This window comes from Eumetopias jubatus, unplaced genomic scaffold (genome assembly GCF_037043125.1).
Source record: "Eumetopias jubatus isolate StellerSeaLion01/CBP00866 unplaced genomic scaffold, mEumJub1_p1.0 scaffold_8, whole genome shotgun sequence".
NCBI lineage: Eukaryota > Metazoa > Chordata > Mammalia > Carnivora > Otariidae > Eumetopias > Eumetopias jubatus.
Genome location: NW_028274814.1, coordinates 6,563,474 through 6,635,562, shown reverse-complemented (window position 1 = coordinate 6,635,562; position 72,089 = coordinate 6,563,474). Strand labels below are relative to the sequence as shown.

Sequence of the window (72,089 nt, the reverse complement as noted above, 5' to 3'; positions counted from 1 at the left end):
GAGAGAAAAGACAGATTATGTACAAGGGAATGAAAATAAAATGAACAGCTGTTTCTCAACAGCAAAAGGAGAAGTCAGGAAACTGACTGAGGATATCCTCAGTATTAAGGTGGCAAGAGACTGAATATCAACTCAGAATTGCCTGCCGGTGAAACCATCTTTCAGGAAAAAGAGTAAAATGGAGACATTTTCAGAAAAAAAAAAAAAATGAGCATGATTACCATGAACAGATCCTCCAAAAGAAACTCTTCAATAGACTTTAAGACAAAAGCTATCATCATAGAGAGAAGGTCTGAGATACAAGAGTTTTGCAAGTAAAGTGTAGGAAAATTATGTGGGGAAATCTAAATAATATGAGTCAATATAATTTTTAATATGTGAAATTCAAAATGACTGAATGGCAATAGCGCGTGAAGTAGGACTAAATAGATTGGTGCTAAAGCATTGTAAGATTCTTTGATTTGGGAGGAGAATAAAGTTTATTAACTAACTTGGGGTTTTGTAAAGTATTCATGTTAAATCATCAAAGGCACCCAATAAAAGAACAGGTAACCTACAAATGCAGGAGAGAAATGAATGAAAAAAGGCCCTACTCCACGTGGATGAGTCTCAAAAACAATTTTGTGCCAAACCAAGTTCACACAGTAGAAGTTGATTTATATAAAGTTAAGAAATAAACAAAACTAAGTAATACACTATTGTTTAGCGATACATAAACATTGGTAAAATTACAAAGAAAGACAAAGGAGTGATTAACAAAATCAGGATTACTTAGCTCTGGGAGGGGAATGTGAAAAGATACTTAGTAATGTTTATTTCTTAACTTGGGGTAATACATGTATGTGCTTTTCTTAGTTTTAGTGTATTAGTATTATTATTTAAAATGTACTTTGGCTTTATAGAGCTGGTTCCCAAATTTGAAATGTGTTCATACTTAAATTAGCTCACCATTGCTGAGAAACACACCACACCAAAACTTAGTGGTTTTAAACAAGAATCTTTTATAACTGCTCATGCATCTGCAGATTCTCTGGGGCTCAGCTAATCTAGGCTGGGTTTGACAAGGGAAGAGAAATAAATATGCTCTGTTGCTTGGGAGGAACTGTAAAGTCAGATGGCAAAAGTTATTAATAAAGAGAGAAGTGAAAACTTGAGGTCAATAATGTACCATATCACAGCTCTTAAGAAATTAAGAAGTTCATTAACTCAACACATTTCTTTCCTTCTTTATTGCGGTAAAACACACATAACACCTACCATCCTAACCATGGTTAAGTATACAATTCAGCAGTATTAAGCACACCTACATTGTGTGCAGCCATCGCCACCATCCATCTCCAGGACTGCTTTCATCTTGAAAAATTGAAACTCTCTACCCATTGAGCAATAATTCCTCAGGGCGCCTGGGTGGCTCAGTCAGTTAAGCATCTGCCTTTGGCTCAGGTCATGATCCCAGCATCCTGGGATCGAGCCCCACGTCGGTCTCCCTGCTCAGTGGGGAGTCTGCTTCTCCCTCTCCCTCTGCCCATCCCAATGCTTGTGCGCGCGCTCTCTCTCTCTCTCTCTCAAGTAAATTAAAAAAAAAAAATCTTAAAAAAAAACAATCATTCCTCCATTCCTCCAGTCCCTGGACACCACCATTCTACTTTCTGTCTTAACGAATTTGATGCTCTAGGTCTCTCATATAAGTGGAATCATACACCTGGGTTTTTGTTTGTTTCCTTTTTGTGACTGGCTCATTTCACTTAGCATAATGTCCTCAAGACTCATCTTGTTGTCAGAATTTACCCAGAAGTGGAATGGTTGGATCAGATAGTAATTCTATTTTTAATTTTTGGAGGAATCACTATTTTGTTTCACATTGTAGCCATACCACATTACATTGCTCCCAGGGGTGCACAAAGTATCCAATTTCCCCCCATGGTCTCCGCACTTGTTACTTTTCTGGTTGTTCTTGTTGTTTCTTTATAGTTGCCATCATAATGAGTGTTAGGGGGTATCTCACAGTGGTTTTAATTTGCCTTTATTCTATGATTAATGATTTTGAGCATTTTTTCATGTGTTTATTGACGATTTGTATATATTCTTTGGAGAAATGTCTACTCAAATCCTTTGTGCATTTTTAAATCAGGTTTAGGGGGTTGTTGTTGAATGGTAAGAGTTCTTTATATACTAGGCATATTAATCTCTTGGCAGGTAAGTGATTTCCAAATATTTTCTCCCATTCTGTGGGTTGCCTTTTCATTGTGTTGATTATGTTCTTTGATGCACAAAAGTTTTTACTTATAATGCAGTTAACTTATCTATTTTTTTCTTTTGTTGCCTGTGCTTTTGGTGTCGTATCAAAAAATTATTGCCGAAAAAAAGGGGGGGCCGGTGTGGCTCAGTGATTAAGTGTCTGCCTTCGGCTCAGGTCATAATCCCAGGGTCCTGGGATCGAGCCCCGCATCGGGCTCCCTGCTCCGCAGGAAGCCTGCTTCTCCCTCTCCCATTCCCCCTGCTTGTGTTCCCTCTCTCACTGTGTCTCTCTCTGTCAAATAAATAAAATCTACAAAAAAGAAAATTATTGCCGTATCTAAAGCTGGGATTTGGTAATACTTTGGTTTTGACCTAAGCTTTTCCACTGGTTTCTCCTGAGAGTTTTATAGTTTTAATTCTCATGTTTAGGTCTCACATTTAGGTCTTTAATTTTTCTATATGGTACAATGGTCCAATTTTATTCTTTTGAATGTAGATATCCAGTTTTCCCAACATCATTTGCTGAAAAGACTGTTCTTTCATCCACTGAATGGTCTTGGTATCCCTGTCAAAAGTAATTTGATGACACATGAGGGCTTATTTCTAAGATCTCTATTCTAGTCCATTGATCTATATACCTTTCCATAAGCCAACACCAAACTATTCTGATTACTGTATTTTTGTAGTAAATATTGAAATCCAATCCAACTCTGCTCTTCTTTTCAAAACTGTTTTGGCTATTCTTGAGATTACATATGAAGTCTAGGATAGATTTTTCTATTTCTGCAAAAATGTCATTAGGATTTTGATAGGGATTGCACTGAATATGTAGAGTGCTTTGGGTAATATTGACATCTTAACAATATTTAGTCTTCTCATTCATGAAGATAGGATGTCTTTCTATACACTGGTATCTTTAATTTCTTTCAGCAATATTTTGTAGTTTTTAGTATACAAGCATTTTGCCTCCTTGGTTAAGTTAATTCCTAGGTATTTTATTCTTTTTGATGCTGTAGTAAATGAAATTGTTTTCTTAATTTCCTTTTCGGTGTGTTCATTGATACTTGATACACTTACTTCCTTTTTTAAACATGGTGACTTAAACATATGCCCAAGTGGGTCATTCATTAATTTACCAATCATTTCTTGAGTACAAAAAAGTTAATATTGGAAGTAGATATGCTGTATAGTCATAGTGCCCTTAAAGAAAAGTAATCAATAATTAGGTATCTTACCACAAAGAAAATTCAGGCCCCAACATTTTACAGGTAACTTTTACCAATTATCCAATTATTCAAGGATTCAAAAAGTTGAATAAACCAATTCTGTAAGAGGATATAAAACAAGGAAAATTCCCCAACATATTCTATGAGGTTAGGAGAACCTCATCATTACCGAATCACACAAAGAGAGCATGAGAGGGAAAATATGACTCCTGAACACAGATGCAAATTTGTATACAAAATATGTGCAAAATGAATCCAAGAACATATTTTAAAAGCACACTGTGACCACTTAATTTATTCCAGGAATGCAGCAAGATGGCTTAATTTTAGAAACATTCACATATTTCACCACTAAATACATCAAAGGAGAAAGTTTATGTTTATCTCACAAAACGTGTTTGATCTTATAAAAGCATTTGATAAAATTCACCAGCAACGCATTAAAAAAGAGTCTTAGCAAATATATTAGGACCCTGCACACTCAAATGGGGTAATTTGGGAAGAATTTAATGATTTGCAATGGCAAAGGCACAATGAAGGAAAACCAGTTGAGATACTGTATCTTCTAGGTCAAGTTCCCTTAAAAGGCTTGAGACAAGAGTCCGGGTGCATGTATTTACTGAGAGTGCTCTCAGGAGAGAGGCAGTGAGGGAAACAGGATATGGCAAGGACAGAAGCTAGAAAAGATGTGATTTCCCCGAGTCTAGCTTCAGTCTGATCCCATAGGAAGTTCTGCAGCATCATATGCACCAGTGTTGATCCCAACTTTAGGCAACCTAGGGAACCAGCCTTTCGTACCCCTGTTTTACTCAGTTCTTAGTTATGAGCTACCCTAACAGGGGGAGGTGGGAGTGAGAGTTTATTAATCTCTGGCGAGGCAGCTTTTCTTAGGCCAAAAGTAATCCTACCCATTGAGGACGCAGCATCACATAATGGTCATTGGTTGAAGGTGTATAATGAGTCCTGAAGCATAGTAATCTAGCCCCACAGAGCGTCCACTCCAAGTTGGCACCCTAGCTGCCCCTTCAAGAGGCCATTCCATCATCCTTCCAGGCTAGCCACTTCTGAATGACACAGAATACGGTAGGACCTAAAGTCCTACCTATCATCTGTGCCCATGATCACACCGACTTGGCTATAAAATGAATCCCTTAGTCCAACACAATGTCAAAAAGAATCCCGTATCAATAGATCAGACAGTCTGTGAAATCTTGCATAGTGGTTCTGGCCAAAGCTCTACAGGCATGAAAGGCAACACCACGCCCCAAACACATGAGAGTCTCAGTCATGGTGAATTATTGTCCTTTCTGGGATTAAAGGAGGTTGATTAAGCAACTTGCCGCCAGTGGCTGGTGGCCTCTTCAAAGGCTGGTCATATATTAGAAGCTCAGCACTGGTCTCTGTGAATGGCAGGTCAGTGCTAGTGGCTGGCTCAGCCTTGGTATTGTACTAACACGTGGCCTGCATCTCTCCACCATCTCCGCTCTGAGCCCATTGCACCACACCATTATGTCGAGGGCAGGAACTAGTTGGCATGTCTTGGCCAAGTCATCCTGTCCACGCGGTAGTTTAGTGCCCCTTCTATGGTGCATGCTCTTTTGAGAGGATTAACAAGTGATAGAGAAATTCTCACACTTGGTGTCCCCTCCCATACAGTCATCCACATGCCTCCTCTCCAGACCTGCATTTCTTCAATCTTTCACCATGCTTCTTCAAAGCCCCTGACCAATCAGCAAAGCCATTTGGTCCACATATACCCTTTCCTCTTCATTTTTCTCTCCTCACAAAATAGATGCCCAGGTGGACTGTTTGAAGCTCTGTCTATTCAGAGGATTTTTCCTCACGACTCTTCAGCTCCACTCCTGAGTGGTACTCAGGAAAAGCAGCCGCGCATTCTCCAGTGCCTCATCTTACTTACCATCGCTCTGTGAACTGAGCCTAGGCGTTTTACTATAAGCCGAGCCCTGGAAACATTCACCCTGTCCCCCACCCACCAATGTATGCCGCGGGTGTGATCTGAGGAGACGTTTGGACAAGTCCTTGAAAGAACGAGTATTTTTGAATTGCAGTGATCAATAATAAACATATTTCTTATAAAAAATGTTAATTGGTAGAGGACATGAAACTTACCTGTGCCTCTGGACTTTCTCTATTTCAATCCTAGAGGTACCATGTCAATTTTACAAAGGATTTCTGCTGGCCTATCTGATCTTGAGACTTGATGGGTCTGACTGCGCCCAACTCAGAAAGGAAAATTTTGGCTTCAGGATCATTTGGTGTCACGTTGTTGGACCCTGTCTTTACCAGGACCCAGAAGCACATCAGAACCTGCTTTTCAAATGAGTATAATGTCCTCTGCTCTAGATAGCCTGTTCTTGCTCCAGAATCCTAGGAACTTTTGACCTCCTACTAATACTTGCTAGAGGCTCCAAAAGATGTTTTTAACAATGACAGATTTCTAGTATGCCAAAGATTTGAGTCATATGTCCTAAACTTCAGGGCTGCTCATAATGCATCCTAGACCTGCCACAGATTATTTTCTGTATCTGGCCTTTATTCAAAACCAGCATCATTCGACATCATGTGGGTCAGAACAGTATTCTCAAGCATGGAAGATGTTGACTCTGAATTTGAAGAGAGCTACCAAGCACTGTGCTTCGTCTGAGTGGTAGAAAGTGCAAGGCACATTACTTGTCCTTAACTTTAGAATGAATGCCCTGCCCTGTTCTGGACCATGAACCACTGCAAACTGCACCAATGTGTAGGTCCTTAATTTTTGTAGGGCTTTTCTTTTACCCTTTGGAGCACATATGCCTCACCGAAACATTCAGAACATCTGCCACTTCTTGCTCATCTGAAAAACATGACATCATCAAGATAATTAGCCAATGAGATTTTCTGTGGGATGTCCAAATGGTCCAGGTCCCTTATGACGGAAAGCAGAGGAATTCATGTAGGCCTCAGGTGAGACTGTGAATGAATGTATCCCGTTGTCCATTCTTAAGTGAAAGCAAAGTATTTCTGATCCTATTTTCCAATAAATACCAGGAAGGATGCATTTGCCAGATCAATAACTGCATACCAGAATCTGTTAATCTGCTTTAATAAAGATACCCCCTCTGGCCCAATAAGCACAGTTGGGACTTAAACTTGGTAAAGTTTGCTGTAGGTCACTGTCATCTGTCAAAATCCATCAATTTTTTGTGGGGACTAGACTGGCAACGTAAAGGTTATGATGAGGACCACTATGCCTGCATTCTCTGTCTCTGAGGACGGCACTGATCTCCATCCCCTTCATGATTTTAGGGGATACTAATTGGCTTTTTCTGCTATAATAGCTCTCACTCTAAAAATCAAGATAGAAGTGTGAGAGTTCCAAATACTACTAGGTACATTCATTCCTATCATGCATTCAGGAATCCAGGAAGTAGCCATTGGGTGAGTCTGTGCACTTCTTGGGCCCACTGCGAGATGGACCTGGACTAGGACTCCATTGATCACCTAATCTCAATGTGCCCCTCCTTTAACACAGGTCCAGGATGGCAGGAACCAGCTCAACTTGGCCCTCTATCCAGTAGTCTTCAAAAGATGTGAGTCTACCACTTTCCTTGGTATATAATTAGCCAAGTAGATGCTTTGGGGAAAGGACTGGGGAAATCACTACTGTATGCAGTTACCGTGATGCTTCAGGATCCTTTAGGGTGAGGTGGCCTCTCCATCAGCTGATGAATTTTAAGCCTAAGGGCATTTCAAGTCCAGAAACAGAGCAAGAGGCCCTGACTTTCCATTGTGGTGACTGATCTCAGCCTTCTGTCTACCTATTTTTGAGGTCTGTCAATTTTACATATTGAATAACACCCATCTCTCTTGTCCTAGGACAGACATACTCTATTAGCCCTCTTGATAGGCCTCTGGGGATGAGGGCCATTCCAACTCTGCTGTCCATTCTGGTCATTACACTCCCCTGTCTTCTGAGAGTTAAATGCTGCCAGCTGGCATCACCTTGGCTCCAAGAAATCCCAATTCTGGAACAATATCTCCTCCCATCCACCCTGGCCCAAGGAGATAACCTCCATTGAGCTTCTCCGCAATGTCCGTGCTCCCCTAAAGAGCACATTCCTTATTATCTTGGTTAACAAAGAGTCTTCCAGGGCCTCCCAAGTAACAGTATCAGCTGGTGGTTTCCCTGTCTTAAACAGTAAATCCAGAGTTGCAGGCCTGCCTCTCCAGGCCTTTTTTGCCCGTTCTTTCACAGTCTCTATATCAGTTAGCATGACCCAACACTTTTCCTGAGCAAAGCCATCCCGCCAAGTGTTTGCTCTTGGGCCCTCACCAGCGTTTTCATTCCTCCATAACAGGAGAGTTTCTTTGTATTGACAGACACTCCCTTTTCCAGACTTACATGGATCCACCTTGATCCTGCACCTGCAAGAACTCTTGCCAGTTGCACCAACAAACATGAAAAGAATGTTCATAACAACATTGTTAAAAAATCAGAAAGACCAGAGACAGCCCAGTTGTCCCTTAATGGGAAGATAGATAAAGAAATAACAGTATTTTCTTATAATAAAATACTATCTGTTACCGGACCAATAATGAAAATGAACAAACTACAGGTACATCAATATGAACGAGTCCCCCAAATTTTAAAAACAAATTGTTGAAGGATACACTCAGTATGGTATTGTTTTTATAAAGTTCAAAATTAAGCAAAAGAAACAATGCTTAGGAACTCACACAAGCATGATAAAAACTAGAAGCAAAGCAAGGAAATTCAGGAAGGCAGTTAGGTCTGGGTGGAGGGAAGGATATGGGGTCAGAGAGGAGCACACAGGATGTTTAATAAGATCAACTCCATTAATAACATGTGTGCTCGATTGTTCTCTATGTCTATAATAGTTCATAATTTTTAAATAAAAAATAAAACTTATTAGCCACAATCCTTTGCCTCAAGCTACTCACAGTCTAGGAAGATAAGTCAGACATATAAAAACAAACCCTAATACAAAATGTATGAGAAAATTGCATCAGGGAAAAAATACCTAATTATAACAGGGAAGATCAGGAGAAGCTGGTGACATTTGAGATGAGCTTTGAGGAGATTTCTAAGGAGGAGAGAGGGAGAGAAGAAAGTTCCATCCAGGGCTGGAGCATATTAACATATTCCCTGCAGAGGATGCTGGGAAATGAGGGAGATGGTCCATGATTCCATCTCTTTGCTATTCCTCCCGCCCCCACACCTTAGAACAACTTCTACCACATGCAGGGCATACTCATTTTCTCCGGTGAAATAGAAACAGCACAGCTTTTGAGCATAAAGAATGGTGGTTTGAATTAGAGTTCCACCATCCACCAACTCTCAGCTGTATCCCATTCTCCTGTGTAAAATGGAGACGTCATAGGTACCAAAGAGTTATTTCAAGGGATGAAAAACGTAGGTAGATGTTAGCTCCTTATTCTCAGGACACATGTCTGTCAGTGGTTTGATTTTTTGTCTTTGGCTTGACTTTATCTTTAAATTCCAGGTAGAACAGATATTGTTTCCTTGGCCTCAGAGAGCCGGTGGCCTCAAAGCCAACCCAGCCATGACACGTAGCACTGGAGGAAAGTTTTTGACCTCCCTGTGCCTCAGTCTCCTCACTTGAGAAGCAAGAGGAAGACTGAATCCGGGGTAGGTACATAGATTTCATCTCACTTGCCATCCATGAGTTGTGGCTACCTTGCCTGAGCAAGGAAGGTTTCTGAATCTGTCTTTAGCTTCTGTGGGAGAGAAAAGTCCTGGCCAGTTCCTGTCTGGTCAATGGGCCAGGAGCAAGGGTGGCGGTCTGTCCTCTTTTAAATGCCCATGAGGTCAGAGGCAAAGTAAAACAGCTCGTCAGCTAGCTGGGCAGACAGTCTAAATAATGAAGGTTATGATGAATTCCCTGCTCACCCAGCATTTCTTTCATTTAAGTAAACAAGTCAATTTATGGTTCAGGCTGATTTCATCCCTAAAATGAATGTTACAAAAAAGCTGAGTGTACTTTTAGGAAACGTCCCCTTTTAAAGGGTTCGTATCTACGGTGACATCATGCAGAGGCTTTCAGATGGAGAGGAATCTTTTCTGGAGGAAAGTTCTGACCTTTAAAGAAGGGTATTCAATAGCCTATCCTCACTGCAACCAGGCCTTTGAGTTCCAACTTTGATAATCAATGCCCATAACACTCAGATGTGAAACTCTGATTTGGTGTATGAGTCACTGTAGGCCAGCATGGGACAGGGGAATACCCTGTCCACGGGAGAGAAACCTCACTATGGCATGGGGGTGGGGGAGGGGCAGTGAGTCAGACCACAGCTACTCCTGAGGCTCTCCAGCTGATGTCTCCCCCACTAATCTCAAGTAACCGAGGGGCTTTTTCCTTTAAAACAAAAAAAGTCACTGACACACCAGGCGGGATTTCAGAAGCTAATTTCCAAATTGTTCCAGTCCAAATTACTTTGAAGGAATCTTTTGTTTCTTTGTATTAACTTTTTTATTATGGGACATTTTTAAATTATATAGAATCGGAGAAAATAATAAAACAAACTGCCATGTACTGATCACTCAGCTTCAGCAGTTAATGAATTCACAGCCAATCTTGTTTTATCCCACCTGCTGCCCCACTCCATCCTCTGGGTTATTTCGAAGTAAATCCCACATATATCATTTTATCATTTTATCAGCAAATTCCATGGGGTTCTTATACTTGCGCTTCACAAGTTGAAAAAGTTATGGCAGGGGCACCTGGGTGGCTCAGCAGTTAAGCGTCTGCCTTCGGCTCAGGTCATGATCCCAGGGTCCTGGGATCGAGCCCCGCATCGGGCTTCCTGCTCAGCGGGGACCCTGCTTCTCCTTCCCCCTCTGCCTGCCGCTCCCCCTGCATGTGCTCTCCCTCTCTCTATGTCAAATAAATAAATAAAATCTTAAAAAAAAGGAAAAGAAAAATTCTGGCCAAGCAAGTCAGCTCCGTCAACATTAGTATCATATCTGTTACTACTCCCTCTTATAGACCAGACTGCAACTGGCCCTGAGTCCCAGGGATAGTAAGTGACAGAGCCAGAGGTTAAAACCAGGCAGTCCAGCTCAAACCAGAAGATAAATTATTTAAACTCAGGGCCCTTATCTGATGGCAAGTGACTCCCTAATAAGAAATACTGAACGCGGAAGGTAACTGCTCGCTTGCATAATACACTCAACCAATACTTATTCAAGCACCTAGTCTGTTCACGATAAGCATTTATACATAAATAGTGCCCTGCAATGTACAAAGCTATTTAAACTTCCAGATGGCCCTTGACTAACTATGACTCTGCAGATGTTATGAAGTAACAAACTGAAGTTCTGAGCAGCCAGCTCAAACATTTGCTGGTAAGAGATCTCCAACTCTGACTTCAAGGACAAGTCTCCTTCCAGTACAGGGTCTGTGTTGCTCTCAGCAAAAGGAAAGCCTGGAAAAGTAAAAACCATTGTACAAATGTAAGTTACATGTCTCCCTCTCTACCCAAAAATGATGTTCCAAAGAAAACACATGAACAGTGAGCAGTGTTTCTGGAAGGAGAGTAAACAGTATCAACTCCTGAACTCCCTGCAAATGACTTGTGAGTATCTAGAGGACTCATCTTGTGAATGACTGTACCGGCAATTCATACTATGGTAATCAACTTCAGTCTGAGCAGATGAGATGTGCTCTAGAGAAAATGAGAGCCCCGATAGGAAATTCTGAATTCCTGAAAACTACTCCTCTCCAGCTCGGCCCTACCCCACCCCAAGCCTCGTGGCCTGACCCATCCCGTGGGAGGAATGGGTTTGTTTGGAGATGCTAGACATGACACAATGCAACATGGGAAACATCCGTCTGAAAGCAGCCTCAAGAGGGAAGAAAAAAATGCAATAGATAAAGGAATCTCAAGAGGCTACAGAAAAAAAAAATATGAGTACTGAAATTACATTTCCTTCAGTTCAGGGAAAACATGCGTTGTCATCATTCGGTGAAACATTGTCCACTATTCTGCTTGTGGGCAGGGAATGCGAGAAGGCTGTGGTGTTTCCTGCTATCTTCACTCCTGCGAACTCACAGAACCACCCATCTGAGTCCAAGACTTCAGTGAAGCCTCTCGACCAGAATATTTAAGTCACCCTCTGCACAAAGTGTTCCTTCTGCACACTGGAAAAAAAAATGCGTGTATTAATTTTTTCAGTGTACCCAAGGAAAACATGTTTACTTCACTTATGCTCCTTAAGAGCATATGTGCTTCCTTGAATTACTTTTGCATGAAATACTTAAAACATATTTCTAAACAATCAAACATCTACTACGAGCGCATTTCAAGGCAATTTAAGGGTTAGTATGTTCTAGTGAATTATTTCCTGTATTGCAGATTTAACTAAAAAGAGTCTTTTGAAAAGTCATGGTTATTTTTTAAAATAAGAGCTAAATATTCAGTCAGCTTGCTGAGTGTTTTTGGCTATGATTTTTAACATTTTTTTTTTTTTTTACTTTGGCCTAGCTTTTCCCCGGATGTAAGTCAGAAAAATCTGCTGTATCTGGAGATACTTTTAAAGCTACAGTAAGATTACCAACTCCAATGAGGCAGATGAAACGTGGTTTCCCCTACGAGAAGGGTCTAAGGCAAGGTGTTTATCTTCCAGGAAGAGACAACAGGGTGGGTGGGGGAATCAAAGCAAAGACATTGCTGGAAAGTCTACAATGATAACGAATCTTGTGTGTGAGTGGCATGAGCTTGCTTGCATCATTGACTTTCGCTTCCAATCCTACAGGGTCACGCCCTGCTGGTTTCCTTAAAATGAAATGTCCAAGCTATCCTTACCTCATTCCTACCCCCAAAAAACTAATAGCCTACATTTCAGTTTCATTGTCACTGTTATTCCATAGGCTCAAATCAGACATTTTTTCTCACTTGAGCTTAGCAAACATTTGCTTGCTGTTGTGTTCTGGTTCTCCTGGGCTGTGGAACCAGCTGGGAACCTTTTGTCTGGTGGAGGTATGAAGGGTCAATAAACATTTAATGAGGATTTGGAGTTGAAGTTTATTTTTTTATGGTGAAAAAATTTGTATTTAGATTTAGCCAACTGGACTCAGTTTACATGATCCCAATTTGGTTGGCAACATCTGAAGTATCATAGTCAGGAGCCAGTTGAACTTCTTCTGTCTACTAGGCCTGCTCAGGGTATTGACCTTGACCATGGCAATGTCACAAAACTTCTTCACAGCCTGTTTGATCTGGTGCTTGTTGGCCTTGACATCCACAATGAACACAAGTGTGTTGCTGTCTTCTATTTTCTTCAGGGCTGACTAGGTAGTCTGGGGGAACTTGATGATGGTTTCGTGGTCAAGTTTCTTTACCCTGGGGGTGTTTGTTCAAGGATATTTGGGCTGCCTTCGCAGATGCAGTGTCTTGGGTCATCAGAGTGTAGGTGATGTGCGGATCTTGTTTTGGGGACTATGGACGCCTTTGAGCACTGTTTTCCTGGCCTTCAAAGCCTTTGCTTTGGCTTCAGCTTGGGAGGGTGTAGTGGTGTGGGGGTGGGAGGGACAGGGGCTTCCTTCTTCACCTTCAGCACCATCTGCATGAAAGGTATCTTGATGTTTAGATGCTGCAGACCACGAATTTATTTTTTAAATACACTCTTAAGTAACAATCTAGATCTTGTTTGTTTTGAAGAACAGAGCACTAATGATGAAACAAAAACACATATATCAGATGTATCTCTGCTCCGAAGGAACCAAAATGAATTTTCCAACCACATCTCCTTAAATCTCCAAACAAGGGATTGAATGAGTGACCTGGTATCCTCATTTTCCATGTGAGAGTCTGATGATCCAAGTTCCTCAGAGAGTGAAGTCAACTTCTAAAGCCATATCTCTCCCATTATAAAACCTGGTTTTTAACCAAAGTGTAGACCACTACACACTCTACACACTGAGTCTTGTGTACTTTATGTATCTGGGCAATCTAACACCATGCCTATAGAATATTAGACGGACATTTGTCTGGTCTTACAAATACAAACAAGAACACATAGCATATGACAAAGAAGGAATATGGAACTTTTACTTTTTCAGAGCCATAAAGAAGGATTCCAGGCTGAGGAGCAAATTGTCATGAATGGTTGTTTGCTGAATTATCTGTGTGTTCAGCTAATGCTTAACATAAGGAGTCATCATTTAGCGGCAGAGCATAGATAATAAATACAGTGTATTCTACACACTATATTTCAGTAGTTCTCCACCTTACACCAAATGCTTCCTTTACTATTGTGAAATGACTTGGTAGAAAATAAAACCTACACACATATCAAAGAAGATTTAATGTATAAAGATTTGGGGGGACTTAAGAGAAGTTATAGAGTGATGTTGTTATAACAAAGGAGAGACTAATTGCGCTGGAAGAGTACCTTAATGACTTCCATTTAAAGAAGGTGAGCTGAGCACACGTTTCAATCTCCATGTTCTCCTGAAGCTCCACTAATATATAGCAAAGGATTTTTTAAAAGCATAAACCATAAAGACCAAAACAAATGGGGGGAATTGGAAAGTTATATGGCAACAGACTTTGCAGAACCAAGAAATTGAACACTAACCCGGTGTTGGGAAAAGTCAAGAAAGAACCTGATACAAATGGTAGACCTCCAGAATGCTGAAGAAACGGCGTCATCTGATACTTCCAGAAAGACTGAACACCAGAGAGTTGGTTAAAAGTCTGTTTAAGTAGCAGTAAAATCTCCACATCTAATCCCTTACTTCTGAGACTGTCCCTCCCTTCCTGGTGTAAGCCTAGAGGTGTATTCTCTGGAAAGGGTAGAACAGAGGGCGTCTGGGCTGGGGGAAACCAGCATTATTGAAGGTGATACTTAGGTTCCAAGGAAAGAAGGATTCAGTGAAGACGTGCGAAATGTTGAGACCCTGACCACACTCAGCTCCCAGAGGCTGACAGCCAGACTTAAACCACCCGGACAGCAGACCAGATAATCCAAAATCCACTTCAAAAGGAAAGACCTAGAGATACAAACAATGGTACAAAGAGTGAGTTTTTCCCAATGAAACAGCATATCTTGATCATGCTAAAGTGCACCCCACAGTTCAAAACCAGGCCCAGATGCCCAGCACAGCCAGTCAGCTCTGAACGCCCAACTGCTAACTATGAGTGGACAGCCAAGGAGTGGCAGACATTTGAAGAAGACTTTTAATAGGAAAAATAGAGGTCAAAGCAAATGAATCGGCAAGAAAACATAAAGGAAAAAGAGAAGAAAACTTAAAGAAACTACCATCAATTTCTTCTGAATAAAATAAGACAAGATATTCTCTCCATGAAATAAGAACAATGTTTTCAAAGAGGTTTTTCTAAGAACAAGGTGGTTTAAAATAAAAATATAATCAGAGAAAAAAAATTTAATCTCTGCAAAGTTTTAAAGTTAAAATTGAGGAAATATCCCAGAAATTAAAAAGTAAAAGTAGAAGGAAACACACACACACACACACACACACACAAAAATTGTAGAATCTAATAAAGAGTCCAGAAGAAGCTCACTGAAAAAATGAATAGGAGAATAACATTAAAGAACTTATGCATAGGGCGCCTGGGTGGCTCAGTCGTTAAGCGTCTGCCTTCAGCTCAGGTCATGATCCCAGGGTCCTGGGATGGAGCTCCGATTCGGGCTCCCTGCTCTGCGGGAAGCCTGCTTCTCCCTCTCCCATTCCCCCTCCTTGTGTTCCCTCTCTTGCTATCTCTCTCTCTCTCTGTCAAATAAATAAAATCTTAAAAAAAAGAACTTATGCATATACATCTCCCAAATCTGAAAACTTGTTTCCAATTAAGAGTCTAGAAGTCCAGAATCATGTACTAAGACACATGGCCATGAAGTTTCAGAATACTGCAGTCAAGGATCAAGAATCTGTAGGATTTGAAGTTTGTCAAGAACCACACGAGAAGGTAGGATAAAATAGAACAAAATGCCTGCAAAATGTTGAAGGGAAATCATTTCTTATCTAGACTTCTATACTCAGCCAACTATCAATCAAGCATGGGAGTAGAATCAAGATATTTTCCAAAATACAGGTTCCTACAACTTTACCTCCCATGCACTGTCTCTCAGGAAGCTATGAGGAAAGTACTCTCATGAAATCAGTAGGTAAGAAACGTACCGATGGTAGGAAACCTCTTGATGGTGAAAGGTACTCTCAAGATCTCTAGCCTCTTCTCGTGGTTCTGTGGAGCAGAAGGCACAACGTTGAGCAGAGGACCTAGAGATCAACCAGTCTGGGATGATGTGGGTGAGCCCCTCCGCGCTTCCTTCAGGAGGGCACCTGCTGGAAAGGGAACGGTCAGGGACAGCCTCCAGCTGCCATGCTGGGCTGTGCTCACCCCACGCTGCTCCCACCAACACCTGAGCACTTTTGCCCAACGTGGGATTCCTCCAGGAAGGCTCTCAACCAGCCATGCCAGGATTTCCTCAGAGCTGCCCTGAAGCCTGAGGCTTTTCCTTCCCTCTTTCCTTTCCCAGATGTCAGAACTGCATCCTGCTCTGAAGGCTCTCCCTGCCTCCCCCTGCCTTCACCCTCTATCTTTCCACAGGTATTTCTCCCCCAAAATCTCTCACTCTTCAAATACTATCTTCATGTCTACTTCCTCAAGGACCCAAACTAACACAAATCCAAAACACAGGTTCGGAAGCTCCTGGGAAAGCTCCATCAAGAAGACAAAATAATTCAAATACCCAATATGTTTGATTTTATTGAACAATGTTAACACAAATGGAGGCGAGCTGGGGATAATCAGTGATAAATACATAGACAATTAGCCCCCCTCTGTTGGAAAAACAGAGAGATGGGAAGTGTCCAAGAATGTGGTAGGTGGTTGGGTGTGAAAGAGAATTAAATCTTCACCTTTGGGCACCTGGATGACTCGGTCGGTTAAACGTCTGCCTTCAGCTCCAGTCATGATCTCAGGGTCCTGGGACTGAGCCCCGTGTGGGGCTTCATGCTCATCGGGGAGTCTGCTTCTCCCTCTCCCTCTGCCCCTGCCCCCTGCTTGTGCGCACTCTCTCTCTCTCTCTCTCAAATAAATAAATAAATAAAATCTTTAAAAAAATAAATCTTCACCTTTAATATTGAGAAAATCATAGATTATGCCTACAGCAGGAAAATAAAGAAGCAGCAAGTATGTTACATAGTGAAATAAGGTGAATGTTACCAAAAGAATCAGAATCGTTGAAAGGAGTTGCCCTTGGAGAGCAAATAATGGAAGGGGGTAGTTCAGGGAACTGGGTTTTTTTGGGGGGGGGTGGGTTAAAAACCATAAGGAACAATTTAACTCTTAAACTATGCACAACTATAACTTTCATCAAAAAAGACATTGCAAAACAAAAGAAGACAGTGCAAGGAAACTAAGTGTGAAGCAAGGGGAAGGACCTAAGCAGACGGTGAAAGAGAGGAAAGAGTGAGCCATGGGAGGTGGGTGGGAAAGTCCTGGGGGCTAGAACCAGCAGCCTATGCTGTGCCTGAAATAGAGGGACTAGAGGTCAGCGTGGCTGGAGTGCGCTGAGCAGTGAGGAGAAAGGCATGCGAGGAGCCTGGACACACAGATGGGGACACACGGGGCCTTGTCAGCAGCATTATCTCAGGACCTTATCTTAGGAGCCATGGGAAGACTCTGAAAGGTTTTCCGTGGGAGGATGTCTCACATTCATGTTTAAGATCACAGTCGAGGGTGCGGAGAATGTGTTGGAGGGAGATGGGGAGAGCAGCAAAGTGAGGAAGAGAGTGCAGTCCCGAATGACGGCCGGTTGTCTTCCTTGAGGCCTTGGGGGGTTGGCTGTGAATTGCTAGGAAAGCACATGAAGCATATACTGAGGAGAGGCAGAGGTGGGACCAGAGAGAATTTCAGTTTTGGTGACGATGGGTTTAAGTTGCCTGAATCTAAGTCAAGACGTCAAGTAAGCAATTAGAATCACAGGTCGTGGGTTTAACAGAAAGATCTGGCCTAGGGGCACCTGGGTGGCTCAGTCAGTTAAGCGGCTGCCTTTGGCTCAGGTGATGATCTCAGGGTCCTAGGATCGAGCCCCACATCGGGCTCCCTGCTCAGTGGGGAGTCTGCTTCTCCCTCTTCCTCTGTACACACTCTCTCCCTCTCTCTCTCTCTCTCGTGACTCTCACTCTCTCTTTCAAGCGTGATGCTGGTCACAAAGCCTGGGGCACAAGAAGAAGGTTGAAATGATGCAGGAAAAGAAAAAAAAATACAAGAGAAAAAAAAGACATTGTGACAAACTGGAAATTAGCTCAACTTCTGAGAGTTTGACACCCGACTTCATAGGTGAAAAACTGTTGTAACCAATGGGCTTGTTTTTTGATGCATGAAAACTAACCTGTGTGATTTCTTTGGCTTTTTGTCATCTATTTGGTCAGATTGATGCAAATGCTCACATTGCTTTACCCTAGCCACTGACATGTGTCATTTCTGGATGGTTCCTCCCATCAGTGGGAAGCCTGGGGTGTATATTGTCAGAACCTCCCATTCTGCCATCTGCACTTACCACCGTCTGTGACTGAGGTCTTTCCAGCTGCTGAAACCACTTCCTAAGTATGAGAAATGAGATGTTTTTCTACTCAGGTAAAACATAAAATAGAAACAAAAGCCCTCTTGAAAGGGTAACTGAATAACAGTATGCCAAATTGGAATACCTACCTGAAAAGTGTGAAAATAATAAGTCTTTTGCAGAAAAAGTATTATCGATTGCTGTTTTCTCTACACACTGTCTTAATAAAACAACATTTAAAAAAACCTGATTGGAAGGCGTTATAACATTTTCCTTCAGAAAAAAAAAAATCAACACAGCTGAGTGTGCACAAGCTTCTGGTCTTTGGAAGGGGCACCTGGGTATATTCTGCATAGATTCTGCATATTGTCTTGATTGTTGTGGATAGTAACTAAATAGTAAATGCCTCAGGAGAAGACTGCTTCATACTAATAAGTGCTAACTCGTAGGAGTAAAAATAGGGTATCAGAAAAATCACAGAAAAGTGGTTTTGACCACATAGGCCGCATTTGTATGGTCATATGCTGTAATTAAAAGGAAATGCTTACTTCTTTTATTTTGTTTTCCCAAAACAATGCTTGTTAAATAATGCTTTGGAAAAAAAATAAAGGAATATATATATTTTTCTCTTCTCATTTATTTCTTTACTTCTTCATTTGCATTCCATTATTTCTGTGGCTTGAAAATGTAGGCGAAGGGGATGGGTGAATCACATCCAAAGTTCAGCTACCTGGAAAAATCTGTGTATTTTGATCACAGTCCTTGATGGCAAATGATAAAAATTGTCTCCGGTAAATTTATGCCAAACTTATTGGAAACATAGTGAATGGCTCGGGCATCAGGAAACAGGTAGCAGCCAAAGGAGGCCAGGTGGCTGAGCATACCGCAGGTCAGGCTGCTTAGAATGCTGCCATTGGCCTTCACTACCAGATCCCAGTCACTTTCCATCTTTGACTGGCCATCCTTCTGCCACTCAACCCCATCCTGCCACCGTAGTAATCTCTACCTGCCCTGAGTCTCCGCTTCAACCCTTCAAGATTCAAGGTTTTAGGTAAGAACATCCAGTTGTGCTAGCTTGCTAATGAGATCTTACTCTGGACTCCAGGGAGAGAGGCTACAGACTATGCTTTTCCATTTGCATTCTGTAGGGTCTTGACTTCCTCGAGTCATAAAGTTGGGCATTCCTCAATACCAGAAAGGGTGTTCCAATGCTGGACAACCAAAACATGACTTGACCACCATAACAAGTTTCAAACTTTTTTGACTACGATTCCTAATAAGAAACACACTTACAGCACACACCAGCACACACACACACACACACACTCATACCCATGCATACAAAGCAAAGTTTCATATGATACTTATCATTACTTATCAGACCCACCACCTTATGACCTGTGGGTGGTGCACAAAATACACTAGGGGTGTCATCCACATAAACTAAAATGCAAGTGACATTCTTAAAGTGTGCAGTGCACAACCTGACAACCATACCTAGCAGCTTTGTGTGCATGCACTTTGTTCTCTTTTTTTCTATTTAAGTTTTTATAAATGTTCATTGCAAACCACTAAATTGACTTCATAACCCATGCAATGGACTGATTGTGTCCCCCCACCACCACACACACACACACACACCAAAATTCAGTTGTTGCAGCCCTAACCCCCAATGCAATTGTATTTCGAGATAGGGTATTTACATGGTAATTAAGGTTAAATGAGGTCATCAGAGTGGAGCTCCAATTCAATAGGACTGGTGGCCTTACAAGAAGAGATCTCTCTCCCATCTCTCACCCAACAAACACACACATAGGAAAGCCATGTGACCACACGCCTAGAAGGTGAGAACACACCCCTCTGCAAGCCAGGAAGAAAGCTTTCACTACACACCAACTGTGCTGGCGCCCTGATCTCAGCCTTCCCAGCCTCCAAAACAATGAAAAATAGGTTTCTGCTGTTTAAGCCACTCAGTCTACGGTATATTGTTCTGGTCACCCTAGCAGACTAAGACAACCCCGAAGTGTGAAAAATACTACATGACACCGTGCTTAGGGCGATGCATCAGAAACATGGGGACCCATTTCTAGCTGCAGAGGTTCCTTGATCATTCCGGCTGCAGCTGTTTCCTGAGCAAAGCCTACCTATTCTTCATTTCCACCTCCCATTTCTCTCCCCAGGGCTTTTTTCTCCCATTTCTTTCCCATTGAACCACTACATTAATTCCACATGGACAAATTAAACAGGCCATCTTCCTTCTTTCCTGGCTTGCCTGCTTGATGTTTTTCCCTCCTTCCTTCTTTTCTTTGCTCCCTCTTCCTTCTTTACCTCCTTTGATAAATGGATTCTTTAAGATCTCAACATTTCCTTGAGCTACAATATCTGTTGGGAGCCTGTTCATTAACTCACGGTGGATCTCAAGTGCATAGGGATCAAAACTGGATATCTGGCTTTGAATGCTTTGTTAAGCTTCTCTTACCATGAGCATTCTCTTATGAGCAAAATTGGAGCTGTTACAAATAAAGACTAGAAAGGCCAAATTTTTTTCTCATTTTGAAAGCAAGCCTAGCCCCGCCCACTGTGTAAAATCAAATCTAATGTCGTCTAGATTAGAACATCGCCGAGACTGGTCTCTATCAAAGGGAATAATAAATTAAGGGAAATTACCTTAAAAATTATGTTGTCTCCCCTGTACTCTGTTCCTGCTTGTCTTATTCGTCTCCTCTCAGCACTGAGTCCTGGCTTGCAGTCCAGATAAGAATGCATTTTCAATTGCCTGTTTTCATTCAATCTCTCCTTTGCCTTCTTCTACTCCTTAAAATGCTGAAAGGCTGGAGAATTATCTTGCATTGACATTTACTATATTCCACTTACTTTGTATGTATTATCTCACCTTATCTTCACACCCGTGGGGTAAATACTCTGAATCCCACATTACAGGTGAGGACTTGGACATTCAGACAGTTCAACCCACTGGAGTGAGTTATGGATTCATGTTTGTCCAATTCCAAAGATTGCAATTCTTTGTTCTATACAACATTGTCTTCCAACTGCATACTTGTGTTCAAATCCAACCAGAGTACTGTCTTGCAAAAATTCTGGATTAGGACATCAGCGTGTCGTAGACATTGGACACCATAGCCTACTGCTCGGCAAGAGCTCAAGAGTCCATGTTCTGACGTTGGGAACTGCACACAGCGCCCTTGGATGACGGTGTTCCTCCCAGAAGAATTTATATTCTCCAGCCAAATGGGCTTCCATTGAAGATTCTGGTAAATTTTGAAGATAAATTCACCAGGCTGAAAGCTTCATGGTTTTCCTATTACTGACCACCTTAAACTTCTTACATCTCACTTTGAAAAATCTCCAATTTGAATCCATCCAGCCTCAGCCTCGCACTATAAACTATGATATGATGGGCCTCTCTCTTCCGTCTTTTGGACCCTGTCGTCATAGAAGTAGAACAGGGTCCGTAGTCAGAAAACCTGAGACTTTCCTTTTGGTTTTGACTCCTGGCAGCTCTGGGTCTTTTAGACCATCAGCTTCCCTTCTTGCAAGATTGTCTCAGCAGCTCTGCATTAACAGAATTCTGCTACATCCTTTCTAAAGTTCTCTTTTTGCTCTGGAATTCAGTGATCTTTTCATGATATTTACTTTTCAGGGTTTTGTTGCCATAAGACTTTTTAAAAAGGTGCTAAACTGTTCTCTTGAGTTCGAAATACCTCTAATTCTAATTCTAAATGCACTCGTTTCGAATCGACACTGTTTTCTGGATTGGGAAAACTCATTTCTCCAAAGACTTAGGTACGAATACTGTAATGTTTCTAGATTGGCAGGAAAGGCAAGGGAAGGTGTGGGAAGGAAGTGGTGAAGGTGAGGTGCCTGTAGTGTGCTCAAGGAGGTAAACAGTGGTCAGTGAGGTCCGGGGAAATTTCTCTCTCTGGCCCTGCAAACAGAACTGCACGCTAGAGTGATTCCCCTAGATGCCTCTTCAGGAAGTGCCCCGGGGTGCCCTCCGCTGACACCTGGCTGTGGGCCTTGACTGACCAACTGGTTTACATCAGGCGGCCAGGGAGATCTGCTCTCACCCTGTCCCTTCGGTACCTAGAGGCCCTAGAGGTGCCTGAGAGATCTGAGGTACAACAAGACCGCACAGCACCTCCTTTGCCATGGATCGACCTTGCCTGTGGGTGGGGATCTGACTGCCTACACCGTGTGCTTTGAAGGGCCTGGGAAAGATAACTCTTCCCCCGTCCTTCCTACAGAACAGTCTTCTTTACAATGCCTGAAATTTCGCCACCTGTCATTTGTTCTCTTAGTCAAGCGCTGCCCTCTCTCCAGTTTTCATTCAAATTATAAATACCCGGGAAATAGACCATGCTCACTCGCTGGTACTTTACCATGAATAAGTCTACTACATGGTGCTGTGAAGCACGGAAGGCCAGTGGGGACAGAGGTGAGATAGGAGGGAGAGGTGGTGTCTCACTAGGGGAAAACCTCCTAACCTCACAGATGTGCCTGGAACCAGCCCCATCTCTACGCCACACACTTTCCTCCCACTGCAAGGGAAAATCTGATATCGTGGGTGTGTTTTCTTGAATCATTAAAGCATCTTCCAAAGATGGCCTAGATTTGAAAACAATATGGCAAAGGAAAGACACCAGATGAGAAAAACAGTAGAGCCTCTCGCGTGGTTCCTGTCACTTCCTAGGTGTTCAGCCAATAAACGTTCCTTCCTTCTTTCCCTAGTGCTTCAATGTTTCTACTGAATTAATTCATTCCCACACAGTTAGATTTCCTCACAGTGTAGCTTTCATGTCCAAATGACCAGAAATTCCAAATAAAGTTAATAAGAAATCAGCACCTGTTCAACACAGGCTGGGCTGCTTCCGGCTTCCAGTTTAACTCGAGGTGGGAGTTAAAGAAAGTCAGCAAAACAAGCAGGTTAAAACGTATCTTATAGGGAAGGCACTGGGATGGAGCTCACTTCTCTCTAGATCACTTACTGTTGCAGATATTTCTGTTGCCATTTCATTCATAAGTAGAGGCTCTAACCGTCCATGGCTGATTACATAACACCCTAGGATCACAGCTCCTTGGTCTTCCATAGCAGTTTGGGCGTCTCAAGGAAACAGACCTTTCCTGTTCCCTTTTATACATGTAGAATGAAGATGCCATCTTCACTAACCCCACTGAAGTCTTCACTGACTGATTTATTCGAATTCCCACTGCTCAGTAAGCGACAGTGTTTCCCGTACCGTTTCTCCCACCTCAATCCCTGCAGCCCATGCCTCTAGCCTTCATGGTACATTCACGGTCCTCTTTCCACTTCCCCTCCCTCTTTGCCTAGGACCTTGTTTGACGTTTCTGTCCTTTCTTCTCTCCTCTGCGTCCGCACCACGTCCCGCGTGTCTATTTCTCACTGTCGTTTTCCTCCCTTCCTACGGAGACCTTCATTTCTTTATGAATTCACTGAACACACAGCATGTACTTGGCGCGGTAATAAATTCAGGGGAAACAGAAATGAAAGGTGCAGTCTTTCTTCAAGGGACTCACAGAGGAGGGTGACAGAGGAATCAACCAGTCTTTGTCACATAGCACAAGGAATAATATGGCCTGGAGGAGAGACTGAAGGTGGCAGGGACCCTTCCTGGAGAAGTTGACACTTGAGCTGATTCCCGAGAACCTAAATTCCCACTGGTTAAGCAGGCAGAGATGGGGCTGGAAGGTGGGAAGGACATTTGTCAGAGTGGGATGTGTGCTCGGCGCCCAGGGTGACCAGGAGTAGGGCCGGAATGTGTCGGGCATGGGGGGGGAGGAGGCTAGGAAACGGGCCTGGAGAAGTGCCAAGGCAAGGTGATTGTGCATGACATGCAGGGTTAAGGAATTTTAATTTTATGTGAAAAGGATGTAGAGCCTTTATGCTTAAGTAGTAGAGTGACGAGGCATGTCCGGAGTCCCCAGACAGGAGGAGCAGGGAAGCAGAGGGGAGTGTGAGGCAGGGTGCAAAGGCTGCAATGTGGGAGTGGGGGACACAACTCAGACATAGAAGATACAGGATTCAGTGAGCAAGTGGAAGGTGCAAAGAGGGGACAATGCAGAACGGCTCTCAGAATTCCAGCAAAGGCAACGAACGGGGGGCATAGTAATGAGAGTCCCAAAGATGTGGGAAAAGGAGTGGGCCTAGGAGAAGAGGAGAAAAGTTCCCTCCTGACCCAGCCCTGCCTTGCATGATGACCCAGATGGGGGTGAATGGAGCTTGGGTGGGGGGAGTCTGGGCTGGAGGCACCCATTGAGGTCTCCAGGATGGGGCGGAGGCAGGTGGGCACAGAGAAGGTAAACCAAGGGCTCGTCTCCCTGGAGCTGGTAGCCATGTGTGACCTGGTCCCTACCCACTCTGACTCCTCCTGACGGGACCACCACTGGGGCCCCTGCCATTTCTTGCCAGCCCGGCGTGACCGGCAGTAGCAGCCCCTGACGTGCTCCAGCTCACCCAGCACATCAGACGCCAGGAGTCCCATGGCTGCCGCCTGCCCGTGGCCCCCGTGTCAGGCGCCACATGCACGTGAAGGAGGTGGATGAGCAGATGCTTGATGTCCACAGCAAGGACAGCAGCTCTTTTGTTGGGTGAGCCCCCAATAAAGTGAGAACAGCGGTCTGTGACATCCTACCCGTGGGAGGGAGCTAAAAATGACCCCCCACCTTCATCAGCAAGAGCGCAGCCATCCAGGGGCGATTCTCGCATCTGGAGCAGGTCCAGGTCATGTTCTGGTGCAAGGCCTGCGGGCACTGGCCCATGGTGGCGGGGGTGGGGGGGACCACATGGAGTTCATGAGGCTGAGAGCGACATGGACCCCTGGTGGCCAAGTCCCCGCAGGACAGGACGGCTTGCGGAGGAGGGCAGAGGGGAAGGTGGTCTAGAGCTGTGTGGTCCCCGATAAAGCATGGCAGCCACGTGAAGGCTTCACCCCTCACGACCCGTTCGCTGCCCGCCATGTCACGCTGGCTCCTTTTCCTTCCAGGCAGCGTGCTGTAGAGATGCCACCATGACAGATTTTTCATGGTGGAAAACAGAGCAAAACAACATGCCCAACACGTCAAACTCTCTCCCACCTGAGGGACCCGGTGCTTGTTACGTCCTCTGCCTGGCAAATTTTCCTTTGGTTTTCCACCACTTTGTTCCTCAGGTCTCTTCAGAAAAGGACTTCCCTGGCCTTCCGGGCGGGATAGGTGTATCCGTATTCTAATAGCGCTGTGCTTATTTCTTCCTAGGACTCCAACCTGTGGTCGGTCATGTACTGATGTCATTGTCTTTCCCTCACCCAGCTTCATGCTGGCAGGGCTCTGCTCCGTCTTGTTCACCGTTGTTCCTTGTGCCCAGGGCAGTGCCTGGCTCCCTGCAGGCCTCCATCAGCCCTTGCCAGATAAATGAATGAATAATGAATCCAAAGTCTCCGCAAAAGAGGACTGTATCGGCAAGGCCCCCACGGGAAACAATGACAAACTTAAGTTGAGGAGAATTTAATAAAGGGACTGCTTGTCAGATGTGGGAGAGTGTGGAGAAACCAGAAGGTATAGTGCAGTCCACTGGGCGAGGAGGCGTGGGGGCTCCATTACCGTCCCAAGCCCAAGGAGCATGGAGGAAGGGGTCACAAGAGCCAGGAAAGAGAGAAAGCGAGGGCCATACGGCAGCACTTGGGATCTTGTTACAAAGAGGAGAACCAAGGAACGAAGTGCCTAACCTCATGCTTCTCCTCCTATCCTACTGGCTCGTCTCATCCAGATACAACTAGTAGTCAGGAGGGAGGGTGACAAGGGATCCCCAGCACCCTAATGTGGTTGTACAGGTCAACCCTCTCAGTGGAGGGCAGGTGGAGAAGGTGGGAGCAGACCTGGAGTGGTGGATGGAGAATGCACAACATAAGGACCATAGAACCCAACAAAACACACACACACACACACACACACACACACACACAAACACACACACACACCGGCATTTCCCACTTGAAACTCCTATCAACCAAAAGAGCATGGCTGTTTGTTCACACCCATATTGTAAAGCCTCCTGGAGGCAAAGGCAAAGAGACGCCCTCAGCCCCGGGTCTCTTCTGAGCAGTCAAAGCCTAGATGGGTCTCATTTCCAAAGCATTTTCTTAGATATGCATCTCAAAAAGAAGCTCTGTGTTACATTAAAAAAAAAAAAAATGGGTACCAGTGTCAAATAAGTTCCAAAAGTCCTGGGTTAAATTGATGTTTCACTTCAAGGTTTGCGAAGCCCTTTACTATTCTAGTGTACATGGTTAATTTCCAAAAGAGGGGGCTTCTTGGTAGCATCGCATGGGCCGGTGAGTTCTTCAAAATACACCTAAGCCCTGCCCTGAGAATCAGGCCACCGCAGCTTTACCTCCTGAATTCAATTCTGTGTGGACACTGCAAGATGCTTAACTCCCCGGGATCTCCTTTTCATTGCCTGCCCGAGTTAAGGGGTGGATCTTAGATGTTCGTCTTTTTAGGATTCAATGTCTATCCCAGAGCCGGCATTGCCCAGTCACCCTGGATTCCTCAGAGTAAAAAGCTTGAATCCTCCTGAGAAAGAGCAACAGCCTGCTCGGAGGGTTCACGGTGTCTGTTTTCTGCCCTTGACCTTAGTTAGTCCCGAACTTGTTTGTCATCAGCTCTGCGCCGCTCTGGTCCCTGGCGGTGACACACGCCGACCCGACTGCCTGCAGCAAATTACTCATCCCCGGGATTCTGCCCCGTCTGGTTCTACCCCCATGACTCATTCATCTCCATCTGTGACACTTCAGTATTCTCTAAGGTCATCCATGCTGTGCCCAGGATCACGTGTCCTTGTGGTTCTGAACTCATCAGAGCTCCTCAGCGGCTCCACCTGTTCTGTCCTCAACAATTTTCTTCTGGCTGCTGATTTTGTCCCATACCATTTTGTTTATTCTATCTTCCTCTTTTTTCTGACCAACAGTGGGCAGCAGCTTCATTTTTTTCCCCCTTTCTTCCCAAAGCTGCTCCTTCCCTCCTCCCCTGCCCTCTCGCTGTTCCCTGTGGCTTCCCTGCGTTCCTTTGGGCAGAAGTTACCATTAACTGCCACGCTGGGACCTTGAAACCCAACCCTCACTTCCATCATAACACACTGGCAAGTTAGCTGTTCTCTGGGGCCACTACAGAATTTATCATTCAAACCAGGATACTTTGAGTGCGAAAGAAGGTGCTGTCAGCCAGCACACCAAAACAAGAGGTGTAAACCAGGACTGTCCCAAATGGGGTTTTATGGTCACCCCAGTGTTTGTAGACATATGACCTGCCTACTATACTGCTGAGATGTCATAGGATTTTCTTTTTGAGATGCATGTATGTCCCAATCCTGCAGATTTGAGTCACTACTCCTGACCGTATGGTTTCTTGAGTCACGTCTTGCACATCTCAGACTGTCCCCCAGATCAGCCAGATTCCTCCTCTGAATAAGCTCCCCAAATGGTGGGCTAAACCTGCTGTCGTATTCACGGTCATAGTCACTGAAGTTGTAGTTGCAATAACAGGGGCATCTGTTGCCTGGTCTTCCCCCCTCCCCTTTCCCCTTCCCCTCCCCCAAGTTTTTGTGCTACTTCCCTTATCCACCCTGCCCCAGCTTTCCAGGCACCTGCAGCAACATCCAGCAGGACATTTCCAAAGGCACGAGCAAGAACTTGTGGCTCACGAATCCCCAGACCGTAACCAGCCTGCTTCTGCTGTGAGGTCTGTGCCCTTCTTCCTCGGCAGCCAGATACCTTCTGGCAAGTGCCACGCTGATTTCACTAACCTCACCGTGTCAACGGTAAGGGATAGACCCTCAAGGCAAGCTAGTTTAGCCCCAAAGGGGAATTTATTGATTCAAAGATCTAAGTAGGAAGGACAGGGATGTAGCGGGGCTGGAGGAAAGCCTAGAACCAGAGATCTGAGTGCCACCTGGACTCCATCTGTAGCTCCGGTCCTATTTGGGGGCATCAGCTTGAGTGTCTCTCCTTGATGGCTAGCATTACCATATGCCAGGAAATGTGGTTTCTGAGCTCCCAAGTTTTGCACCTTGGTGGGGTGTGTGTGTGTGTGTGTTGTGTGTGTGTGTGTGTGTGTGTGTGTACGGCCATGGGAATATTTTCATCAATTCCTATGTGTGAACTTGGGGCAAGACAACCAGGAACCCCTGAGGTCACACGTGACTGAGAGGACCCAGCAGGAGTAGGCATATCTCCTCTCAGTCTCCTCTCAGGAGGATCGATGAGATCTCTGCTTGGACACAGGGGAGAGATTTCCTAACTGCTTGGTTATTAAGGCCTCTGCAAGAAATAGGTTTATTGGTGGTGTATGGTGATGTCGCTTACATTCTCAGATTCTTCTGCCAAGTTTTGTTGATACCTGGGGAAGGAAGAACTAATTTTGTTTAACTGATGTCCTTGGTGAATGTTTGACACACCTTAGTGCTTTTGACCCAGAGGTCAACATTAAGATCACGGCATTGGGTCTCCAGTCCCAAGATCCGGCTTTGCATACCTAAGCGAATCAGCCAGAGCTGGAGCGAGAAGGGGGGGGGCATTTCCAGGAGGATGGATTTGCCAGGCAGAGAGGTCCAGAGGCTCCTGGACGCTGAGTCTCCTGGACCCCTGGCACTGCCCACCTCAGCTGGGGAAGTCCCGCTTCTCATGGCCCCACTTCTCACACCCCCACCCCCGAGGGCGTGCCTTCTCCCGCCCAGCGAGAAGCACACCCTCAGAAAAACTCAAGCAAGCTTCCTTTTGTGTTGTTGTTTTACTTTATTTGTTGTTGTTAGCTGCTGCCGAGGTTGTTATTTTAGGAAGGTCCCCATAAGCTGTCATTACATGATTGCCCCGGCCTGCCACCAAACAAGCCAGAAATCATGCCCGACACTCCCCTCCACCCAGACTCCTCCAGCACAACAAACAAGCCCTGACTTCCTCGCCCTGGCGCACCCCTCCAGTTCCTGCCCTCGCCTGCTGGGCTCCTCGGCTGAGTGTCACCTCATGGTGACTTACTCATCTTCGCTCCAGCCCCAAGTGTTCTTCACCTTTGACACCTTTCCTTCTGGCACCTTGCACTTTTTTTGGTAGGTGGAATCTGGTGTTCCCTTTTGTCAAGCTGCATGTACCCTTCTTTGAATTTTTCCAGGGGTCTTTTCTGAGGGCCCTGTTGCCCATGTGCCTTGTGATACACACACACACACTCCCCACCACACACACACACACACACACACACACACACACACACACACACACACCACCGCCACTCAACTCACTCAGATTCCCCTCTGTCCCTCCCCCTCTTCATCTTTAGGGATCTAAACCAAGCAAGGCCATCCTTGTGCCAGTGGGGCTGATCGGCTCCAGGCAGTGTCCTGTGGCTTGTCCAGGTCATTCTCCAGCTTCCCTTCGCCTTTCTCCAGCATCCTCTGGGACATCCCTCATTCCTGCCTAAAACCTTTCTGGCAGGCTCTGCTCTCTGGCATCTGGCCTGCCCTCTGGGCACGTGCTACCAGCCCCGTGTTTTATTTCCCTTCTCACTCTGGGCCCACTTCTGCTGTAGCCAGCACATGGGTAGTTTATACAAATGTAAACTTCCCTCCACCCCAAGGTTACCCCAGGTGTTTTTTTTTTTTAAAGTCAAATCGCCGTTGTTGGCACTATGCTTGAAACACTACTCTCAACTGCATGGTTGAATTCAGTTTCCTCTTTTTTGTTGCATTTTAAAAATCACAAAGTGTGATTCTTTGTCATTGTAAAAATAACACATAGTTGCAATCAAAATGTAGCAATTAAAATATTAACATTTTAAGGGCACCTGGGTGGCTCAGTCGATAGGCGTTAAGCCTCTGCTTTCCACTCAGGTCATGATCCCAGGGTCCTGGGATCGAGCCCCACCTCGGGGTGGGCTCCCTGCTCGGCGGGAAGCCTGCTTCTCCCTCTCCCACTCCCCCTGCTTGTGTTCCCTCTCTCACTGTGTCTCTCTCTGTGTCAAATAAATAAATAAAATCTTTAAAAATAAATAAATAAAATATTAACATTTTGTTATGTGGTATGTCCTTCCTGTTGTTTAGAAAATATAGTTGTTTTCTTTTTAAGATTTTACTTATTTGTCAGAGAGAGAGAGAGCCGAAGCAGGAGGAGTGGCAGGCAGCGGGAGAAGCAGGCTCCCCGCCGAGCTGGTCATGGGGCTCGATCCCAGGACCCTGAGATCATGACCTGAGCCAAAGGTAGATGCCTAACCAACTGAGCCACCCAAGCGCCCCTGCATGTGCTTTTGAAAGGAGTTGGGAGTTGGAGTAGGGAGAAAGCATAGTGTTAAGTTGACAGTGTACACACTGACCGAAAATGTACTAAAAATTCACACCAACCCTTTTCACACCCTTCCTCTTTTTTTTTTTTTTTTTGGACCTTTTTTTAGTTATCCCAGTTTGGTTCTTAATTACCATCAGTGAGAGTAGAAGGGGAAGGAAGCAAATACCACCCTTCTTGAGTAGTTGGGCTATTTTAGGTCAAACGTGAGGAATCCACAACTGAAGCTTTGAACTAAAAGTCTTATTAAGCTTCATGCCAGCCTTGTAAATTACTAAACCTCACTTCTCCAGTTTGGGTGTCAAAGAGCCAAAACATGTGTTGGCTATAACCGTTTAGGTACAGCGGGACCCCTCCCCTCCATGTTATTCCCTACTCATGCAAACTTGGTTATTTTGCCCTCTTTCCTGACCACTTAGCTTCCTCTCAAGTTAAATTTTAATTCATTAAGGAAATGGTTCATAATTTTTTGGTTTTTATGGTTCATAATTTTTTGGGTTTTTTATGGTTCATAATTTTTTGCTAACTAGGCTGTGTACAACCGAGATATTAAAAGCCATGCCAAAGTTTATAAAACTTCTAGAGCCCCCTCACTCATAAACTATTTCATCCTTGGTATCTTTGGAGGGTGTTTTCAAATCCCTTCCAAGTCCTATTAAGATTCCACATGTTCCTTTGTGCAGAACAGGGATTGCCAGATAGAAGGGTCCTTCGTTCACTTTTCCATTCACTCATTTGTTCAAGAGATGATTATTAAAGCACCTACTATGTGTGAACTTTGGGATACACCCTCTCATCTACCACAATCTGGCTATAGTGAAACAGGATCCAAGTCCCAGCCCTAGTCTCAAAATTCAATCAAGGGGGGTGTCTGCGTGGCTCAGTCGGTTGATCGTCCCACTCTTGATTTTGACTCGGTTCGTGATCTCAGGGCTGTGAGAGCAGGCCCCGTATCAGGCTCCGTGCTCATCAGGGAGTCCGCTCGAGGATTCTCTCTCTCCATCTCCCTCTGCCCCTCCCCTTGCTCATGCTCTCTCTCTTTCATTCTCTAAGATAAATAAATAAAATCTTTTAAAAAAAAACTAAAGAGTTAAGAAGTTATTCTCTGTTCTGAATACCTTAGCAAAAAAGGACCTCTTTGTATAATTTGCAAAGATGACCCTATCACAGTGGCAGACCTACCATAACCCCTGGAGCAGATCACTTTTTAATACTCACCTCCTCTATAGGACAAAATCACTTTCGATCATAATCATAAAATGAAGTAAATTATAGTTGTGACCAGAAAAGAAGCCCAGACAATGAAAATAGTTTCTTACTGAACTTCAACTGTATAACCATGCCAGCAAAAATAAATAAACAGAAATACTACATTTAAAAGGTAAAGGGCTAGTATCGAAAGTCTATAAGGAACTTAATCAAACTCTACACCAAAAAACAAAAAATCCAGTCAAGAAGTGGGCAGAAGACTGAACAGATATTTCTCCAAAGAAAGCATACAAGTGGCCAACAGACATAAAAAATGCTCCATATAACTTGTCATCAGGGAAATACAAATCAAAACCACAATGAGATACCACCTCACACCCGTCAGAATGGCTAAAATTAACAAGTCAGGAAACAACAGATGTTGGTGAGGATGCAGAGAAAGGGGAACCCTCCTACACTGGTGGTGGGGATGCAAGCTGGTGCAGCCACTCTGGAAAAGAGTATGGAGGTTCCTCAAAAAGTTAGAAATAGAACTACCCTATGACCCAGCAATTGCACTACTGGGTATTTGATCTGAAGGGCCACCTACACCCCAATGTTTATAGCAGCAATGTTAACAATAGCCAAACTGGAAAGGGCCCAAATGTCCATCGACAGAGGAATGCATAAAGAAGATGTGGTGTATATGTACAATGGAATATTACTCAACCATCAAAAAGAATGAAACGTTGCCATTTGCAACAACATGGATGGAACTAAAGGATATTGTGCTGAGTGAAATAAGTCAGTCAGAGAACGACAAACACCATATGATTTCACTCATATGTGGAATTTAAGAAACAAACCAATGAACATAGGGGAAGGGAAAGAAAACTAAAATAAGATAAAAACAGAGAGGGAGGCAAACCATAAGAGACTCTTGGCTCTAAGTAACAGAGGGTTGCTGAGGGGCGGTGGGAGGGCGGATAGGGTAACTGGGTGATGGGCATTAAGGAGGGTGCTTGATGTAATGAGCACTGGGTGGTATATGCAGCTGATGAATCACTAAATCCTACCTCTGAAACTAATATTTAAAAAAGAGAGAAAAATGTAAAAGATTAATATTTTTAATTGCGTGAATGTGTTTTTGAGAGAAGAAAAAACTATTTCTTTTCTGTTGTAGTAAAGAATAATAAATTATAGTTTCTGGTTTCCAGCTGTAACTCATGCAAATCTGTCGATGACAGACTGATTTTTAGTCGATCTTCTCTGCATATGCATGTGCAGTACACTCTATAGCAAGGTCAGATTTGTACATCTTTCTTCACTTACAGTTGATTGAAGAGCAATGTTTATGAATTTTAATTACAAAGCGTTTCTTCCACATGAGACAACAGATATACACAGAGTTACCAAAAGAATATAGTTTAACAGAGATTCATATAAATGGCATTTCACAATAAGAAATTGGAATACTGTCAGTGTTTTCATTTCTTGGGGGTTGATCCCAGTGGCTTAAAAGTCTTCACATTAAAAAAATTTCCAGGGACGCCTGGGTGGCTCAGTCGGTTAAGCATCTTCCTTCAGCTCAGGTCATGATCCTGGGGTCCTGGGATCAAGTCCCGCATCAGGCTCCTTGCTCAGCAGGGAGCCTGCTTCTCCCTCTGCTTGTGCTCTCTCTCTCTCTGACAAATGAATACATAAAAAATCTTTTAAAAAAATAAATAAATAATAAAAAATTTCCATTATCTTGTAAATATTTTCTCCAGAAAATTCACTGTAGAGTGTTCTCTATACTCACTAAAAACTTCCACAGTTTTCCTTCTTCTGCAAAAATCAGTGCATGAACACTGACATTGTTTGACCTATTCCTTTATTTTTAAATTTTCTTAAAAAGATTTTATTTATTTATTTGACGAACAGAGAGAGAGAGCAGAAACAGGGCAGTGGCAGGCAGAGGGAGAGGGAGAAGCAGACACCCTCGCTGATCAGGGAGCTCGACGCAGGCCTCAGTCCCAAGACCCCGGGATCATGACCTGAGCTGAAGGCAGACGCTTAACCAACAGAGCCACCCAGGCGCCCCGACCTATTACTTTAGTGTCTAGTTCTTGGGGACAAAAACTGGGGCATTCAAACATTGCACTTTGGGTTTCTTCTGGCAACGGAAGGCCAGCATCTTTTGTCATTTCTCCATACTCTTCTTCAAAATTTAATTCTATTTTCTATGTCAACAGCCCTTGTTCGATATTTTGTGGTTGCAGAGTCAAAGGCCTTCTCCATAAAATCTAAGCTGATCCTCCCAACTTCAGAGTTGGGATTACTTCTTCATAATTAGTCTTTGTGGTCTGCACAGCTTCATACTGAACACTCCATTTCTCTGGGAAAGGCTTTGGGTTTGTTACCTACAATCTATGGTCATTTTTAATTGATGAGGTGAGATGACAAAGAATGAATACAATTTCCCATAATTCCAAAAAAGATCACATGTGAAATAAACATGTCCAAAAGTGTAAACTATAAAGGTGCAGAGAATGATTTGCAGAAGATACAAATAAAAACGTGATCTATCTCTTTGGTCTTTGTTGGACACTGGCACCAAATTGGGTACGTCCACCCATATCCAATTGTTCCAAGATTTCTCTGATGCATTCGGTAGCAATCTTTCCTGAAATACAAAGATGCCTAAAACTGATTATTTTAATTGACCATCTTCCATGAGGACACACCTAATCACTTCAAATATTAAATAACTGTGAGAAATATCAGGAGTGCAAGAAAAAGAATGCCAGTGTATTCTTTTTTAAACCTCTACCACTATTTTCAATTTGATGTAATTTCTCAGTTGAATAAATGAATTTTGAATATTTTGGAAATGTGCATGAAATAAAACTCTCCTCTAAGAGAATAGTATGCTTAATTTTTACAAAATGTTCCTTCAAAACTGGACTGCAGTTTGAGACTGGAAATATCTGCCAGTGCCAACAAATTTCTTTTGATTCAGAATAATGTATCTGCTCCTTAACCACAGAGAAGTTCAGTTGGGCTAAAAACACAATTGGGTTCAAATGATGATATAAGATTTCTCATGCTTTCTCTTTCCTCGTCTATTTTCTCTTGATAGATCTGATCCATAATTTTTAAGAGTTTGCATTCCATTGCCAGGGTTTTCTGTAGCAAGAGAGAGTTGTGATGCAGCTATCTCACATTCACGGACTTGAAGATCAAATTTCTTCAGTTTTTAAAGCCAGCCGCAAAATTGAATGTTCCATTTTTTAATCTCATCAGCAAGCAGTCTTCAACAGAAACAAAACACATTTTTTAAAAATTGTAGTAAACCATCTATACTCTCTGCATTTTAAGTACTTGGGAGATACTTATAAAACCATGAAGTTGTCCTATGTCAACTCCCTGTTTCATACTTTTCTCCTTTCTGTGGAACAACAGAGAAAGAGCCATCTTTATTGTGAGAGGCTCATTTTTCCTCTGCACCAGGTTATTCTTCACATGGTATTGCCCTCCCCCCAAAAAGGTTTTGATCTATTTTTTAGCTTTAAAACCAACAATTACTAATGTAACACTGTGTGTCAATGACACTTCAATAAAAAAATGAAACCAACAATTAGGAACTACACAATGATTTTAATTTTAAAGATGTTATTTAAATTTAAAATATGTCCTGTATGAACCAAATTTTACACTTACCAACCAAAAATACTTCGCCTCACAGTGTGCACTCTACTTTACCATTTTAAATTTTAAAACACAAATAAGAATTCCAAATGGTCACATAGAGTGACTGAATTAAAGTGATATAAATTCTGTTGCTTCTTCTCTAAAACCACTGGGCTATCAATCATTGTTCATTGTGAATCTCCTGTTTAAACATAGGGATCTGTGAGATCACAGGGGTAGAGACCCCAACCACAGCGGGGTGAACTTCATTCTGTGACATTAAAAACTTAACTCTTGAAACTCGTACATGTGGCTGAGTTCTCTGTGGGGGTAACTTTATAACTAGTTCCCCAAAGTAGCTACCACCTGATGTTTAGTGAAAGATAAGTAATGATTCCACTCTTGGGAGGCACTTAGGGTAGTAAAAGTCATAGAGACAGAAAGCAGAAAGGTGGTCACCAGGGGCTGGAGAGGAGGGGCAACGGGAAGTTTGTTTAATGTCACTGTTTAATGGGGTCAGAGTTTCAGTTTTACAAGATGAAAAAAGTTCTGCAGATGGCTGGTGGTAAAGGTCACACAACCTTGAAATGTTTAATGCCACTGAACTGTACTCTTAAAAGTGGTTAAAATGGTAGATTTTATATTTAATGTGGTATAGTTTATCATAGTTTTTTTAAAAAAAATAACTAGTTTAAAAAAAAAGGAACAGGTAATTAAAATGTGCTAACTTTAAGCCTGTATGTATCGTTAAAAGTCAATTGTTTAGAATTTAGAGCAACAAAAGAGTTCTTTCAGGAAGGAGCATTGTATCACTGACCAGGCCATAGTAATAATCAAAAGCACATTGACTTCTAGTTGGTTGCATGATTGTCTGTGAGTTCCCTATAGACAACCCATCTCCTTGTCCCCTGGGCTCTGGAGGACAGCTCCCACTGCCCCAGGCTTGGTGCATGCACCACTGCTCTGTCCTTTCCTTGATGATAACCTTGGCTGCACGTCAGGATGAAGAGATGATTAAGTAGTGGGTTTCCCAGTCTCAACACGTCCCGGCCGAGCCGGTCATCACCTCAGTCCCCACCTTTGCCCTAGAGGACCGCCCGTCTCACTTTGCTCTCTCGGTCAAGCGCCATGTCATTTCAGTCCCCCAGACTTGAACATTTCTGTTCACTGGCTCGTTCCTTTCCTTCACCTCCACATCCAGCAATACGCAACTCCGACCCATTTTCCCTTTGAAGCACATCTTATGATTATATCCTCTACCATATTCAGATCCAGGCTTCCATCAGTCCATTCTGTATTTACTTAACAGTTTCCCAGCTAGACTCCCTGGACCCAATTCCCCTTTCTTTTGAAATGGATTTATTGTTTCTGCCTCGGCTGATCCTACTGAGTGCTGCTTTCATCTCAAAACCTTCAATAGCAACCTCTTTTCCGGCCACACCAAGGGGAAATGGACCTGCCTATTCTCAATGCCCTTCAAAGGATGATCCCACCCATTTACCAGTATTTCTCACAATCTTTCAACTTCCGTTGAGTCAGGATGACCCCACTGGTGCTCCACAAATTTGTCTTGCTCATTCCTGCCCCTGGGCATTTGTTCACTCCGCTTTCCTTGCCCGTGGTAAGCTTCCCTATGCCCAGCCATATCCTACTCACAGGTCTCTCCCAGGGTTATAGCCTCAAGCAAGCTATATCATCTCTCCTCTAACTAAAAAAAAAAAAAAATGGCCGGAGTGAGAAAGACCTAAACTAGGTGCTCTCTGAGACCCTGTGCCAGAGATCTGCCAAATGCCCCTCCAGATCGGACCTCCTCATTCTCCACCAGCTTTTAGCCCAAGGGGGGGTGAACCCCCCATGTTTACTTCAGTAAACTCTTACTCTCTGGTTTCTGATGGGAGCAGATACCTTCTAACTCCTTTGTGCTATTGCCCTGTGGTTGGCCATGTCCATTGACCAAAGGTCACTGTGCCTTTCAAGGTGACTTCTTCTACATGACTGTCTTTCTGAGTTCAGTAACTGCTCTCTCCCTTAATTCCCTCCAGCCTGGCGTTGGTAACAGTTCTGCTGCTACTAGCCCGGAGCTATCGAATATCCCCCTGAGCTTCCCCTCCTACATTGCTATCTCTGGAAGAGTGTCACTGTGAATAGTTTTCTCAGATTACCTTATCTCTTGAATAGGATACTCCAGAATATCCTCTTGAATGCCCCATCTTTCTTCTCAGGGAACTCTGTATCAGATGCAATTTACACACCTCCTCAGATGTGCTTGAAACCGCTTGTCTCCAGTGCCCTTGGTTTGCTTACTCATGGAGACTCCCCCAACCACTGCCCATTGCCACAGCTGCCAACACTGACCGTCTCCAAGTCTCCACCAAAGTGCCAACATGGTCTCTGTTGCTCATGCTCCGGTGGGAGCCCCAGCAGTTTGGATGCCCAGGCCTGACAGGCCCTCCCCTTACTTATGGATTTGGATGAAGTGATAAGCTAAGGCACATGGAACCGGGCTTCCCAGGGACTGCGCCAAGGTGTCTGAAGACACAACCCAGATTGTAGGGAGGCTAACACTCATGCAGGAAGCTCAACCAATGAGAGAGGAGATAGGAGGGGGAGAGAATGAGTCTCTTTCCCTTCATCCCGTCAGGAGGCTGTTCTGGGACATGGTGTTCTTTTATACGGCCCCTCTGAAGATACTTGGTGTGATGAAGCAACAGCTGTCTGTCTTTTCCTTTTTTTTTAATAGATTTTATTTATTTATTTGAGAGAGAGAATGAGATAGAGAGAGAGCACGAGAGGGAAGAGGGTCAGAGGGAGAAGCAGACTCCCTGCTGAGCAGGGAGCCCGATGCGGGACTCGATCCCGGGACTCCAGGATCATGACCTGAGCCGAAGGTAGTCGCTTAACCAACTGAGCCACCCAGGCGCCCTGTCTGTCTTTTCCTAAAGCTGTGGCCAGTTCAGTAATATTATTGTTCATTTGCTTCCCGTCCTTTCCTGTCTCACTTCCTTCTTCCTTCTCTTCCCTCCTCCCTCCCTCTCACGGCTCTAGGATTGTACATCTTATAAAACATCAGCATATAAACTCGGGCTTATGCTCTCTCTTCTGGAGAGCCCTGTCTAAGAAAGACCCTAACTGAAGCAGACCCCTCCCTGCTCTCATCACAGCTCTTCCTCCTTCAACTTTATATTCTCTATGTACTCTACACAACACTGTGCCATACCGTTATGTCCTGAATTACACAGAGTGACCTGGTTGCTTCGTTTATGGGTTTTGGTCTAGTTGGACAGCCAGACTGTAAAGTTTTTAGGAGCTAAGACCACATTCTATACAGTTCTGTTTGTACTGGAGAAGAGGTTGTGTCGGGCGCCTGGGTGGCTCAGATGGTTAAGCGTCTGCCTTCGGCTCAGGTCATGATCCCAGAGTCCTGGGATCGAGTCCCGCATCGGGCTCCCTGCTCCTTGGGAGCTTGCTTCTCCCTCTGCTTCTCTCTCCCTCTGTCTCTCTCATGAATAAATGAATAAAATCTTAAAAAAAAAAAAGGAAGAGGTTGTATCCCAGTAACAAATACTATAATAATTCAAGTAAATATTTCTAGAGGTAGGCGTAAGGTCAGAGGATTTGGATTCTCACCTTAATGAGGTTTGGTAGGTAATTTCTTTCCCCAGTGACACAGGGCAGCAGTTGAGTGTAGTGAGAAGGGCATGAACTTTGGAATCACATGGACCTGGGTTCAAATCTCAGGTCTGCCATGTACTGGGAATATATCCTCACATGACTCACTCAACCTCCCAGAGTCTCGGTTCCCTGGTTTACTAATATACATAATGTCCCAAATGTCAGCCACAATACCTGCACTCAGTAAATGTCAGACTCATTTCTTCTGGGGCTCTTCCCTTGCTTGACAGTATGAAACCTCACATAACAATGGCTCAGTGACAGGTTGGCCATGTCTAAGGGAACAGACTTTGTAAATCCTGAACGCAGCCTTCCCCTGCCCAGGCCAGGGCTCTGGCTCACAGGAGGCAAACAGGATCCACTGTGGCCTCTGCCTTCTGAGTCTCAGCCATCGAGCTACATGACAAAAGAGACTAGCACTCCCCACCATACCTGCCAGCTCTAAGGTTAAGGTTAGTTTGGAAGAGCTTTGTTTTTAGGACATTTAGCATCACTTGCTGAGTTCACAATTGATTGATTGATTCTGTGATTCTATTGATTCTAAACAGAAATAATAATGCTGTGATATTGTGATTTATATATAATAAGAAATATATATTTTGTCTTTGTCCCCATATCCCATCGTAAAATCCTTGGAATTTATAAAAGTGATAAAGGGGTCTTGATCTTTATAACAAACTCTTCTCGATCGCACCTGAGTTTATGTTAATGAGGTCACTTTTGGAAAGCACCTAAGGATGGAGACCAGATGCCAAGAAATCGACCATGTGGCCAGAGGGTTGGAAGTTTCAGTCCCACCCCCTCAACCTCCAGGAGGGGAGAGGGGCTGAAGGCTGAATCAATCACCAATGGCCAATGATTTAACCAATTGAACTTCTGTAATAAAGCCTCTATAAAACCCCAAAAGGATGGGTTTTGGAGAGTTTCCAGGTAGGTGACCCAGGACACGTGATGTACCACCACGCCAGGCCCCAAACTCCATGAGGATTAAAGCTCCTTTGTTCAGAATCTCACCATATGTATCTCTTCCTCTGGCTGTGGATTCCTGTCCTTTAATATCCTTTGTAATACACTGGCAATCTAGTAAATAAAATGTTTCTCTGAGTTTTTTGAGCCACTCTATCAATCAAACCCAAGGAGGAAGTCATGGGGACCTCTGATGGATAGCCAGTGAGTTAGCAGTCTGGGTGACAACTCGAACTTGTGATTGGCATCTGAAGTGTGTTTGTGGGGGTGGGGGGCAGTTTCGTGGGACTGAACCCTTGGCCTGTGGGATCTGATGCTGTCTCCAGGAAGGCGGTGTCAGAATCGAGTTGAATTATAGGACACACAGCAGGTATCTCAGAATTGGTGGTGGTATGGGGAAACCACCCTCTACGTCGGAATTGGTGACTAGAATCTGGTTAAATGCCAAAACGACAGTGTAATTTACATGGAAGGAGTTTGATTCCCACAGAAGTAGTTCATTGGAATATGACTAAAGCCACACCTACTCCCCCAGATCTTGAGCACACAGCTCGCACTTAGCAACATCCTTCGTCATCGTTAACTTTAATGAGCAGCTCTTGGCTTTGTTTTCTATACCAAACACCATCAGTTCTTCCCCCATCACCATCACCTTGAATCTGCCTCCATGTGTAGAACCTTTCCTCCCCTGCCTCCTTTACCCCAGAACCTATTCTCATCCACATAGATCACATCCCATGACATCAACCAGAGATAAGATCCAGCCTCTTGGTATCAGGACAAAGGAAACTTGATCAGTCTAGGCACGTAGTTCCTATCAATTCCCCACACCCCAAAGCTTACATGAGTATAAACTGCTGTCTTGCTTCGGCTCTAGGATTCCCTGGGCCTTCGATAGCCTGAAGGCAGCCGTGAATGGCACACAGCTGTGTGCTCTTGTGTCAAGGTCCTGATGTAGAAGAGAAGGGCTTTGATCCCCATCCCTGCTCTGTGCACAATCAGATTCAGACCTTAGATCCGTAAACTTGTTACCATTCCATTTCCTTTCCTATAAAGTAAAAAAAAAAAAATAGAGAGAGAGAGAGAGTATGGGGCTAGGGGGTGGAGGGAGGCAGGGGGAGGCAGAGGGAGAGAGAAAATCCCAAGCAGGCTCCACACCTGACGCAGGGCTCGACTTCACCACCCAGCGATCATGACCTGGGCTGAAATCAAGAGTCAGATGCTTAACAGGTTGAGCCACCCAGGTGTCCCTAAACTAAATTTTAAAGATTTTAATGGCTGGAAGCAAACTGAGAGGTCATCTAGTTCCATGCCTCATCCCCAGAAGAGGAAAGAAAAGCAGAAGGAGAGCCAGATTTGAGCCTCCCGCCTTACGGAAGAAGTGGTTGGTAAAAGGCTTTGTGTAAGACAGATGTTAAGACTTATGTTAAGTAAGATTACTCTTATTATAAAACACTTCCTTCCATAATGGGAAATAGTCTGTCAAAAAAACAAGACATAAAGTTATGTATAAATCATGCTAGCAGGTGTACATTTTATTGTTGTTTTACAAAGAACGGTGTTGCAGAATCACATGTTTGTATATGCATAGAGTATCTTTGCTAGCAGCAATTTCTTCTGGAGAGCTGGCCTGGGGAATTGGGAGGGGAGTGGGTCAGGCTGAAATGGTGAGTGACAAAGGCACTTGCCAAATCTTTTCTGTTTGCTCTTGCCTGATGGCCAGACGAGAAAAAGAAACTTTGGGTTTCAGTGAAAAAATCTGAATTAATTACCTCGTTCATTCTCTTCCTTTTCTATGCAACTTAATTAAGATAGAAACAACTGGACCTTTTTGGCTCGCTGGCCCTGGCAAGGACTCGCGTGTTCCACACAGGGAAGCTGCGAGCGGTACAGAGCGTCCCTGTGGTCCCGAGTCGCCACCCAGTCCTCTGTCTTCCTGCGGACCCAAACTTTGGCAAGACCGGAATTTCCGATCAGAAGAAACACCTGGGCAGGAAGGTGGCGGGGGGGCAGGGGGGAGAGAGTTGTACAAAAGGGGGTAATGCTTTTTCACACCAGCCCGCAAGTTGGCAGACCTTTTTGGCCCAGCTCTTCTGTAACCTCTCCATTATCCGCACTGCCTGGGGGCTCCCAGCCACCAGCCCCCTTGGGCGCTTTTGGGAAAAGAGATACTCAACCAGAACTCAACTCCATTCCTAGCTCCATGACTTCAGTAGCATCCATTAACCCTTTCTCCTGAGAATATTCTTCTTCCCCTTCGTCTCCTTGATGTCCTGGGAGAATGTTCATTAGACTCAGAAGAGTCCATCTAGTGGAATTTATAAACGGACCGCCACCTGTTTCCAGTGCCAGTGACACAAGCAAGACCGTTCCTGCTCTGTGGAGTTCTGCACGTGTGTGGGAAAGATAGACCTGAGGACGTTCAGCTTCCTAGAGAGAAAATCTAGCATGAGTTAAAGAAAATAATAAGAGCCAACATGTGTACAGCAATGCTGTAACTCCCGTAATCGTTAGTGGTATTCGTGCGATGATACAGTGATAGGCGGGCTCAGGGCACCTCCCCGTGGAGCTGTGATGAGAGGATGCTGTGCTCTCTAGCTGACGCCTCTCTGATCCGCACTTCCAGTGGGCTTTCCTTTCTGCTCACCAGAATGAATGGGATCTCCTGAAACCCAACTACTGCGCGCTGGGCACCCCCATAACCAGCTTTTATCTCGCGCATTCTGGATGCAACAGATATCTCTGAATTTCCTAAGTACCCAGAACTTTCAACTAACCCTGAAAATAAATGAAGCATGCGCTCTGTTCTCAGATGGGATCGCTCCGAGCGGTCGCGTCTAACTGATTCTGGAGGGAGACAAAACAGATTCCCCACATCTAGGTTAACTATGGGTAACATGGGGGGAGATTGTAGTCTGTGTAGAGGGATGAGCCAAGCTCCAGCTGTTGAGGGCCCTGGAGCAGCAGAGTAGGGAGCAGGATTGCTCGCTGTCCCATGCTCTCTCCCTCTTCGCTCTGTCCTGCATGCCCTCCTGAGAGCCCAGCAAAAATCCCGCTGAGGGTGCATACAGATGAGTACAAAAGTGCTTTGTCCATAGCTACTTTGTATCTCTCCTCTCTCTGGCCCCAGGTGCGCTTTGAAACCATGTTATTATAATCATGGTTTTCTTGTGCATTTGAGATTAGATCGACATTTAAAAATCTAGCTCACAGGCAGAAGGTAAAACTGCAAGTAAATGCTTGGCCAAAGAAGTCTTTGTTGAAACAGTGGGGACCTGCGTCAAAATAGTCTTCTAACAATTGCAACATAGAAGGCGTGTCCTTTCAGCGGGCACTGGATATTTGAGGGGCTTGGGTCCTCTCCTACTTCTCTACCCCGCAGGGGCCAGCACAGTTCTTGGCACAAAGTAGGTCCCCAATAAAGCTTCAGCTCTCCACCAGAGCTGGCCTGCTCTCCACTAACTAGGTCTGCTCTCCCCTGGGTGCATTCCCTCCTGGCTGCCCTTGAGGGGTTGGCCATGGACCTGTGGCATCAAGCAATCTTTACTCCCAATCACGCTGCAGACCTACAAAAAAAAAAAAAAAAAAATCCCCCCAGGTCCTTCAGAAAACACTGGTGTTTTGTTCAGGGCAAATTAAGCTCAGAGACTGAGATTCTTTGCCAATAATTTATTTGACACAGACTCATTACGGGAATTAAAATTCATAATAGTAATATTTCACAAGCCAATAGCATACAAGATAATGCCTCTTAATAAGCCAATAAAGGAATAACATACTCCAAACCAATGACAGATAAATTACACTATTGTTCCAGGCAACGGGAAGGTGAAAGAAATACAGTCCAAATTTCGTTGAGGGGTACCTTTGTACAAGTTGGTTCTCAGTGGAGTAGTCAGGCCTTCCAATTAAAAGCCGGTTATCAGCTGCCCGCGTAGGTCCCTCACTGCTGCGGCCTGGAGCTGGCGGGCGATGGGGCCGTTGTTGGAAGGCAAGGTGGGCTGCTCCGAAGGTTATTGGTCCAGAGACTGTTCCATGGTTTGCACCACGGGCTACAAGGAGTGGGCTCACCAAGGTAGGAGTAGATGTCCCCTCTTCTTCCTGAGACTGTCAGCCCTACTGACCGAGACTATCCCAGCCACGGCAGAAGCAGGTGTCTCAAGATCTCTGGAGAGCTCTTTAGATCAGCAAAGAGTAGTCTTATCTAGCCGGATCCCTCTCGAATTGCTGGTCAAACCTCTTGGTTTTCCAACGAGTGAGGACACCGCAGCCGTTACTGTGGTGTCAGTAACACAATGGTCCTTTCCGCTCCAGGTGTGAGAGTTCGAGAACTAAGTCCTAATATCCGATTTCAAAACCATTTGATCAAAATAAGTTACTCAAAGCAAGTTCAAACACAAACAACATTGTCCATAAGGAGCTTTCAAAACATGGATTTGAAATCACAGCAAGTCTGTACACAGCCACCGGTTTCCGTATTGAGGTATACGACTGACATTTGCTATCAAGAAAAGATTTGAGTGGCGGGGCGCCTGGGTGGCTCAGTCGTTAAGCGTCTACCTTAAGGTAGCCTGGGTGGCTCAGGTCGTGATCCCAGGGTCCTGGGATCAAGCCCCGTGTCAGGCTCCCTGCTCCGTGGGAAGCCTGCTTCTCCCTCTCCCACTCCCCCGCTTGTGTTCCCTCTCTCGCTGTGTCTCTCTCTGTCAAATAAATAAATAAAATCTTTAAAAAAAAGAAAAGAAAAGATTGATTGGCTCAGACGGTCTGATAACAGGCATGCACTAGGGAGGAACACGGGGGCTGACAGGAATCCATGCCTCGGACTTCAAGTTCGACTGCAGCACTCGGCACCAGGGCAGACACCTGGTGGAACCTTCGCTCCAGAGGTGTGGATGCGCTGGCTGACCCCCGATGAGAGCTGTCTGTCCAAGGCTGGGCAAATCCCCACTAGGGCCAGCAAATTCCTGGTAGGCATTCTTCCTGACCTGTTTCAGGTTATTATACAGACCCCAAGGCAAGCACAAGGTGGGGAGTGATAATCAGAAGGCATGGCTCCAGCATGTGCCACGTGACGACCAGCAAGTTTATCTAGAGACCACCCTATCCAACAAGGGGCTTAGACATGATGACCTCCAGACCCAAGCCAGAAACGTCCAGTCTGTCTTCCATGAAGCATTTCAATGTCCGCACATAATCAGAAGCCTTGTTGCCTGAAGCAGGAATTATCAGGGGGGCAAGAAGCAGGTTTCAGGATGTGATCATTCTGTCCCAGCTACACTCAAAAGCCTGAGAGCCCCCACTGCTTGCCTTCTCAGGAAGCAAATGACGGATTCCCTCAGGGCCAGCTCAGGGCCTCCTTCTTCTCTTAATCTGACTCTATCTGCTGGCCCATCCCAGGCTGCAGCTCTTGGCTTCCTAGGTCAACAGCTCTGCAGGTGCCCCGCACACAGAGCCCAGCCCCAAACGTGCCCTGCGAGCCCTCAAGACCGCTTTCTCGGCCCCCACCGCCCCTGATCATCTTTTGGCAAACATTCCCAGATCTTTCCATGAGAGCTCCAATTTATTTAAAAGGCATGTTTTTTCTCCCAATGGAATTTGTTAACTAAACAATTCATATTGACTGTTTCGGTTTTTCATGAAAATCATCAAAGGTTGTACACCTTGGCCCAGGGACAGGTCCAGGTTTTGTTGGAGCCGATGTAGGATAATATAGATGCAGGCACAGGGCCATGGGGGCGCCCAGGCAAGCGAGGGGCCCTGAGGCTGAAGCTTCATTAGGTTGGTGATGAAGCCACCTCTGCCCTTATTTGGAGATCTGAATCCCAGCGAGAGCACAGGGCTCTCTGCAGCAAGACAATCCACCACCTATGATGGTCTATCACCTGCCAGGAGCACAATGAGGAAGAAAAGGGGGACTAGAGGTAGAAAGTCCTAGCTTCCATGACCAGCTCTGTCTCTTTACCTGCTCTGTGATCTGAAGCATAAAGTGACCTACTTCACTGTGCTTCAGCTCCCCCTCTGAAAAAACCCGGAGACAACGGTCCATCTTTCATGCGTGTGCTGTGAGGATTCCAAGGATGGCTTTAGGTAACACACATAGAAGCGCGTCATACGGTTTGCTCAGAGAACGACTGAATCCAACTCCCATCCAACAATTTTCATCAGGATTTGTGTTCGGGATTAAAATTTACCTTCTGCAAGGCAAGTTAGTTATTTTATTTATTTCATTTCGTTTTTTTAGGGAGAGAGTGCACAAACAGCCAGGGTGGCAGTCAGAGGAAGAGGGAGAGAGAGAAACTTAGCCAGGCTCTGCGCTGAGTGCAGAGCCCAATGAGGGGCTCCATTTCACAACCCATGAGATCAGGACCTAAGCCATAAACCACTGTCCTGACACTTAACCAACTGAATCACCCAGGCGCCCCCAAGACAAGTTAGTTATTAACTTGACAAACAACAGACACAGAACCGACAAGCATATATTCAAAGGTAGTATAAATGTATAAAAACAAGATGCAAAACAGAACCACACTTAGCCTAAACCGGTGGCTGACAATTCTTTTTCTGCGCCCACGCGCCAGAGGGACATGGCGTAATCCAGACAACAATGGCTTAAGGCTGCAGCAACAGAAGAGGGGCTTATGAACAATTTGCAAACCTCTCAGGTGTTCTTTGCTTCCTCATGATACACGTTCTCCTCCAACCTATATCCCAACCCCCATAAGCCACCCCCAGTCCCAGTTGAGAATCACATTCTTTCCAAGAATTAAGATAAAATACTGAGTTTATTCGGTTGATTTGACCAATTATGCTGGATAAAAGTGTTGGTTTCATTTGCATGATGTAAAAACATACTTTAAGTGGGACTACTCACATATTCACAACAGTAAAAATATATGTATAGGTAAGAAAAATTCATGGAGGCATTTGATATAAAACATACACAGTATGCTATTTTAATACACAAATGCTTAGAAGAAAGTAGTCAGAAGAGTTACAAAAGTAGCATCATTAAGAATTTAGAAATGTTTCCATTTTTCTTAAAGGTCACGTTCTCATCCTTTGGGATGTACAGAAATTATGTGGTTTACACAGTTTTATCCACATTCAAAACATCATGTTTTAAATGTTTTAAGCATAGCATATACAGTACAAAATGTTTCCATAGGAACATAACAGAACCTGTCACTAGTGGTCTGCTGTCAGATGGCTCCTAAATAATCAGCCATTTTTAAGACACTAGTCCAGCTTATTGCTATAATATTCAAATTATTCTATTCACCCAAAATATAATGACTTTAATTTATACTAGAACCTACCTACAAAGGCTCAAGGAGTTATCATATAATATACACCAATATATACAAAACAATTATCTGAGTTAAATGAAGTTCTCAACCTTAAATTAGAACCAAGAATAGTAATTTCAGGCTAAGACATTATCCTTGTGATATTCTCAGTATTTACAACATTTTGAGCAAAGTGCACAGTGAATGGAATCAGTCACCAGAAATGATCCTTCTATGAACTCTCAACTTCCTTTGAGTTACACCACCTGAGACATGAGAACCTTTAGACTGGGGGCTACCAAGGCAGCTTCACGAATCAAACCCATGGGAGCCACGTGGAGTCACATTCATGAGTCACGGGAGCCCTTATCTGTTTCCCTATACAGAGGCCGATTCCCTATACAGAGCCCCGGTGTAGAGTCAGCAGAACCAGCTTCCAGGAGCCCAGTGCTGAGTCTTATTTAGAGCAAATGATGCCACCGATCAACCATATTCTAGTGTTGGTGGACCCCGTACAAGGTTGAAATAGCCAGCCAGGGCCCCAAGGTCTATGTAGAGAGAACGTTGCCTCTTTAGCATCTCAGATTCCTCAGTGCTTCCTGTGCATGATGAATCTGGAAAGGGAAACATTGAAAAAACTAAAATTAATGACCAGGTGACATGCTCAACAATAAATACCTGTTTTTTTCTGGGGAAAAAAAAAAACAACGAACACTTGGCCCTAATCAAACAGCATTCAAGCTATGGTTTAATTAAAAACCTACAGATTTAGAGTAATAGACTGTGGGCTAGTTTATGTAATATGACATAGACGAAAGGGTTCGAAAAAGAGTCAATGAGGACAAGAAATTAGCTAGAAATTCTGGCATGTTTTCTAACACCCCAGATGGTTCTCTTTAAATACAGAAAAGTCAGACAAGAGGATGAAATGCAAATAAACATTCCAGGCTTGACATCTGGGTTTGGACCTAAATGGATTAAGAATGCCACAGATTTCAGTAATAAAAATAGAAACCCTCTCCGTGCATATTCAATGTTCCTGGAATGTGTACTGACTTTGCTAAGTGGGAAAGATTCATAGCTGGCAAGGAGATTTTAAGCAGAGGAAGACAAAAATCCAAGTTGACTTCAAATTCAATATTTTATCTGTGCAGGAGCAGTGCCCTGATGTCTCCAACCAAGGACTGGCGTGACTTACTGTAATTGCATGAAATAGAACCCTGTGCAGAACCAACAAGCAAGACTGCCAGGCTTGATTTGTTTTTAAAGGCAAATGATACTCCCCAGTGCAAAAAAGCAAGTCAGAGGCGATCCTCAAGGACTGTTGTTACCTACATTTGTGTTGAAACATGTTATGATTTGCTGGTCACTTAGCCAATTTTTTTTTAATGCTTTTGCTAAATAACATTCTTGCTGAGACTTCTTAGACAATTTATGGCACTCAAGAAGTCACGGCATTCTTTTTCCACCCCTTTCGTGACCAGCGTCGGCAGTCTGAGGTAGACAGAGAAAGAAGGGAAGCAAGGGGCACTGCACATAGCAGGTGTCCATACCCGCAATGTTCTCAGGAAGCTCCAACTCCTTCCTACTCAGCAGCCTCTTCCGCTCAAAGAGGGCAGAGTCCAGACTCTGACAGCGTGGCTGATCCTCTCTGGGGGGGTTCAGGGCGTCGTGTTTGAGTAGGTCTGCTGCCCTCGGGCGGTGATTGGGGTTCCTCTCCAAGGCGGCCTCTATCAGCAATCTCATGCCAGGGCCGCAATCATCCGCAATATCTTCCAACGGGGGCGCCTGCTTGTGGATCTAGCAACACACCAGCTCTCTTACCACCAACGGTATGAAAATACACCCTCAACAGTTCAAGTGTTCTGGTGAACAAGACCTGGAAAGTTACTTGTTTCCCACTACACGCCCTGCAGCGAATACAGTCATGCCCTTACACGAGTTTCCCTTTAATTCCATAATCACCCCGAGTTAAACCCATCCTTTGGGTGAATGAAGTTCAAGGGTCACTGTGCTGTAAAGGGGAAGGATCTGCTCTGTGATCTCCCAGTGGTAAAATGGAAGTGGCATGTTTCATTACATCCAAGCTGGCTTGGGGATCTATAATCTCATATCTCTTCTATGAAAGTGTTCAAAGAACATATACACAGTTTCTTTGGCTCAGAGATTTATGCTACTCAGACTCTACTAAGTGGCATTTTATGAGGCACGAATAACAGAATAGCATATATGCCCAATGCACATTTTAGCCAATTCCCATTGCAAGAGCAATGCCTTCTTTGCAGGAATGGGACTTTCCTCCATGTAGGAAGAACTTTCAGCTTCGCCTCCTGAGTCACTAGTTCACATCATCCCACTCGGGTATGTTACAGGAGGGACAGCAGCTCTCCTGAGCAGGTGAACCTCCCCTGCGCCCTCAGCCCCGGCTGAGCCCCACTTACTATGTAGAGGTAGGAGGGATAGGCTGAGCGAGGGTAGCGCTTCACCCAAGGCGGGGTGCCTGTCTGCATGTGGATGAGTGTGGCTCCCAGGCTGTAGATGTCTGCTTTGGTTGAATGGCCTCTGCATAGGATCACCTCTGGGCTCATGTAAATCTAAAAAAGAAGGAGAAAACATCAGTCTGACTCTCCCCCATTTCCTGGGGTGTCCATTTCCCTCATCCATTTCTGGAAGCTGGCTCATCCACCTTTACCATATTACTGCACGTTTTAGCCCTTCAGAAGAGCATGTCACGGCTATGCTCCCTGAAGCTGGGGAGAGGGACACCCTTGGGGGGCAGAGGAGGTGGTCAGGCAGCTTTGGCCTGAGGTGTATCTGCAGCCTAATAAAGAACACTCTTTTTCCACATACTGAACACATAGGTAGACCGGGCAGCCACGGGCCTGCAGCCAAGAACCCATCTGAGTTGATGGGTGGATGATGAGTAGAACACCCACTCATCACGGTTCTGGAAGGCACTGACCGAGGCTTAACTTCTCTATTAAAACACCAATTCTGGGCACGTGGGTGGCTCAGTCGGTTAAGCGTCTGCCTTCAGCTCAGGTCATGATCCCAGGATCCTGGGATCAAGTTCTGCATCAGGCTCCCTGCTCAGCGGGGAGCCTGCTTCTCCCTCTGCCCGCTCCCACTCATACACCCACACACGCATGCTCTCTCATGCACAAGCACAAAAGTAAATAAATAAAATCTTAAAAAAAAAACAATTCCTTTCAATATTTAAATGAATACTACAAATACGCATCTTCACTTCACATTTCTCATTAAATTGCCAAACCTCTACTTATCTGCCATGATAAAATGTGGCAGAGATCCACTGGGTATTAACACCAATCACATGGGAGAGAAGCACTTCGAGTGTAATGTTGTAAAAGTGGTCCTAATTGGTCATTTATACAAACTACTTCTTATTTCTACCTACCACGTAGCCCGGTGACTAAATATTAAACGCATGCCATTTTAAAATTGGTTTCAGGCTGGAAAAGCAGGGCTAGTTTCAGAAATAGTTCTCCTAAGAAGTCTCTGCTTATAAACTTAAAAAAGAAAGAAAAAGCAAGCAAATGCTGGTGACCCATGATCTGTATTTATGGCTGGTACAGATACAGTAGTTAAAATCTTAATTATCAATATTTTACATTAAGAAATGTTTATGCTGCCCACCGTCTGAATATGGAGAAAGGGGTAAGTGTTCCGGGAATATATTTCAGAGTCAGTAAGTAAAAAAAAAAAAAAAAAAAAAAAAAAAAATTTGCTTACAAAAACTGGGAAAATTTCCCAGTTTCCCCGTCCTAACCATATTCAACACCATCCTACAACACACTTCCTGGCTGGCTTGCTTTTGTTCCCTTGCTCATTCTGTCTGTCTGTCTGAACGAACAGGCTAAACTGAGCTCCTTGTTCTCAAACATTTCCTGAAGTGAAGGCAGAGCATTTGGATCCCCACAGACTTTCTTACTAAATATAATCACAAAGTTAAACACATGCAGTGGGAAAGATTAGTTGTCCATAGAGGATAGTGTACCTCCTCTCCCCTTGTTTGCCCTCCTAAGCAAAGAGCAGGCAAAGTATTTACTGTTGGTGTAACCCACAGCAGCTCTGTATACAGGGCTCTGGAGGCCCCCAGGGATGGCACATTTAGGGATGCAGCATTCTCTCCACTTGGTGGCGTAGCTGCTCCTCCCCCACCCCCTACCACGGAACGCAGATCCCCCAGTGTTCCATGGCTCAGAGCTCCTGCTTCTGTAGGCTCTACCCGAGCCAGAGCAACGGGGCATGGTGTTCAAGAACTCTTCAGGCTGGCTGACTGCAAGCATGAAATAGGCCCGGTGGGAACCATGCAAGGCAACCTGTATGTCCGGGGGTCAAGGCCTTCACCTCTCAACACATTTATTAGAAATGTGTCACGTGTGTGTGTGTGCATGAGCGTGCACGTGCATGTGATGATGACATGTTAACTTACATCAAGTAAGCCCAATCACAGGCTCAGAGGAAAATAAGAACTTTTAAAAAAGAATCACGCTATAAAAGTAATCCTAAGGGCGCATGGGTGGCTCAGTCGATTAAGCAACCGACTCTTGATTTCAGCTCAGGTCATGATCTCAGGGTCGTGAGATCGAGCCCCACATTAGGCTCCGTGCTGGGTGTGGAGCCTACTTAAGATTCTCTCTCCCTCTCCCTCTCCATCTCCCCCCCATCCCCACTCCCTCTCTCTCTTAAAAAAAAAAAAAGGTAATTCTAATTAGCTATTTACATTCATTATTCTTTCTCTGTATGATGTAATTAAAAAACAGTAAGTTAAGTATATGCCAGATTAACACTGTGCTTATATTTTATGGTTACAGTATAATGTTCTGAATATGAATGCTGGGAGAGATCAAACACAGGAGACCAGCTACACTGCAAGGATCAGCAATCATCTACAGCTATTCAGCAGTCAAGTGATCAAGTTCCAAAGGAAAGTAAGTCTACATGGTTGACTTTAACTAGCAACATCTTATTGGCTCTTTAACTAGGAAGAGTTAAAATAAGCTCACTGAAAGCTTTCAATGGTGATTTCACACCAATATCAAACTTCGACTGGTGAGCACCATACGGATAGTAAATGCAGGCTGATTTGAAGAAAGTTTATAACGCTCAACATCAAAGCCAGTTTAGTGCTTTGTAAAAAGCAATTTACATTTGCTGAAAATAACTCAATCCAAAATACTATTTAGGAGTAAACACTATGTTATTATCTCATGCTCAAGCACACATTCTCTTTCTGTTAGAGAATCCCAAGGAAGACAATTCTTTGTCCAGCCATTGCAAAATGTTCAATTTGATCACACTGCCGGGAAGAGAAAGGTATTTTCTATCTTTAATACCATAAATAGTTTGTTTCTCAAACTGGCTCCAGGAAAAAGGGTAGAATGTCACATATCTGAACTTCTGACTAATGCCAAAATATGCTGAAACATTTTCCAAAAAAAACATGTCATAAGCATTAAGTCTTATTAGATTTTGTGCTTCGGTGAAGTATTCTTAAGATCTGGGGACTAAAACATTCTTTTAAAGAAGTCTAGAGTTTTCTCTTCTAAATATCATTCTGCTCAAAGACAACTATCGAGGATCCTTCCTCAAGTCTTTTACAGAATAACTTCAGTAATACTAGCAATTTCTTCTGCTTCCCAGGAGAGTTTTTGCTTTGAGAGAGTTAAGAAAAAACTAATACAATTTTAGTTTCAGACGATGATTATTTGTTTGCTTGTTTTTGCACTGCAATCGGGTTCAGTGCAATATATCTACGAGCTAGACTAAGGGCTGTCATTTGGTTAAATACTAAGACTGACCTAGTAATCTTTTTTTTTTTTTTTAAGATTTTATTTAATTGGGGGGGGTAGAGGCAGAGGGAGACAAGCAGACTCCTCACTGAACGCAGAGCCCAACTTGGGACTCGATCCCAGGACCCTGAGGTCATAAGCCAAGCCGAAGTCAGATGCTTAACCGACTGAGCCAACCGGGTGCCCCCTGACCTGGTAATCTTAAGGAAAAGGCACAGCCAGTGCCCTCCCTCCATTTGCTGGGGGCACTTAGAGCAGAGAGAGGGCACGGGGCTGGGAGGGTCTGATAGTTAAGCATGGGCCGGGGAGGCAGCTTCCACTCACATTTACCTTCCCAGTTGCATCCAACCCCATGCCCATCATAATCTACCATGAACTAAACTGTTGCTTTTTTAATAATTCAGGTAAATTTAAAATAGGTCCTCTCACCAAAGAGTGGGGGTTGCTGAAGTACCACCAAGTCCACAGTCCTTGTTGACCCCTGGCCAGTGCTCCCGATACGCACAACAGCCTGACACATAGCGATGTTCAATAGATGCTTCTACATGAATCCACTCTTCAGCCCAATCATGTATATGTTAAATTAAATATATTATTTGAAAACCCATGAATGCATTCCTCACAAACTCATTTACATTCAGAAAAGTTTGTGGTTTGGTTTTGCTTTTGCTTCACAAATGAAATAAATATTAGAGCTAGTTTGTATCTCTAAATACAATTTATTTGTGCTATAATAAATTTTAAGTTTATTATAGGCTCTCTAGAATTAAAGATAAGCCTAAAATATTGTTGTTCCTCAATATATATTATTAACGACTATGACAATTATGACTTTAATTGAACCAAAACAATAATATATATATATATGTTATACTAAGAATATACATACTAGTTATATTAAAAAGTTACATAGTAGTTAGAATTTAGTCTCCAAAAAAAATTGGTTTAAGTCCCAGATCTGTCACTAGCTGAGTAACTTTGGGCAATTTATTTTAACTTCTTCAAGCTTATTCCCTTATTGTAAATAATAGTATTTGCCTACAATAACAGTATTTACTAATAACAGCATGATAACAAGGATTAAATAATATAATTAATTTAAAATGCTAAAATTAGGGGCGCCTGGGTGGCTCAGTCGTTAAGCGTCTGCCTTCGGCTGAGGTCATGATCCCGGGGCCCTGGGATCGAGCCCCACATCGGGCTCCCCGCTCAGCAGGAAGCCTGCTTCTCCCTCTCCCACTCTCCCTGCTTGTGTTCCCTCTCTCACTGTCTCTCTGTCAAATATATAAATAAAATCTTTTAAAAAAATAAGATAAAATAAAAAATAAATAAAATGCTAAAATTAGTACTTGGCACAGAACAACTGCTCATTAAATATGTTTCAATGAATAGTAACATTTGATGCAATGGTTTTCCTCCCCTTTTTTGTCCTTTCTGCAACAACACCAGAACATTTTTAAATTTTACTCTTAAAAAGCTATTGACCTTTCCTATGGGAATAGAATTACCTCTGTTCCACGAAGGTCCTTAGGAAAATAGATATCTTCAGTCATTTGAACGCTTAGGCCAAAATCCACCAAAACAGCTTTTGTAGACATGAAGACAATGTTGCTAGCTATAAAAAGAGGACATTTTTTAGGATAAAATTGTCTGTATACCCATAAATAAAATAAAAACATCACCTGAAATGATGAGTCCCAAATCAGAACAGACTGAAATGTGCTCCCTACCGAGATGACTATATTATATCCAAAAGAGGAGGATAAATACGGGTGAGAATTCCAGTGAAAATCACTTCATATGTGCCAAGAGCGCAGCCAGCGCGGGGGTAAATGCTTGCACACACTAAGAACGCTCAGGATACAATGGCCAAGCCATGGAAGCAACCTAAGGGTCCACGACAGATGAGTGGATAAAGAAAATACGATGTGTGTGTATGTGCACGTATAAGACAATATTATTCAGCCACAAAAAAGGATGGAATTCTGCCTTTTGCAACAACATGGATGAAACCTTGAAGATCTAAGCGAAATCACTGAGAGAAGTCAGACAAAGACGAATACTGTACGAATCTCACTAGTCCATGCGATCTAAAACAAACGAACTCATAAAAAGAGAGAACAGATCGCAGTTGCCGGGGGGGGGGGGGGGGGGGGGCGGGCGGGGCAGAAATGGGTGAAGGCGGTCAAAGCATACAAACTGCCAGTGATAAGATGAACAAGTTTGGGGGGGCTGTAATACACAGCATGGTGACTATTGTTAATAATGCTGTATTATATATTTGAAAGTAGCTGGGAGAGTAGATTTTAAAAGTTCTCACCACACCCACACGATTTTAACTATGTGAGGTGATGGATGTGTTAACTAAGCCTATTGGGGTAATCTTTTTGCAATACATACGTATAGCAAATCATTACATCATATACCCTAGGCTTACACAATGTTATGCCAGCTATATCTCAATAAAGCTGGAAAAATATAATAATGCTCGGGAGCTGGACTTTCAAATCCTAAGATATAAGCATATTATTATCATGCCACTTTCCAAAAATGAAAAAGTAAAATACCCATTTTTTTTAAAGTAAAAGTTTTGTTAGTTCAATGTAGCATTAAATAGTAAGGTTGATAGTGGGTCTTTGGCATTTGGTGCTAAAACACGTTGCATGAGCACAGGGGAGGAAGGTGAAAAGCCCTCGAGGGCAGCTCTCCTCTCCACCACCGAGGATCTTCAGACTGAAGAGAGGAGCCCATCTGCCTCCTGTCCAACTCGTCTCTAAGCCAAAGGGGTTACACATCCAAACGTAACTCACGTTTAATATCATGATGAATCACTTTCTTTGAGTGTAGAAAATCGAGTCCCTTGAGAACATGCTTTGTCACCCAAATAATTTCAAATTCTCTCATTGGTCCACAGCTCTCCAGTTTCTCGAGAACAGACCCTCCCTCGCCTGCTTCCATAAAGAGGTGCACAGTTTCACCCCAGAGCACAGCGCCATATAACTCAGCGATGTTCTCGTGCCGGAAGCAGGCCTGGATTTCCACATCAGATGGCTTAAATTGATCTACTGGGATCTAGAACACAAAAATACCAGTAAGATTCTAGACAAAAATATATATGAGATAGGTCAACTCACAAACCAGAGGGCAAATAAATGCCTTCAAGGAGATCATGATCTGCATGAAATTATACTGCCAAGTTAAAATAATGTTCAAACCTGCTTTTACATTACATCAGCTTTAGGTAAACAGTTCAAAATAAGAAAATAAGGACAAAATGTAAAATATTATTTTCACTTAGAATGTAGCAATCCAACCAAAGAATTATTTGTAATTGAATCAAAAGAGAGATAATTTCCCATCTATTTTGCATGTACTTTCTATGGCACCTAGATTTTAGGTTGTCTTTTCAATATTTCCACTTGTTATGAAGTAATATAATGTCTTTGGACATTATATTGCTCATGCTCTGGCAATGCATTTAAAATCTATCCTAAGGAAAATCAAAAGTCATTAATAAAGAAAAAAGTAGATCTTTCAGTGCAGATAGATATGTAATGTCTCCAAAATACAGAGTCGGATGAAGAAAGCAAGATGCACAAGTACATGCATTATGCTCCCATCTGTAAAAATCTCTTTAAGCTATACATGACCCATGTCCATAGAAATTTTCTGGAAAGATGTATAAGAACTCATTCACAGTAGTTGCCTCAAGGAAAGAGATCTCATTCTTCAACCTACATTCTTTTGAATCTGCTAAGTGTTGTTAATCATCTTACATGGTTTTCTTTTTAAGAAAAAAATACAGCTTAAAAATTAAATGTAAGTACTCTAGAGAAAACAAACCTGCAAAGTTCTTTTTTCATGCCTTTTGTGATGAAACTGTAAAACAGGACATTTTGGTTCTAAGACCTTTCTAAAATGTCACTAGAGTCTCTTAAAAGAGTTGGAACGTGTCTCTTCTAAATGCAAGCTTCAAATGGCTTATTATAATATCTCCTTGTTTTCTTTTGAGAACAGATACTCTAGCAAATCTTTATGAAGGAACAAATGAGGCCAATCTATTGTTGGTCTTTTTTTTTTTTTTAATTACAATAAGATACACTATGGCCAGATTCAGCAAATCAAAAGGGAGTTTATTTTATTGAACTCTTAAAAACTTTACTTTTTATTTTTTGATGGATATGGATCACTTTTTTATTTTATTATGTTATCTTAGTCACCATACAGTACATCATTAGTTTTTGAGCACTCTTAAAAACTTTTAAAGTGAAACAGACGTACCAAAATGCATAAAACTGGTTATGTATCCAACTCAATGAATTTTCAACTGAACACACCCATGTCACCACCATGTAGATCAAGAAATGGAACTCCACCAGCCCCCCCCAGAAACCCTTTCCTGACCTCTGCCAGTCACTGCCCCTCAAGGGCACCCACTATCCTGACTTCCAACAGCACGGATTTGTTTAGCCTATTTTTGGCCTGTATAGAAGTGGAATCTCATAGAGTAGAACTTACTTTGTATCTGGCTGTTCGGGCTTAACATATGGTGATGAGATTCATCCACACTATTACAGTTGTAAACCATTTGGTCTCTTCACTGTACAGTATCCCACTGTGTAAATATACCACACTGTGACATCTGGAGAATTTCCAGTTTGGGACTATTACAAAGAGTGCTATGATGAACAGTCATGCATAGCTTTTGGTGAGCACGTGCACATGCCTCTTGGGTGTGTGCCTATAGGAGTAGAATTGCTGGGTCACAGGGTGTGTACGTGTCCAGCTTCGGCAGCCTTCCAAAGCAGGGACGCCTCAGCAATGGCTACTTAAGAAGAGACAGGGTCTTTGCAATAATTGGTCTATTTATATTCAATCCTTTAATCTACAGTCTTGTGAAGCCTTGCAGCTTTCCCAGCTTGGCTTCCCTGCCTGGTTCCCTCCCCTGTGGGTGGGAATAAAAGAGCAGCACACAGATTTGCTCCTGCAGGAGAGCTCCCCTCCACTCCACCCTACCGCAAGAGGGATGATGTTATCCAAGGTCCTGCTGTAGAAGCCAGCAGCGTTTTCTGCTTTATCAACGCAAACTAGATTAAAACCAACTATGCACTTAAACAGACTTAGGGGCTGAACCCCAGGGAGCAAGCAAGTCCAAAAAAAAAAAAGAAGGATGTTTTCGGACAGGGCGCCCTTACCTAAGATCCAATCAAATGGCAACAAACAAGAGCCACGGTGCTAAACACACATACATACGGCGCAGGATGTCTGGTTATAAAGTACATACCAATTTACACGCCATTCTTTTCTTAGTCTTTATATCTTGTGCTAAGTACACTTTTCCAAAGGCCCCCCGAGGTATGAAATCAGAGCCAATATTCCTATAAGTCAGCTTCCAAGGGATGAGGAGAACATCAGAGTCTATTTGATAGCGTCCATTCTGGGGAGTGATTACCTACAACAAAACAAACAGGCAGGAGGATGAGAATTCCAGCAGACTCCTTTTCTAAGACACACCCTTCAGAAACTGGCTACTTTAGATCAAAAAGACACACCTTTAGAAACTGGTTACTTTAGATCCCATTCCTCAGCGCAGTGTTTGAAATTAATGTCACTGTTATGTAATTCCTAACAGTGTAGGGAGACTATATTTAGAGCTTCAGCAAGCCAGAGAAAGCATGTAACAGAAACACGTCCCTGGTCAGACCTGATCGTATTCCACCTCCTGGTGAGTAATTAATTGTCAAAATTTTTAAAATTATTTATCTAAGGGAACATGACTACTGTGACCAAAAGGCTGAAAATAAAGATTGCATAAATACAAACTGTGCCTGCAAGTTGACTCGTTTCCAATTATAATGTGCTAACCTGTTAGTCCGCATAGCTATTACTCACACATGACGCATACGGAGAGAGAGCGTGGAAATAAACTGATGATCGTAGAGGATTCTGGAAAATAAGGTGTTATGCCAGAGCTATGAGTTGAAAGTGCTGCATAAATCAAGTAAGGGGCAGAATTATTTCTCATCTACTTGCTCACTTAGTATATACTGAGTACATAAAAAGCACCAGGCACTGTGTTTGGTGCCGAGGAGGGCAGCTATGAACAAGAGAGAGAGATGACCCTTAACCTCCAAGAGCTCCTGAATAGGCCAACACTGGGAACAAGTGGTTTCAAAACCAGTTGACTCAAAAATTAAGACATATATCCTGGGAGCAGTGTGGATGCTTTTGTCAAAACTCAACAAACCGGACATTTAAGGTCTGTGTATTTCACTGCATATAAAGTATATCTCAATTTTAAGAGTAAAAAGAAAGAAAGAAAGAAAGAATTATAATGATAAATATGAGAATAAATTAATAAGATGTGTTATTTTGAGTTATGACCTGGAGCACATGCCTACAATATGTTTACCATGTTCTCTCTCAAGGGGAACAGGGTCTCAACAATACAAGGTTTGCCTCCGTGTAATTAGCAACTTTACGACTTCAGATTATGAATTCGGGAAGTGTGAAACTATCCAAGTGACATTAAGTTATTTCAAGCGCAGAAAAGGCTGAAGGGGAATGCAGACCACATGGGAAAAGAATGACCACCTGATTCATTGGCAGATGTGCGGGCCCCTCAGCAGGCCACTGCCAAGAGAATAGTTGTAATAACCCCAGGGTTATTCATTCAGGCTCCATTACTGCTCACAAATGGATGCACGTGCTCTTAGTCAGGGAATGAAGAGGAGGAGACTCCAATCCTTCGAGATGTGAAGTCACTACATTTAAAATGAAGTATTTCCTGCGCACTCCCCTGAGCCAGCCCCCGAGTGGAGCCCTAGCAGGAAAATGAAGAAGCACCACAGCCCAGGGTCTTGCCTTGTTTGAAATATGACCTCCTTTCAAGAAGTGTGTCACCTCAAGTTACTGAAGTCCTCTTTTTACAACACACTAAGGACATGATAAATGCAGTCCCTTGCCACATGTAGACAGAACCATACCCACAGCACTCAACCATACTTGCTCATTGCCTCGTTCTCGTTATTAAGTATTTACATCTCCTGTTTCACCTCGGCTCCAGCTATCCACTCAGGGTTTCATTCGTGTACGTTTTACTCTTGTCCAACTCAATCTGCCATAGCCCAATTTGACCCAAGGGATGAAGAAGAGTCACTGCAGCCATACAATGAGTGTTAATTATAAGGAAGGCACTGTGCTCAGCTCTCATCTAGATCTCCCAGCCATCCTGGGAGGTAAGAACTATTTTTATCTCCACTTTACAGAAGAGGAAACTGGTTTCAGGAGGTTAAGTAACTCACTAGGCCATGACAAAGTCAGGATTCGAACTCAGGTCTGTCTGACCCCCAAAGCCATCTCCTGTGTGCCTTCTATCTTCCAGAAGACAGGAATTAAAGCTTAGCCAGGATCAAAAGCCAGTTCCTAAAAGCCTACATTTACAAGTCACTGAGCACCTCAGCCTTCGCCTCTTTAGATGGAATACTGCAAGTTCCTTCATTCCTGTCTTACGAGCTCCCATGTTCTGGGGACACGCCTCCAAAGGCAGGTTCTCCTTTGATGATAGGCCCCGACACATTCAGTGTGATAGGCGACCACAGACTAGTAGGCACTTCTGCAAAGTCCCCGGTTCTTCCCCTGGCCCTAGACCTTCCCTCTTTGGGTTTGCAATGGTTTTCCCCACCCCCCTTCTTTTCCTATTTTTAGGGACCCTACCAAATAATCCTATGGAACTCTATGCTGCTCGTGTCTGCCAATTCTTCGGCTTAACCAAAGCCACCATCAAGTGCAGACATTATAAGCAGGCTTTTGAGTTCCTTCTCCAGACTAGTGACACTAAACAATGCTGGGCCCAGCAGCAGGCCTTGAGAAAAATTCTTAAGTACTTTAATAGGAATAAATTCCATAAAGAACCTGTAGGATATGTATGGCTGCTAGGACACAAATAGAACCTTGGGCTATTATCTAGAGGCATGTTATCGAGAACGAAGGCAAAGGTGGCTCTTTCCTACTCAATGGACTGCCATGCTTCAAGTTCGGGGCTGTAAGGCAGACACTGACCCGGGCTTGAGTTCCAAGGGTGCAACCCAGGTTGAGGATGAAAGCAACCCTCCGGTGACAAGTAGCAGACACAATGAGAAGTGTTTGTGACAGAGGCGAGAAGACGTGGGGAGCATGCAAGTTTTAAAGTATTGGAAAGACCGTCCTCAAGGAGAGTAACAATTATTTGCAACAGCAACTACCACAATGGCTTGCACTCTTTCAACACTCACTCTGTGTAAACAGGTCCCATGCATTCCTTATTTGTCCCACACAATAGCCCCACAGAGTGAGTGCTATGATGTGACCCATTTTACAGATGAGTAAACTGAGCCATGGAGGGGTTACTAGCCCAAAGTCACACAGCTAATCCATCTCAGAGCTGAAATACATACCCAGGCACTGTAATTCATGGGCCTTCATCCTCACACTACTCAACATCTATACCCTTTTTATGGCCAAAAAGTAGGACTAGGGCTAAGGAGAGTCAGAGACAGACTTTAGTGCATTACGAGGGAGGACTTTCCTACAATGAGAATTAGCTAAATATGAAATTAAATGCCCCAGTATGTGATAAACTTTGTCAAAGGAGATTTTCAGGCACAGACCAAAATGTTCCAACAATTATCGAATATGATGATCAGGGTGACGTAAGCATCAGACAGAGGGCTTGACTCAAGTATCTTTAAGGTTTTTCCAACCCTGAGAAGCCAGGACTCCATGACTAACCCCTGAGGAACAGCATTCCCACATCTCACACCCGTATCTATGAGCGAGCCCTTTGGGGCCCTCCAGCTCCCCATCTAATCACCAATGAGTTCAGTCTTTGCAACCCATTTTCAGTTATTCATTCCCCACTCAGGTTATGAATTGGTCTAGAGTATAAATAACCCATAGCACTCTCATACCAAGCAACACCTAGGTTGGTCTCCTAAAGTTTCTTCCCCAGGTCCTGCTGGATGTTGGTAGAATCTTTATCAAATATTTTTAGAAAGAGAGCACACATTTGCATACACGTGCAGACCAACATTTTACGAGCCAATGTTGCAGAATATTTTTGTAATTCCTGATCCTCCACCCTGTCTAATTAACTCCATGGGCTTTATGGTTGTTGGCTGCCAGGAACACACCATGTGTCTATGCGCCCCTGGGCCTTTGGACATGCTATTCTCATCTGGAACACTCTCCACTCTCCATCCCCTTTATCTGGCGGACTCCAACTCAACAGCTTAGGCATCAGTTCCTTTTAGAAGCCTCTCTGGCAGTCTCTCTTCCCTTGTGGCCACGTGAGGTGCCCTGTCTGAGCATCCCCATAGCAATCAGGGTGTAGTTGTTATCGGGAAGTAGCACACGGCATTATAATCACCTGTTTACTTGCCTCAGGCCTTCACCAGGCAGTAAGCTACCAGAGAGCCCAGACTCTTCCATACTGGATCTGTTGCGCCTGGAAAAGTACCTGATACATTGTTGATATCTGACCTATGTCTGGCAAGTGAATGGATGAATACTTGAATGAAGACATTTGGTCCATATGCAGATACACTTTATAGATGAACTTTACCTTGGAACCAGCCTGTCTGTCTGTTAGATAATGAGTGATCATTTATTAAAGCAGAGAAACAGATAGCAGCAAATGAAGCCCAGAATGGAAAAGTTTTGATAGGGTCTTAGGGGGAGGGCCTCAAGAAGACAAAGATCTCGAACACAGGATGGTTCCAGGGAGAGCACCATGTGAGGATGAGTGGGAGCCAAAAGCAAACCATGGCTTGTCTCGAACTGCCAAAGGTCAAGCATGGCAAGTCACGATTCCTATGCCATTATTTATAAAGCATGGACCTGGCATTGGTTACTAGCAGTCATAGGATGTATCCGATTCTTAAGCTTAGCGACAGAAAAGTCAACCACAGCCCCGAGAGTCATCGACCACTGGGATGATTTTCCCAGTGAGGCATGGTCTGCATTCCTGCAGATTTTGAGGTTCTCCTGTTATTCCACTCTGGTTTTAAAACTTCTTGCTTTATATTCTTGATCATTTTTAAATTAAAATCTTTTTAAAGTTTTAAAGATCCCTGCTTTTATGATATGTATTCTTAAATTTTCTCCTGAATACGCATTTGTTCACTTATTGAGCATAGACTCCACAGCTGGGACTGACAACATTTTACTCCTAGCCTTTGCTGATAAAATTTGCACTTCCTGGGCGCCTGGGTGGCTCAGTTGGTTAAGCGACTGCCTTCGGCTCAGGTCATGATCCTGGAGTCCCGGGATCGAGTCCCACATCGGGCTCCCTGCTCAGCAGGGAGTCTGCTTCTCCCTCTGACCCTCTTCCCTCTCGTGCTCTCTCTCTATCTCATTCTCTCTCTCAAATAAATAAATAAAATCTATAAAAAAAATTTGCGCTTCCTTGTAATGTCTTTGTTTCTCTCCTTTTTTGCATTGGCTTTTTTGTTTTCCTCCACTCCAAAACCTTTAGGAAAGCTATTTCTTTGTATTCCTTATAATTTTCCTGCTCTATTCTGTACATTCCCAATAAAGTTCCATGGCCCACCTCTCTTCAGTCTGATGGGCCAGGAGAAATGAATGCAAGTTTCTACATATTTATAAGCAAAAATATTTTGTTTAGGACAATGTTAAAAAAATTAGGTAGTCCTAATGTTAAGAAAATTAGGTAGTGCTCCTAGTTCAATATTACTTCCATGTATAAGAAGAAGTAATATTCTCAAGGTAAAGTACTTAGTCAACTATTAAACACAGTTTGGTATATCCAGACCAAAGCAAGTCATGCAACTATGCAAAAAGTAATCTTGCTCCAAATTGAGCTGGAGCTAAACACAACTGGTTTCTAACAAAACAATTTACTACATAGCTGACCTAAATTACTGTGTTGTTTTCAACTGAATGAATGTACTACTTAAAAAAAAAAAAAAAAAAAAGGTGAAGTAGTTTGTCCAGACTCCAATCGTTCAACACTGACCCTCCCCCTACATTAGCCATTTTGCCACATAAAACTAGCACCTAAAGAAAAGGAGTCACTTCCATCAATATGCACATTTTGCAAGCTACTACTTACTCTTTTGCAAAATGTCCTTTTTAAAAGATTAGATGACCTCTAGCCAACATTTACATTCACCTCTGACACACTAAGACTGCCAGAATCCCAGGCACACCCAAACACATCATCTGATCAACTATTGTGACAACGTGTTGTCACAATATTTTGGATTATCTGCATACTTGGTATGACTAAAGAAATATCTCATTTGTCATTCATACTTTGCCAATTAAAGAGAGTGAATCTGTGCATTGCTATTTATTGCCTGCAAACCATATTTCTGCAAGAACTGAAGTTAGCCAGTATTAATATTGTGACATTCCAAGACGTGACAAGAGAGGAGCAAAAAAAAATCCAGTTTTCAAAAATATTAATTAAAGATAAAGTATTGATTCCCCTCAGATGAAGTCTTCTTCTGCCTACCTGATGAATGAGCTTTCTAATGAATTGTTAAGTTAAAAGACATTCTTCTTAATGACCTATTCGTACGACTGTCAGTGACACATGGAAAAGATTCTTTAAGTGGAACTTTGACTGAAGACCTTTTTTGCATCTTTAACATGGAGATGATTCTTACAGATACTATGTTTTTAAAAGTCGCATATGGTAGCCAGTCTAAACGAAGTTTAACTGGCCCTCTGCTTACATGAAGCTGCAGGAGTAAAGCTGAACACACAGCACTCAACTGATCAGGAAAAAAACATACCATATTTAATAAAATTCCAGATTCCTGAGGCCGGTGTCCATAAAAACGCTTTGCAGTGTTGGATATGTGGTTTGCAAAGGCAAGCAAATCCTCCACAGTTCCATATCTGACCGATGACAACCAAGGCACCTCTTGGCCACTGAGCAGCAGAGATTCTGAACGCTCCTCATTTTGATTACTGTTTTGACACATGGTCATGAGACTGGGTTCATAAACTGCTGGCTCTTCACTTGTGTAAAGATTTTCCATAATGTCTATTACATCGGACACGTTCAAGTGTTTAATTAATAAATCGATCTCTTCTTTATTGTCACTTCCAGTGCTCATGTACTCCATCACTGTTATGCTTTCTAGAGAGTCTGCAAAAGAAAAGACAAACAGTTAGCTACCATATTTGTATTTGCCTTTAAGACCAATGGGAAAATGACAGCAAAGGATTGGGAACAGGCTTCCATATGCCTCGGTTTATAAAATGAGGGTTCTGTGTCAAGAGTGTGTAAATTCAAGTTGACAGATGGTGAAAAAAGGGACCTTTGATAACCTTTAGTCCGGCCATTCACTTTGCAGAAGGGAAACTTGAGATCCAGAGAGCTTACTCCTTACTCACTCACTCACTGAGCTGGTGGCATCAGCTATAGCCACTGAAAACAAACTTTCACTAAACATAAACATGAATAAGAGCAGCTCAGAAATCTGAGGAGCTGAGGCTCCTGGCCCTTGACAGCTTCCAACCCTACTGCTCCTCCAAGGGAGCAACCCTCCCCACACAGACTTCTGTGGCCTCCATGCCCTGGGTGACTTTAAAGAAAAAGAACTGGGGCGCCTGGGTGGCTCAGATGGTTAAGCGTCTGCCTTCGGCTCAGGTCATGATCCCAGGGTCCTGGGATCGAGTCCCGCATCGGGCTCCCTGCTCAGCGGGAAGCCTGCTTCTCCCTCAGCCAAAAGCCTGTAAAATGGATTCGAATCTAAGCAAACTGATGATGATAGGTCAAGTTTCAGGAATAATTCCAATGCAAATAAATTAAACAGCTTATTTAGACTGGGGACCACAAGCCTCAAATCCTCCTGCCAGCGACCTATGAGAAAGGGGAAGATTCTTTTAGCTGCGAATCAGCTGTCTCCTCTTGAGACCAGAATTCTTTAATTGTACAATGTATCTCAATGACCCAAGAAAGTTAATGTAATATTTAGATCAATCACCCTCTAGAAGTTGTGGTATTACAAAGAGGCCAGGACAGCCGAATCTATCCTAAGCAAGACACGGGTAAGGCTAGCTAAGCTAACTACATTAACCAGTGCTGTATTTTAGTTCTTCTATGCAAATCAGGCGCTACATCTGGGATCTGTAAATGAGAAAAAGAAGGTAAACCCAGGATTAAAAAAAAAATGATGCTGTTGCTGAGGATTTTAGAACAATTCCATTCCAGAGGATTAAAGATAAAAGGATTTAAGACAAAAGAGAATTTAGAGGCATGAACTTCTACTTAAACTATTGTGCTCCTGAAATCCTCTCTGAAAGATGCTTCTGGTTCCTGAAAGCACAAACCTTTAACGCATTCAATACTCAGTGCTAAAAGCCACAGGCCTCCATCTGAGGAGCTCAAGTACAAAGCTCCAGGAAATGTTCCACCTGGGGGGTGAGGGGGGGCACCTATAGCGCTGGTGACTACCACTCCACCTTTGGCCTCTGAGCCAAATTCATTTGAGAAAAGACCAAGGCAATCCAGGGACACTATTCACTTACTTGATAACCATTTTCTGATATGCAAGCTGTCTCTGCAGAAAGCATGCTATCTCTCGCATCCTGCAGTCTGGTATTCCACCTGGACTCAGGCTGCTTGGGCTGGACTGCCAGCCCTTCCTTCATGGCCTACAGGTTCCTGGGCAGGCACCTTACCCACTCTGCACCTCTACTTCCCCTGTCTGTGAAATGGAGGCATAACAGCACCTACCTCATAGGGCAGTTGTGAGGTTTAAAGAAGTTCAGGTGTGTAAGGTGTCTGGTGCAGAGTCAAAAAGCTCTGCCTTCCGTAGTTGCTGGTATGTGCACAACACAGAGAAGTCCTGGCTTTGCAGATACTGCTTAGGCCTCCTTTCTTATCTGCAAATGGGATGCGGCTACCTGTTCCCTGGGTTTCTTCACAGTAAGGTTTTAAATGCTGTATCTAGAACAAGAGACAAAGACAAAAAAGCAAAAACCTCTGAAGTGCTTTGATAGCTGTTAACCAGTCACATCTAGAGAGCGATGGAAGCTCCCCTCACAGATCTCCTGTGCCTTTGAGGAAGACTGATTCAGGCTCCTAGAGTCTTGAGTTAGGAAAGGAATTGCTTAGGTTCACAGAGGAACATTCGACTCTGATTTCCCTGGGCCATTCAGTTGCAGTTTCTGCTTGCAAAATTTACTGAGAAAAGGAAGTTAAAACAAAACCAGCCAGATGGAGGACCCCAGTGGCTGAAAAGCTCCAAGGCTCCAGGACTTAGCTAATGGCTCACCAGAGAGAAAATAAAGTTCCCAGGAGTAACATGACTCAAGAAAGAAAGAAAAAAAGTCCACACAGTTTACAAGTCAGTCAGCTGATCCAGTGAGTAAAGACAGGTTTTGATTTTTAAGTTCTGCAGAAAGTCTGGAGCATTTATGTGTGAAGCCTAAGCGGTCTGAACACACACACCCCTAAGTTATGTGCTGAGGGAGAGGCGGAGGAGGGGGGAGAGGGGAGAGGGGAGGGAGGGCAGTGTAGGACACTGATGCCAGGGATAATTCCTTAGCAACAGCAGGGCTCCTGTCACGCAAATCAGTACACCCCAGCAACCCTGATGACCAGTCAGCCTGCTAAATGTCCCTGCAAAAAGCCTCAGCACTTTCAGACCTTCATTAAGCAGACAACATGCTAGTGATTTCTGAGTTATACAGATCAGTAGCCATCTAGAAAAACTGTGGATTGTGAAGGTATTCTACTTTACCAATAAAGACTCTTCCCCACGGAGTTTACAATAAAAAATCCTCATAAAATCCCCACTTGACAATGGAGTAGACAACTACAACCATCTTAGAAATGGAGAAATGGGCAGCTGTTGTCAAAATGATTTGCTTCGAGTTATTTCAGAAATCAGCAATAACACCAAGAGGAAACCCTATTCTTATTCATTAATGTTACACTCTTGGCTACTTCCATTTACATAAACAGAAGTGGAGAAATTCCTAGCAAGTGTGAACGAAAAAAGGCCAAGATTATAGATATAAACCTCTGCCTAACAAAGGATAATTATACCTTTGGTTACTTCCCATTTAAAAGATTTTTCTGCCAAAATAGTACGTTGCCCCTCAGGGCATATCTCTTATTATATTTTTTCTCCAAAAGCCCCAGAATTACACATTCTAGCTATATAGGAGCACAGCCACTCTGCTTCAAAACCTCTAGACACCTCAACTATCCAATTTTCCTTGTAAGAAAAAGGCCTTAAGGGCCAGCTGTCGCAAGTACTGCATACAAACCTCAACGCCTCAGAGAGTTGGGGGCATCTGCTGGATTCAGATTATATTCTACTTGGCAAATACATGAGACATAGGCCACAGATACCTAATGCAACTGTAGTTGTGTTTCTTTCCCTGTTTTTAGTAGGGGTTCTTTATTCCGTGCCAAAATGTCTTTCCAAAAGTGAAATAGCCGTTTCTCTTAAAGGCAGTTCCTGGCCTTCCTTATTAACTTTTGGGGAAATCTCTGTGCACGCCGTTCTTCTGTCTAATCGTCGTTCTCCTCCCAGAACTAGAAGAATTTTGGAGTCCTGATATCACATTACGACCGGGAAACATCCGTGAAATAATCTCTCCCCTCCCCCAACATTTCTTCTTAGACCGAAAGCCCACCATTCACGTTCTGCTATAACGACCCTTTAGCCACAGAATAGCGTCCGGGTTACATAAGCGTGAAATTAAGTTTCAGCTATTCAAAAAGTTCTCTGCTCCGTCAACCGCCGCCCCCACTCCCCTCCTCCTATTCTTTAAAGCCGGGGAAGCCTACCAAGGGCTTATAAATTATAAAAAGCCCCCACGACTTGGGCGGGCGGCAGCCGGGTCCCCAGCCTCCGAGGCGCACTCACCGGCGTCGGCGGGGAGAGTGCAGCAGGCCGGTCGGTGTATGCGGCGGGAGGCACGGTGACAGAGGGTCTCTGTGTCCCCGCGCACTGCCCGGACCGGCACTGCTCGCGCGTTAGGGATCCGGGAAGGAGGAGGAAGGGGGAGGAGTCGGAGTCTGCACCGCGTGAGACCCTTGCGCAAGGTGCTTTCCAGCTGTGCCTGCGGCAGCCGCGACGCGCGCGAACCGCGGAAGCGCAGTAGCGCGCAAGGCGGACACGCCCCCACCTCCGGGAGCCCGGGAGTTCGCCCCTCGGCCCGGGGCAGCCGCGCTTCAGGGTGGGGACCCTCGGGGCACCCTGGAGGGCTGCCACCACAAAGACACCCAGAAGCCCCCGAACGGAGGGTTACCTGGCGGGCGGAGCGCTGCAGCCGCGGCCCCCAGACGGCTCAGTGCACCGCTGGTGGCCCACCCTCCCCGGAGTCGAGGGCGCCGGGACGGCGAGGTCTGGCGACAGCGGAAGCTGGAGCCAGGGCGACCGATCCCGGAGCGGGGCGCGTCGTCCCGACCCGAGGGCACCAGTGAGCGCGGTGCCTCCAGCCGAGGCTGTCCTCCCAGGCCGCCCTCGTCCGCCCCTGACTCACGGCGTCTGAGCCGGCCGAGGGGCGGCGCAGCGGACGCCAGCCGCCGCCTCCCCGCCTTTTCCATTTCCCCTTTCACTCCGTAAACAGAAACAGACTGCCGCGTTGCGGGGAAGCCGGAGCCCCCTCTCTGGGAAATTCCGTCCTCCTCCCCCCCCCCGCCCCGCCGCCGCGTGTCCTCGGGGCGCCCGGGCGGAGCGGAAGGCGGGACTAGGGACGAGCGGAGCGCGGCGCCGGGTGGGGCGCCGGCCGAGCGCGGGAGTGGCTATTCGCCACGCCACCCGAGGGGCCCCGGGACAGCAGCCGCGGCTCTAGTCCAGGGCATGGGACACCTAGGGATTTTCCCTCCAACCGGGGGACCCGACAACCTGGTCGCCCCGCGACCGCGCCTCTGCACCCCTTCCTAGTCCCGGAAAGAAGATCGTGTTCCCTAATGTGCTGGCGCCCTCCGCGCTACTCCGGTGTCCCGGACCGCGGCGGGGAGGGCGAGCGGCCCTGGCCCTTTCCTGCGCCCACCCGCACGCTCCGGAGGACCGAGGCGCAGTGGGCTTCTGGCCTTCTCTCAGAACCGCGTCCGAGCACCCGACGGCCGGTAGCGCGGGTTCGCCCTGCCACTTTTCGGTTCACGTCCACACACAGCGAGTGCCAGGATCCGTGGTCCGCACGCACGGCCCCCAGTATAAAGGTTTGGCAGAGGTTACCGCAAGGGGGGCCAGAACCTGGTAGTGTAGCACCTGGAGAGGGGCCGGTGTCCTCCGACAGCAAAAACCTAGTTTTGTTCTCTGCAGCCTTTCTTGGAACGGGTTATTTGGCGGCACCGTCCCATTACGAAATGTACCCGTACTGATCGCCCCCTCCTAACCCCGGCTGCGAGTCTGGGGTTTTCTGTACAGCTTGGGAAGATCAAAGTGTGTTCATAGTATTCTTCCTTGTTGAGTGGAAATTGTTTCCTCCAGGTGACGCAGGAAGCGAGTTTTAGGGAAAATAGCGCCTCTGTCCACAAAATCACTCTGCAGGGCATTCCCAATACCTGAGTCGCAACTCACTACCCCCTCGCCTCTCAGTACTTCCCTAGTATCAAGCACCTACTATAAACCAGACATTTTGCAAGACGGCCCGGAGAAAGAGAGAATGTAAGGTGGATATTCTCTGGCTCTTACCGACCAGGACGTTGGGCGTCCCAGGCAGAGGGCCCAGATTCAAAAGCCCCTCGACTCAATCCACGCCCGGTCTTTTCCAGTACCCACTCTCATTCTACCCCGCGCTTTCAAAACGGCGTCGGACCCGCTCTAGAGCTTTCCACGCTTCTTCTGTGGAAAGTGAGTTGCTGTTCCGATCCAGAGGAGTCCTATGAAAATTGCTGACGGACCTAATCTAGCTTAGGTGAGAAGCAAGGCCCTCGTAGGACCTTAACTCCTATCATTTCTTTGTGCTTCCGGTCAGGCAGGGATGAGGCTGAAAAAGTGATTGACAAGTAGCTGAGCCCATCAGTAAAAGTGAGCCGAACTAGCAAATAAACGGCCAGGGCTGACGGACTATGTCGGCACTAAATCCCTACACCCCCCCTCCCCCGGCCAATTATTTTAGTTCCCGGAGTGCTGTGACATGAATAACGCGGGATGCGTGCCAACCCCTGGAACCGTCCAGGTGGTCTCGGGCGGTGGAAGGGGTCCCCAGAGGCCAGTGGAGAAGCCCTTCTGGGCGCCGGGGCTTTTCTGGTCGTGGAGGGAGGGACTAACTTTGCCTTTGCCGCTCTGACTGGGGAGAGGCAACGTGTGCAGAAAACTGAAGTCTAAAGGACTGTAGCTTTTTTTCTGGGAACCAGGTTGTCGCCCTTGTTATCTCTAATGGTAACGTGAGAGACTTCTCTCCCTCCTCTGTTGTCTTTGAGCAACAAGGGATGATCTTTATAAGTATTTTAAAAATAGAAACATGGAACCACTCCCGCTTCCACCCGGTTGAATGAGCTCATTAAAACCACACCTCATCTTCTGGGAACTAAGTATTAGCCTTACTTCCTACAGAGAGGGCTCCCAAATACAGCTGCATTTTAGGGAGCTGGTGAGATGGCTTGCCCCAGCAGGGTGCTCTGGCTCTTCGGGACGTATAGGAGAGCAGATTTCATCTGGGGGCGGGGGGTGAATCAAGAGGAAGTTTGACTTAAAAGCATTTTTGAAAGTCTAACAAAGATTGGATCTGGTGTCCTGGAAGAGGCTGGACATGGAGAACGAGTGAACGGGCATGAAAAAGTTTGCAGACTGCTTGCCTTTTTCTTGGTCAGGACTTTGTTGCAACAGACTTGCAAAAGCAATCCTGCTATTTTAGGAGCTTGCTGGGAAAGTGAGGTTTCAGCTTGCCAAGGAGAAACCACCTGAGACAGCGCCGGTGCACAACCATAGGGGAGTTACTCAAGAAGCCATTATGATGTACATTACAAAACAGCTCTTTGGAAGCTGTTGGCAGCCAACAAAATGCGCTTTAAAGTTGAGTTGCAACTGGTTGCAGTTTACTTGAGGTTTTCTCCACCTACAGCTTGGCACAATAGTGGGTTTGTAAACCGTAGTTTGCAAATCAGAACTCATTTACTCATGGAAACAAAA

General features: G+C 44.3%; 1 protein-coding gene across 4 annotated transcripts; it reads right to left on the bottom strand.

The window, feature by feature from the left end:
- Nucleotides 1-43,558: 43,558 nt before the first annotated feature.
- On the bottom strand, nt 43,559-69,497 carry MAP3K8 (mitogen-activated protein kinase kinase kinase 8). 4 transcript variants are annotated; one of them, XM_028120934.2, is made up of 9 exons: nt 69,259-69,331; nt 66,728-66,940; nt 64,776-65,134; nt 58,262-58,429; nt 55,788-56,049; nt 54,486-54,592; nt 49,603-49,755; nt 48,715-48,961; nt 43,559-47,775 (listed from the first exon to the last, which is right to left on the bottom strand). In XM_028120934.2, exons 3-9 carry the CDS (start codon nt 65,109-65,111, stop codon nt 47,645-47,647), a joined length of 1,404 nt encoding a protein of 467 aa, XP_027976735.1. In that variant the 5' UTR covers nt 65,112-65,134; nt 66,728-66,940; nt 69,259-69,331; the 3' UTR covers nt 43,559-47,644. The 4 variants fall into 4 exon arrangements, with proteins under 4 accessions (XP_027976735.1, XP_027976734.1, XP_027976737.1 ...); XM_028120933.2 differs by lacking the exon at nt 69,259-69,331 and adding an exon at nt 68,874-68,982; XM_028120936.2 differs by lacking the exon at nt 66,728-66,940 and having other exon boundaries at nt 69,259-69,497.
- Nucleotides 69,498-72,089: the final 2,592 nt, after the last annotated feature.

Coding starts and splice junctions, on each gene's coding strand:
- MAP3K8 (XM_028120936.2), bottom strand. CDS start 65,111: ATGGAGTACATGAGCACTGGAAGTGACAATAAAGAAGAGATCGATTTA. Junction 58,430..64,775: donor CTGGAATTTTATTAAATATG/GTATGTTTTTTT, acceptor GTTTTGTTGTAG/GTAATCACTCCCCAGAATGG. Junction 49,756..54,485: donor AGGACCTTCGTGGAACAGAG/GTAATTCTATTC, acceptor CTTCTTTTTTAG/ATTTACATGAGCCCAGAGGT.